Source organism: Nematostella vectensis, chromosome 12 (genome assembly GCF_932526225.1).
Source record: "Nematostella vectensis chromosome 12, jaNemVect1.1, whole genome shotgun sequence".
NCBI classification, from domain to species: domain Eukaryota; kingdom Metazoa; phylum Cnidaria; class Anthozoa; order Actiniaria; family Edwardsiidae; genus Nematostella; species Nematostella vectensis.
Window position 1 is genome coordinate 1,892,847 of NC_064045.1, and position 72,089 is coordinate 1,964,935.

General features: G+C 40.5%; 1 protein-coding gene and 4 long non-coding RNA genes across 6 annotated transcripts in view; 1 reads left to right on the forward strand and 4 right to left on the reverse strand.

Moving 5' to 3' along the window:
• The first annotated feature begins 1,945 nt into the window (after positions 1-1,945).
• On the forward strand, positions 1,946-10,880 carry LOC125557618. Its single transcript, XR_007305343.1, has 2 exons — positions 1,946-8,985; positions 9,181-10,880. It is a non-coding gene; the product is annotated as an uncharacterized LOC125557618 (long non-coding RNA).
• Positions 10,224-12,793, reverse strand: LOC125557617. Its single transcript, XR_007305342.1, has 2 exons — positions 12,360-12,793; positions 10,224-11,672 (listed from the first exon to the last, which is right to left on the reverse strand). It is a non-coding gene; the product is annotated as an uncharacterized LOC125557617 (long non-coding RNA).
• A 644-nt stretch (positions 12,794-13,437) lies between these two features.
• LOC125557473 lies at positions 13,438-42,663 on the reverse strand. Its single transcript, XM_048720117.1, has 8 exons — positions 42,493-42,663; positions 42,172-42,381; positions 41,772-41,835; positions 34,175-41,673; positions 32,055-34,094; positions 24,179-24,770; positions 18,156-24,099; positions 13,438-17,005 (listed from the first exon to the last, which is right to left on the reverse strand). Exons 1-4 carry the CDS (start codon positions 42,661-42,663, stop codon positions 40,706-40,708), a joined length of 1,413 nt encoding a protein of 470 aa, XP_048576074.1. The 3' UTR covers positions 13,438-17,005; positions 18,156-24,099; positions 24,179-24,770; positions 32,055-34,094; positions 34,175-40,705.
• A 13,520-nt stretch (positions 42,664-56,183) lies between these two features.
• On the reverse strand, positions 56,184-61,927 carry LOC125557583. 2 transcript variants are annotated; one of them, XR_007305327.1, is made up of 9 exons: positions 58,389-61,927; positions 58,269-58,314; positions 57,915-58,015; positions 57,767-57,833; positions 57,495-57,610; positions 57,222-57,300; positions 56,998-57,033; positions 56,837-56,881; positions 56,184-56,754 (listed from the first exon to the last, which is right to left on the reverse strand). It is a non-coding gene; the product is annotated as an uncharacterized LOC125557583 (long non-coding RNA). The 2 variants fall into 2 exon arrangements; XR_007305326.1 differs by having other exon boundaries at positions 57,915-58,314.
• Positions 61,928-70,756: 8,829 nt separating this feature from the next.
• LOC125557288 overlaps positions 70,757-72,089 on the reverse strand; it is a 4,831-nt gene continuing 3,498 nt past the window's right edge. The window contains exon 2 of the long non-coding RNA XR_007305207.1: positions 70,757-72,089. This exon is cut by the window's right edge and continues 1,858 nt beyond it. This is a non-coding gene — a long non-coding RNA (uncharacterized LOC125557288).

Genomic DNA, 72,089 nt, shown 5'->3' on the forward strand with positions numbered 1-72,089 from the left:
TGCAGTGAGATCTAAGATCGAGATCAACCTGTCCTTTCAGGGATGAGAACTTAATTTGCGGAGAATGGTTCTGACAGATACTTGAACGGAAAATAATAAATAGCATGAACAATTGAGCAAAGACACAGGGAGAGGACATTAAACTGTCCGGTATTTTCTCCTCAAGATTAATAAACAATTAGATTGTTATCATGTTTTGCAAGAAGTAAATAATTTCGGGGCGACACAGAATTGTCAGATACAGGGGTACTTATATTTGGTAGTAAGATTATATTTATTTTTTAGTTAGCTCTTTTAATACTTATGACAAGTTACTAGTCTAGAGTTGAGGTTTCTCACTATTCAAATCTCAGTTTTTTGTTTCGCTTCTGTCACTTCGTTGTCAAGAGAGTCGCTTCTCTTCGAAAGATTCGCGTCTTCTTTTGATCATTCAGACCAAGAAGGGACATTGCATTATAATAATAGCATATAATTGGCATCCCAGATTGTGCACTAATTTATTTGAGCAGTACGTACTTAGTATTGTCATATTCAATGCCTATTATAATCAAGGATAACCATGTCAATAGGGCTAAGCTATCTTAAGGACAATATCATTAACGTCTTGAAGGCTTCATAGTTCCGAAAGACCCACAACCAATTCTTCTGCTGTTATAGCCCCAGCAGCCCAAGTTTCGATTCTTTGTTCAATTCCTCCAGTTTGGAACCAGTGTCTCTATTGACCAGTTTCAGCTCTGAGTCATTGCCATGGAGGTTATCAAGCGGCTCTATCAGTGCATTCTCACCAGTTGTGTACTTTTCACGCAGACACTTGATCAGGTTTTCAATCACTAGGGGGAAATTACCAGAAAACAATATAAGTGTTTTGATACTTATCCGAAATTCCACCAAATTGGTCACACAGGAAGATCGCGGAGACACGCCAAATGTGCCGAGAAAATTTTCAAGGAATTAAAGACTCGCAAAAATAAAGACGAATAAGGTAGCCTTTCTGTTTATCGCATGTAGTACCAATTTAAGCGAGTTTAAAGATGTAGGAGTTTCAATGACATTTGGGAAGGCATGTTTGTTTTAAAGTTAAAAAGTTAAAGTTTGTTAAAAAGTTTTTTTAAAGATGCAAAAAAGCATCTTTTCGAGGTATTTTTTGTGGAAGTTTCCGCCAATAAAGCACTCAAAATCGCATTTTGAAGTGAGTCATTGGGTTACCTGTGGTGTCACGTGACAAGGCGCGCAGGGTATTATATTAGCATAAGTCTTTCATTACCATTACGCCCTGAGACGCCTGTAAAATATAGGCCCAACTCCAAAACGGTAGAAATGCAAACTAAACATCACCAGACCCGGATACTCATAGATTCCTCCAAGGCATAGACGACCTTCAAAAGCGCATCTAAGTAATGTAATAGAATTGACTCTTTTGTCAAAATTTCAACCTTGATTTCTGACCAATTCGTAAACAAATGTTTAAACTCAGAAACATTTCTTACCAAAAAAAGACACAAAATTCCGAACTACAAATAGAGACAAGCAAACACAGATCAAGTCACAAATAGATACCTTTATTGCGCTCCATCAGGTCCCATTTTAATCAATGCTAGAACCTCCATTCGAAGCGAGTCACCATGTTTAGCCTATTTTGCATGCCTGCACTCCATCATGGGAGTCTTGAAAACACCTTGACAGACAGGCGGGCAATCTCCTCCCCCAGAATCAGAACAGTTTCTTTGCCCCGAGGCCAAACAAAACATAAGGTTGGGTAGCAAAGATGGCCCACATTGGAAAGTATGAGGCCATTCACTAGAAAATTCCTTTCTCACTTGGTGAAGCCCATACAAGGAATTATCCCACTGAATCAACCTCAGCGTGCAAAAATCCATAAGCACAGCATTAATTATGCCCAAATAGACTTTATGATGTCCTTAGGCACTCTACATTGTTGGAAACTTCAAGCCTTGGGTCAACGGTAGCTTAGCTTAACTGGTAGTGTTGGACATGAAATAGGGGGGGAGGTTTCTGTTTTCAGTCTGTTTTTTTCTTACAATTTTGCTCAAAAGTACCCAGGAGTTAAAGGGATAAAGTGGCAGGCTTATTATTATCGTGAATTTTGGCGTCGGAAAAACTAGTTTCCTTTCAATATCTGACGATATGGCTGGGAAAGTGCTGAAGATGAGGATGTCTAGTGCATGTCTACCCAATTTGGTGGAATTCGGGAAAGTATCAAATTACATGTTGCTAGCACTTTGATGGAGCATGTGATTCCAGAGAAAAATACACACACTTCCCCACCCCAAAAGGACTTATTTGACCTTGAGTCAGAGCATGGCAAAATTCTGTAATGTAGCAATAAACATTTTTTCTTGTCAGCCATCTTGCATTTTATTGGTAGTTATAATCACTGCAATCATCTGCGGGTGCCAATGCAGCTACTGGTGCTAGAGTTGGGATCGGATGATCTATCGCAGCTGCACTATCAACACCAAAAGGGATTATTATTATAATTCTGCCATTGTTCAAAGGAATCCCTGAGAGAATAATGTCATGTAATGTCATGTCTTGTAAAAGTGATCACGATCTGTTGAGGAAATGCAGTAGTTTTTTTTTACGATTTTTTTTTCAGTTTTTGTGGTATTGTGCAAAATACTACTTGATTACGCATAAATGAAGAATTGGCCTTCATTTGTCTGTAATCAAGTTTGGCTTTTTAGTAAAATGAAATTAAAAAGGGTTATGTTGATCCTTTGTTATTTTGTTTTGCGTAGAGTGCACTTAATTGATGGTGTAACATTGTTTAAACTTACATCTCCCCAAAGAGCGGCATACTCTGGTGTCTCTCGCATCTCTTCTCACGCTTTGCACGCTTTTATTATAGGTGCTCTAGATTACACCCTCGTAGCCAAGCTTCTTGTACACTTATATTTTGGAAGAAAAACCTTATAACTGAGCTCTCTGACAATACAGGGTAGATATTAATTATTATTTACTGGCATCGCCCATCAACACCACCACATAGAACATGATTAAATCAACAATGTTTATACCCCTTATGTACAGGTACATAATATTATAAATGTTTGTGTCTGTCACATTTCCAAGAACAAAAAGCAAACTGTGAGTTAATATTTCGCGAGTAAACTTCACTTTAAAAAAATTGTGCAACCTATTGTACAATATGTCAGTGCGCAGCGCAGTGCCCAGTCAACCAAACAACGAAATCGTATGAGGCCCTTCAAAATAACTCGAAACTTACGTGGATCTGCAGCACCTGCCTATTTCCAAACTTTTCAACTACGCACTACGCACATGAGTTCGCTTGACTTCACAAGTTTTAACGAGTTCACCACCCTGGAATGTGCCACCGACGGGACCCCAGCTTTGAAACCGAAAAACCTGACGTTGTTGCCCTGCAGGAAACAAAGATTGACTCGCACATCCTAGACAGCGAACTCTTCCCCCCTGAACTGGGCTATTCTATATTTAGAAAAGACAGAGTACTCGGCGGCAGAGGAGTTCTCCTGGCCATAAAATCAACGCTTAGTCCTATTCGATGTGATGTTGATACCAAGAACGCCGAAGGAGTCTGGGCCAAAGTGCGCCTGCGTGGGCAACCGCACTACTAGTAAAGAAGCAAATTACAAGTTACTTCTTCAGACATTGGCTTTTAACTAGGAGAACAAGCAGCTGGGATTGTAGGGCTAGGGGCTCATGGTATTGCTTGAAGTAGAATGTGTTCTTTGCATTCATCCGATTGAGAAAACTGTGAATTCTTGGCTACCTTGACGGAGCTGTCGTTGTGTGTGGCTGCCACCTAATGGAGGAAATGGGTGGCAGGGATTAGTTTGCATTTGCTCCATCTATCAGCGAGCTGTTCAGACATCTTTCACAGGTTTCTCAGAGCAGAACAACACCCTCACCTTCTTGCACAGGTTTTGAGCAGCAAGGAAAAACTCTGAAGGTAAAGTTCCAACAACCTTTGACTGCAAAATTGCTCTCTAAACAGTCCTCTTTGAACAATCCTCTTTACTTTAGCTCCAACACCATCGCATGGCCCCTTGCCATGTGTAGTTCCCGGTAGCACTTCAGTCAAAGTCACCTTCATGGCAGATAACATTTGGCAGATTGAGCCTGTTCTTGAACTGAGATGAAGGGCCGTCAGTCCAATAGTGAACTTTTTTAACTTCTGTTATCTTTTTTTACTTATCTTTTCTTACAAAATAGCTGAGTTACATGAATATACAAGGGACTTGTCATGTGCATTTCATCACTGATCACAGCATATGATTGATGCTGGAGTGACCCATCTGCAGTAAACACAGTGACCATTTCATTGTGCCAGTGAGCTGACATAATCATGCTTGAGTTGAAAGTTCTGCAAAATCTTCATGTACAATTATTTCTCCTGGTGCCAAGGAATCTTTGAGATAGATTAGTTCATTGAACTGTCGCCTGGTGTTGTAGACATATCTGGCATAAATGGCTTTAGCTGAGAAATGAGGTCATCCTTCACCTCACCTATTGTTCAGTTGTTCCTTCACAACTTTACTTTCATCTGTGGTTTTCCATTGGTTATAAGAAATAGCTCAGTCATCATTAACTTCACCAAATACGTCTTCAATTGCGCTACATTTTCACTCGCTGTCGACACATTTCACATTGTTGGTAACACCCAGTAGATCCTCTGCTGTCTTGGGCAGGGTTCGTAGGATGGATTTAATGCTATCAATCATCTGTTCTATATTTTCACATGCAGACTTATTGACTCTGAGTGTAATAGGCATCACCTCTGAAACTTAGAAAAGCCAACTTCAATTTTTTATTCTGTCTTGAACATTTCATAGACTTTGGCCAGGTTATAAAGCAGCAGCTTCTTTTGTCTGACTTCTTTTCCTGTTGTGGTTTTGATGGAAATGCAGTCTTTTCTTCCTAGCCTGATATTTCTATGATAGAACTTCTGAATTTCATGTACACTCTCCTAGGATAAAGCATTCTTTCTTTCATCATTTTCTAATTTTCCCTCTTTTTACTGCACAAATTTCAAGCAATGACCTCCTTTTTCCCGGTGACATGCCTTCAACAACCTTAGCAATTACACATGAAGCTTTGGAAGGGATTTTTTTGGTAGCTGCTTTTTCACCTTTCTTACAGCTTTCCCCAAACTTTGGGGAGTCAAATTATTGCCAGTCTTGCTCCAAGGTCATTCACTTACACAGCTTTCTCTTCCTGCTTCTTTCTAGCTCTCCTCAGCCTTTGCATCTATGCTATTTTTTAGCTTATATACAGCTTTTTCCTTTGTTGCATTGCCTTTCTTTCTATGTCCTTTTTTTTACTGGCTTCAAGTTGTCCTTCATCTTTCCTTATCTTCTCTCTTAGTTTTCTCATTCGTTGGTAAGACAACCAAACTCGGTAGGTGTCATGTTGGTGTCAAGGGGGTGCTCCAATATGGTCACGTGATTGTGACGTAATCACAGCTCACAGCTGCAAATCACAGCTGCACGTTTATAAACAACCAATCCGTGACGGCAGACAGATTCGGAAATATTGACGAAAGGGCATTTCATATTGACCAGCTACACCTGAGTAGGCACAAAGAAGCTGGTAGCAAGCACTAAACGTATTGGCAGATTATTTACGACAGCATTGTCCAAGATAAGTGCTAATTTATAACACTTTAATTTCATATTTAAAGACCGAAAAATAGTTAAAATTGGCTGTTGGAACATGAACGGTTACAACAGCCAAACCCTTGGGAATAATCTCCACCATGTTGATTATCTAAGCACAATTAAAAAGCATGATATTCTTGGGATCGTTGAAACACACGCAGACGGGAATTCCAAATTAGAAGTTGAAGATTATAAATATAATTACACAATAAAAACTTTTATATAAACATGTAACCAAAAGGCAACAAAACTAAGAAAGAGCTATGGGAATTCTTTTGAAGAAAAAGATTACGAGAATAAGATGCCAAGGGTATACAATAACCTCGCTAATAGAGATATAAATGCTCATAGATATAATGCATATATATAATTGAGAAGAACATGTACACTGTAATAAATTCCAAACAGCAAATTCATGTACCTAAGAAAATTTAATAGTATTAATATATTTATAATACATATTTATCAAGATTTATATGAGAAAAATATAAAAATTAAACACGAGGTTCCACTAAGGTAACAAGGCAGTTGTGTTGAGAGATTGATAAATTAGTGATTTGCTTTCCACTCACGTTTTCAGTGCAAAATCTGCATAAATTATTATCGCGCTGTGACGAAAATGTTCGTACTTTAGAGCGCACACATTATTCTGCTATAAACAGAACAATTTTAGGTGGCAAAGTCTAGGAGTGACATTTAATAAGGTTTAGAATACAAAATTTGAATTGAGCGCTCAGGGAAATTGTCCTGACATATTGACTCATTGACGACTGATTGATAACTGATTGTTCTTGAGCCCGGTGGTAGGAGGAGCTCATTGATGCTTTCCTGGATTACACAGTTCTCGAAAAAAAAACATCAAACAATGCGTTTCAAGCATTTTGAGTAGAGCTCTGTTTTCCTGATAAGCAAAGGAAAGCAAATTTGCCTCATGGGAGATATTAACGTCGATATTTTAAAAAAGCGGGCGCTGTCACTATGCGCATGATTTTTTAACAACACTTTAAACTCATTCAAACTATTGACAGGCCAACACTCATCCATAAAAAATCAGCAACGCTTATTGACAACATCTTTGTTAGTAATCTAGAACAGGTGGCAGTTAACGTCAACATTCGTTCATTCATATCAGCGGGTGAGCACATAAAAGAAAAAAGATGTATTTATGTACAATAAAGTTGAAGTTGAAGTAAAAAAATGCAATAACATCTCTTACACTTGAGCTCATGTCCACTAAGCCGAGAATAAACAAGCCACATACAAATGCTGTAACTCTAAAACGAGTATCTGCTTCGTTTGGGTTTTCTTTGTTTCGTAAATTATTGTATTGTGATAGATAAGACAGCGCGCCAGTCGTCGACTTCCGGTGTATCATTTGCAAAACATAACTACATACTTCAGTAAATTTAACTCAACAAAAAATTAGGTAACTAAACAACTCACCTTCGCATTTAGCCTTCGAAGTCTCCTTGATTTTGGCTTTTTGCCGTCGTCCTCTCGATTTCGCTGTCAAGCTCACCAAGCCTCCGATTGTTGAGGAATAGCTGGTTTCTTTTTTCCTTTGCTTCCTTCATGTACTTCCCAACTTTAAATTGCATTTTGGTTGAATTTAGTGGGAATAGATAATAAGTTCGCGCGAAATCAAAGATCAAATCAAGAAAAAAAACATAGCAACGAAGATCGAAATACACTGAATCAAATCATGGTAATTTTAAAACGGCTAATTGATCCATGACAAAATTAAAACAAGGCTTAAAAGAGCTATCTCATGGTGAAACAACAAAATGGGTTTAAATATCTAGGTATACTCGAAATGGATCTAGTGAGTTATAACTTTAAGTAAAAGAGTACAGTACTTACATTCACGTAAAACTATACCTATAAGACTTAGCTCTAGTTTTCTTTGAGGGATTATGTGTCGGTCGCAGATCTCTTTTACTAGTCATAGGGGTGCCTATCGCTGGCGAAAAAACTTTGGGCCCTGTCACTGAACTCCAATTTGCGGGTATCACGCTTGACACGGTACGGATGAAAGCGCGTTTACCCCCAGATAAACTGGCGCGATGCATTGAAGGACTGACTAATTTCTTTAGTAGAAACCGCGTCACATTACAGGAGTTGCAATCGTTAATTGGTTTATTGAGTTTTTGCAATTGCGTGATTGTGCAAGCACGTAGTTTTCTAAGAAGGTTATACGATTTAACTATTGGAGTGCGTAAACCTTATCATCATATGTTTGACTAAAGGCTGCAAAGAGGATATGCTCGTTTGGTTAACCTTTTTGCGAGACTTTAACGTTCGCTCGTTCCTTGTGTTCTGAAGATGGCTTACGTCTCTTACTCTAAAATTACATACGGATGCTGCCGGGTTGTATGGCTATGCGGGGGTTTTTGGTGAAAACTGGTTCTTTGGCGAATGCCCTGTTAGCTGGAGAACTTTTAACATTACATTTAACCCTAGCAAGTTTTTATCATAATATCACATAAAAATTGGCTTCATGCGAACAACATCGAGTGCCGTGCTTGTGATGTAATTGACACATTGATATGGACTTTTCCGGCCACGTTTGAGTGACATTTTATTATTGAATAATTAAAAAATCGATCAAGGTAATTGTATTACACATTAATTCCGTCGCTTCGGCAAAAGTGGGGACGAGAAACCGCCACAGGACACATGGCAGAGGGGGCTCGCAAATGAAGTGCGACTGCCAAAGGGAAGTACAGCCCAAGTCTGAATATTTCTCCAGGCCGTCACTTTTCAATGACTTGTGGCTTAGTATGTGTCTTAGGCATGTTGCGGGCTACGTGTGTACCAAGTTTGGTTGGATTATCTCAAAATCTGTAGAAGTTATTTAAGGTTAACTTGAATTTTGGGAAGTTTGCAAAAAAAGTCTAAACTTCAATCTTCTTCCTGAATCTTTCATAGTTAGTGTCTACTAGCATAGTTGGACCTTCCCTGTGACTTTGGGCTTGAAGAGGGCCGAGGTGTGTGAGGACCATGCGTTTGTACGCAAGAGGGATGCAATAAGACATTTGTGCGTGATGCGGCCGTGGGGGAGGACTTGGAGAGGGCCGAGGTGGACCAGTAGTTCATCTTCAAGCGCAGTATCAAATGTATCTAAAAATGTCCTTATACCTTTTTTTTTCTTTTTGGTCAACTGTAGCAAAGTAGCAATGTAGCAAATGTATCAAATGTATCTAAAAATGTCCTTATACCTTTTTTTTCTTTTTTATTGTTATTATTCACAATCGCATCCCAAAAGTTCCAAAGTGCCGGATATGAAATATATCGAGCCAAATGCAAGTCTAGGTGCTATCTTCAGGTAAGAAAAGCTTTTTGCAAAAATCATTCGGGACAAAAGCCAACAAATGGCGCACAGTTGAAAACAAAACATTCCGATGGAGACAAAAGCGTTTTTAAACGCATTAGCTGGTCTTTTGGCTCCTATCATGGGCAAACACTACAGTAGTTGAGTAGTTGTCCGGACTGTCTTTTCTTTTTTGTATATTTATCAAAGCACTTCCAGACAAAACGACGCGAACTGGTGTACATACTGTTTTGTCGACCTCGCAAACAAGGAGGAGGACTTGGAGAGGGCCGAGGTGGACCAGTATTTCATCTTCAACTTGGAGAGGGCCGAGGTGTGTAAGGACCATGCGTTTGTACGCAAGAGGGATGCAATAAGACATTTCTTCGTGATGCGGCCGTGGAGGAGGACTTGGAGAGGGCAGAGGTGGACCAGTAGTTCATCTTCAAGCGCAGTATCAAATGTATCTAAAAATGCCCTTATACCTTTTTTTTCTTTTTGATCAACTGTAGCAAAGCAGCAAAGTAGCAATGTAGCAAATGTATCTAAAAATGTCCTTATACCTTTTTTTTTCTTTTTGATCAACTGTAGCAAAGCAGCAATGTAGCAAAGTAGCAATGTAGCAATTGTATCTAAAAATGTCCTTATACCCTTTTTTTCTTTTTTATTGTTATTATTCACAATCGCATCCCCATTATTCGCATCCCAAAAGTTTCAAAATGCCGGATATGAAATATATCGAGCCAAATGCAAGTCTAGGTGCTATCTTCAGGTAAAAAAATCTTTTTGCAAAAATCATTCGAGACGAAAGCCAAGAAATGGCGCACAGTTGAAAACAAGACATTCCGATGGAGACAAAAGCGTTTTTAAACGCATTAGCTGGTCTTTTGGCTCCTATCATGGGCAAACACTACAGTAGTTGAGTAGTTGTCCGACCTGTCTTTTCTTTTTTGTATATTTATCAAAGCACTTCCAGACAAAACGAGTCGAACTGGTGTACATACTGTTTTGTCGACCTCGCAAACAAGGAGGAGGACTTGGAGAGGACCGAGGTGGACCAGTAGTCCATCTTCAACTTGGAGAGGGCCGAGCTGTGTGAGGACCATGCGTTTGTACGCAAGAGGGATGCAATAAGACATTTGTGCGTGATGCGGCCGTGGAGGAGGACTTGGAGAGGGCCGAGGTGGACCAGTAGTTCATCTTAAAGCGCAGTATCAAATGTATCTAAAAATGTCCTTAAACCTTTTTTTTTCTTTTTGATCAACTGTAGCAAAGCAGCAATGTAGCAAAGTAGCAATGTATCAAATGTATCTAAAAATGTCCTTATACCCTTTTTTTCTTTTTTATTGTTATTATTCACAACCGCATCCCCATTATTCGCATCCCAAAAGTTCCAAAGTGCCGGATATGAAATATATCGAGCCAAATGCAAGTCTAGGTGCTATCTTCAGGTAAGAAAAGCTTTTTGCAAAAATCATTCGGGACGAAAGCCAAGAAATGGCGCACAGTTGAAAACAAAACATTCCGATGGAGACAAAAGCGTTTTTAAACGCATTAGCTGGTCTTTTGGCTCCTATCATGGGCAAACACTACAGTACTTGAGTAGTTGTCCGACCTGTCTTTTCTTTTTTGTATATTTATCAAAGCACTTCCAGACAAAACGAGTCGAACTGGTGTACATACTGTTTTGTCGACCTCGCAAACAAGGAGGAGGACTTGGAGAGGACCGAGGTGGACCAGTAGTCCATCTTCAACTTGGAGAGGGCCGAGGTGTGTGAGGACCATGCGTTTGTACGCAAGAGGGATGCAATAAGACATTTGTGCGTGATGCGGCCGTGGAGGAGGACTTGGAGAGGGCCGAGGTGGACCAGTAGTTCATCTTCAAGCGCAGTATCAAATGTATCTAAAAATGTCCTTATACCTTTTTTTTCTTTTTGATCAACTGTAGCAAAGCAGCAGTGTAGCAAAGTAGCAATGTAGCAAATGTATCAAATGTATCTAAAAATGTCCTTATACCTTTTTTTCTTTTTTATTGTTATTATTCCCAATCGCATCCCCATTATTCGCATCCCAAAAGTTTCAAAATGACGGATATGAAATGTATCGAGCCAAATGCAAGTCTAATTGCTATCTTCAGGTAAGAAAAGCTTTTTGCAAAAATCATTCGGGACGAAAGCCAACAAATGGCGCACAGTTGAAAACAAAACATTCCGATGGAGACAAAAGCGTTTTTCAACGCATTAGCTGGTCTTTTGGCTCCTATCATGGGCAAACACTACAGTAGTTGAGTAGTTGTCCGACCGGTCTTTTCTTTTTTGTATATTTATCAAAGCACTTCCAGACAAAACGAGTCGAACTGGTGTACATGCTGTTTTGTCGACCTCGCAAACAAGGAGGAGGACTTGGAGAGGACCGAGGTGGACCAGTAGTTCATCTTCAACTTGGAGAGGGCCGAGGTTTGTGAGGACCATGCGTTTCTACGCAAGAGGGATGCAATAAGACATTTGTGCGTGAGGCGGCCGTGGGGGAGGACTTGGAGAGGGCCGAGGTGGACCAGTAGTTCATCTTCAAGCGCAGTATCAAATGTATCTAAAAATGTCCTTATACCTTTTTTTTCTTTTTGATCAACGGTAGCAAAGCAGCAATGTAGCAAAGTAGCAATGTAGCAAATGTATCAAATGTATCTAAAAATGTCCTTATACCTTTTTCTTTTCTTTTTTATTGTTATTATTCACAATCGCATCCCCATTATTCGCATCCCAAAAGTTCCAAAGTGCCGGATATGAAATATATCGAGCCAAATGCAAGTCTAGGTGCTATCTTCAGGTAAGAAAAGCTTTTTGCAAAAATCATTCGGGACGAAAGCCAACAAATGACGCACAGTTGAAAACAAAGCATTCCGATGGAGACAAAAGCGTTTTTAAACGCATTAGCTGGTCTTTTGGCTCCTATCATGGGCAAACACTACAGTAGTTGAGTAGTTGTACGACCTGTCATTTCTTTTTTGTATATTTATCCAAGCACTTCCAGACAAAACGACACGAACTCGTGTACATACTGTTTTGTCGACCTCGCAAACAAGGAGGAGGACTTGGAGAGGGCCGAGTTGGACCAGTAGTTCATCTTCAACTTGGAGAGGGCCGAGGTGTGTGAGGACCATGCGTTTGTACGCAAGAGGGATGCAATAAGACATGTGTGCGTGATGCGGCCGTGGAGGAGGACTTGGAGAGGGCCGAGGTGGACCAGTAGTTCATCTTCAAGCGCAGTATCAAATGTATCTAAAAATGTCCTTATACCTTTTTTCTTTTTGATCAACTGTAGCAAAGCAGCAATGTAGCAAAGTAGCAATGTAGCAAATGTATCAAATGTATCTAAAAATGTCCTTATACCTTTTTTTTCTTTTTTATTGTTATTATTCACAATCGCATCTCCATTATTCGCATCCCAAAAGTTCCAAAGTGTACTACAGTAGTTGAGTAGTTGTCCGACCTGTCTTTTCTTTTTTGTATATTTATCAAAGCACTTCCAGACAAAACGAGTCGAACTGGTGTACATACTGTTTTGTCGACCTCGCAAACAAGGAGGAGGACTTGGAGAGGACCGAGGTGGACCAGTAGTCCATCTTCAACTTGGAGAGGGCCGAGCTGTGTGAGGACCATGCGTTTGTACGCAAGAGGGATGCAATAAGACATTTGTGCGTGATGCGGCCGTGGAGGAGGACTTGGAGAGGGCCGAGGTGGACCAGTAGTTCATCTTAAAGCGCAGTATCAAATGTATCTAAAAATGTCCTTAAACCTTTTTTTTTCTTTTTGATCAACTGTAGCAAAGCAAATGTATCAAATGTATCTAAAAGTGTCCTTATACCTTTTTTTTCTTTTTTATTGTTATTATTCACAATCGCATCCCCATTATTCGCATCCCAAAAGTTCCAAAGTGCCGGATATGAAATATATCGAGCCAAATGCAAGTCTAGGTGCTATCTTCAGGTAAGACAAGCTTTTTGCAAAAATCATTCGGGACGAAAGCCAACAAATGGCGCACAGTTGAAAACAAAACATTCCGATGGAGACAAAAGCGTTTTTAAACGCATTAGCTGGTCTTTTGGCTCCTATCATGGGCAAACACTACAGTACTTGAGTAGTTGTCCGACCTGTCTTTTCTTTTTTGTATATTTACCAAAGCACTTCTAGACAAAACGACGCGAACTGGTGTACATACTGTTTTGTCGACCTCGCAAACAAGGAGGAGGACTTGGGGAGGACCAAGATGGACAAGTAGTTCATCTTCAACTTGGAGAGGGCCGAGGTGTGTGAGGACCATGCGTTTGTACGCAAGAGGGATGCAATAAGACATTTGTGCGTGATGCGGCCGTGGAGGAGGACTTGGAGAGGGCCGAGGTGGACCAGTAGTTCATCTTCAAGGGCAGTATCAAATGTATCTAAAAATGTCCTTATACCTTTTTTTTTCTTTTTGATCAACTGTAGCAAAGCAGCAATGTAGCAAAGTAGCAATGTAGCAAATGTATCAAATGTATCTAAAAATGTCCTTATACCTTTTTTTCTTTTTTATTGTTATTATTCACAATCGCATCCCAAAAGTTCCAAAGTGCCGGATATGAAATATATCCCAAAAGTTTCAAAATGCCGGATATGAAATATATCGAGCCAAATGCAAGTCTAGGTGCTATCTTCAGGTAAGAAAAGCTTTTTGCAAAAATCATTCGGGACGAAAGCCAACAAATGGCGCACAGTTGAAAACAAAACATTCCGATGGAGACAAAAGCGTTTTTAAACGCATTAGCTGGTCTTTTGGCTCCTATCATGGGCAAACACTACAGTAGTTGAGTAGTTGTACGACCTGTCATTTCTTTTTTGTATATTTATCAAAGCACTTCCAGACAAAACGACGCGAACTGGTGTACATACTGTTTTGTCGACCTCGCAAACAAGGAGGAGGACTTGGAGAGGGCCGAGTTGGACCAGTAGTTCATCTTCAACTTGGAGAGGGCCGAGGTGTGCGAGGACCATGCGTTTGTACGCAAGAGGGATGCAATAAGACATGTGTGCGTGATGCGGCCGTGGAGGAGGACTTGGAGAGGGCCGAGGTGGACCAGTAGTTCATCTTCAAGCGCAGTATCAAATGTATCTAAAAATGTCCTTATACCTTTTTTCTTTTTGATCAACTGTAGCAAAGCAGCAATGTAGCAAAGTAGCAATGTAGCAAATGTATCAAATGTATCTAAAAATGTCCTTATACCTTTTTTTTCTTTTTTATTGTTATTATTCACAATCGCATCTCCATTATTCGCATCCCAAAAGTTCCAAAGTGTACTACAGTAGTTGAGTAGTTGTCCGACCTGTCTTTTCTTTTTTGTATATTTATCCAAGCACTTCCAGACAAAACGACACGAACTCGTGTACATACTGTTTTGTCGACCTCGCAAACAAGGAGGAGGACTTGGAGAGGGCCGAGTTGGACCAGTAGTTCATCTTCAACTTGGAGAGGGCCGAGGTGTGTGAGGACCATGCGTTTGTACGCAAGAGGGATGCAATAAGACATTTGTGCGTGATGCGGCCGTGGAGGAGGACTTGGAGAGGGCCGAGGTGGACCAGTAGTTCATCTTCAAGCGCAGTATCAAATGTATCTAAAAATGTCCTTATACCTTTTTTTTCTTTTTGATCAACTGTAGCAAAGCAGCAGTGTAGCAAAGTAGCAATGTAGCAAATGTATCAAATGTATCTAAAAATGTCCTTATACCTTTTTTTCTTTTTTATTGTTATTATTCCCAATCGCATCCCCATTATTCGCATCCCAAAAGTTTCAAAATGACGGATATGAAATGTATCGAGCCAAATGCAAGTCTAATTGCTATCTTCAGGTAAGAAAAGCTTTTTGCAAAAATCATTCGGGACGAAAGCCAACAAATGGCGCACAGTTGAAAACAAAACATTCCGATGGAGACAAAAGCGTTTTTCAACGCATTAGCTGGTCTTTTGGCTCCTATCATGGGCAAACACTACAGTAGTTGAGTAGTTGTCCGACCTGTCGTTTCTTTTTTGTATATTTATCAAAGCACTTCCAGACAAAACGAGTCGAACTGGTGTACATGCTGTTTTGTCGACCTCGCAAACAAGGAGGAGGACTTGGAGAGGACCGAGGTGGACCAGTAGTTCATCTTCAACTTGGAGAGGGCCGAGGTTTGTGAGGACCATGCGTTTCTACGCAAGAGGGATGCAATAAGACATTTGTGCGTGAGGCGGCCGTGGGGGAGGACTTGGAGAGGGCCGAGGTGGACCAGTAGTTCATCTTCAAGCGCAGTATCAAATGTATCTAAAAATGTCCTTATACCTTTTTTTTCTTTTTGATCAACGGTAGCAAAGCAGCAATGTAGCAAAGTAGCAATGTAGCAAATGTATCAAATGTATCTAAAAATGTCCTTATACCTTTTTCTTTTCTTTTTTATTGTTATTATTCACAATCGCATCCCCATTATTCGCATCCCAAAAGTTCCAAAGTGCCGGATATGAAATATATCGAGCCAAATGCAAGTCTAGGTGCTATCTTCAGGTAAGAAAAGCTTTTTGCAAAAATCATTCGGGACGAAAGCCAACAAATGACGCACAGTTGAAAACAAAGCATTCCGATGGAGACAAAAGCGTTTTTAAACGCATTAGCTGGTCTTTTGGCTCCTATCATGGGCAAACACTACAGTAGTTGAGTAGTTGTACGACCTGTCATTTCTTTTTTGTATATTTATCAAAGCACTTCCAGACAAAACGACGCGAACTGGTGTACATACTGTTTTGTCGACCTCGCAAACAAGGAGGAGGACTTGGAGAGGGCCGAGTTGGACCAGTAGTTCATCTTCAACTTGGAGAGGGCCGAGGTGTGTGAGGACCATGCGTTTGTACGCAAGAGGGATGCAATAAGACATGTGTGCGTGATGCGGCCGTGGAGGAGGACTTGGAGAGGGCCGAGGTGGACCAGTAGTTCATCTTCAAGCGCAGTATCAAATGTATCTAAAAATGTCCTTATACCTTTTTTCTTTTTGATCAACTGTAGCAAAGCAGCAATGTAGCAAAGTAGCAATGTAGCAAATGTATCAAATGTATCTAAAAATGTCCTTATACCTTTTTTTTCTTTTTTATTGTTATTATTCACAATCGCATCTCCATTATTCGCATCCCAAAAGTTCCAAAGTGTACTACAGTAGTTGAGTAGTTGTCCGACCTGTCTTTTCTTTTTTGTATATTTATCCAAGCACTTCCAGACAAAACGACACGAACTCGTGTACATACTGTTTTGTCGACCTCGCAAACAAGGAGGAGGACTTGGAGAGGGCCGAGTTGGACCAGTAGTTCATCTTCAACTTGGAGAGGGCCGAGGTGTGTGAGGACCATGCGTTTGTACGCAAGAGGGATGCAATAAGACATGTGTGCGTGATGCGGCCGTGGAGGAGGACTTGGAGAGGGCCGAGGTGGACCAGTAGTTCATCTTCAAGCGCAGTATCAAATGTATCTAAAAATGTCCTTATACCTTTTTTCTTTTTGATCAACTGTAGCAAAGCAGCAATGTAGCAAAGTAGCAATGTAGCAAATGTATCAAATGTATCTAAAAATGTCCTTATACCTTTTTTTTCTTTTTTATTGTTATTATTCACAATCGCATCTCCATTATTCGCATCCCAAAAGTTCCAAAGTGTACTACAGTAGTTGAGTAGTTGTCCGACCTGTCTTTTCTTTTTTGTATATTTATCCAAGCACTTCCAGACAAAACGACACGAACTCGTGTACATACTGTTTTGTCGACCTCGCAAACAAGGAGGAGGACTTGCAGAGGGCCGAGGTGGGCCAGTAGTTCATCTTCAACTTGGAGAGGGCCGAGGTGTGTGAGGACCATGCGTTTGTACGCAAGAGGGATGCAATAAGACATTTGTGCGTGATGCGGCCGTGGAGGAGGACTTGGAGAGGGCCGAGGTGGACCAGTAGTTCATCTTCAAGCGCAGTATCAAATGTATCTAAAAATGTCCTTATACCTTTTTTTTTTTATCAACTGTAGCAAAGCAGCAATGTATCAAATGTATCAAATGTATCTAAAAGTGTCCTTATACCTTTTTTTTCTTTTTTATTGTTATTATTCACAATCGCATCCCCATTATCCACATCCCATGCAAGTCTAGGTGCTATCTTCAGGTAAGACAAGCTTTTTGCAAAAATCATTCGGGACGAAAGCCAACAAATGGCGCACAGTTGAAAACAAAACATTCCGATGGAGACAAAAGCGTTTTTAAACGCATTAGCTGATCTTTTGGCTCCTATCATGGGCAAACACTACAGTAGTTGAGTAGTTGTCCGACCGGTCTTTTCTTTTTTGTATATTTATCAAAGCACTTCCAGACAAAACGAGTCGAACTGGTGTACATACTGTTTTGTCGAGCTCGCAAACAAGGAGGAGGACTTGGAGAGGACCGAGGTGGACCAGTAGTTCAACTTCAACTTGGAGAGGGCCGAGGTGTGTGAGGACCATGCGTTTGTACGCAAGAGGGATGCAATAAGACATTTGTGCGTGATGCGGCCGTGGAGGAGGACTTGGAGAGGGCCGAGGTGGACCAGTAGTTCATCTTCAAGCGCAGTATCAAATGTATCTAAAAATGTCCTTATACCTTTTTTTCTTTTTTATTGTTATTATTCACAATCGCATCCCAAAAGTTTCAAAATCCCGGATATGAAATATATCGAGCCAAATGCAAGTCTAGGTGCTATCTTCAGGTAAGAAAATCTTTTTGCAAAAATCATTCGGGACGAAAGCCAACAAATGGCGCACAGTTGAAAACAAAACATTCCGATGGAGACAAAAGCGTTTTTAAACGCATTAGCTGGTCTTTTGGCTCCTATCATGGGCAAACACTACACTAGTTGAGTAGTTGTACGACCTGTCTTTTCTTTTTTGTATATTTATCAAAGCACTTCCAGACAAAACGAGTCGAACTGGTGTACATACTGTTTTGTCGATCTCGCAAACAAGGAGTAGGACTTGGAGAGGACCGAGGTGGACCAGTAGTTCATCTTCAAGCGCAGTATCAAATGTATCTAAAAATGTCCTTATACCTTTTTTTTTTTTTGATCAACTGTAGCAAAGCAGCAATGTAGCAAATGTATCAAATGTATCTAAAAGTGTCCTTATACCTTTTTTTTCTTTTTTATTGTTATTATTCACAATCGCATCCCCATTATTCGCATCCCAAAAGTTCCAAAGTGGCGGATATGAAATATATCGAGCCAAATGCAAGTCTAGGTGCTATCTTCAGGTAAGACAAGCTTTTTGCAAAAATCATTCGGGACGAAAGCCAACAAATGGCGCACAGTTGAAAACAAAACATTCCGATGGAGACAAAAGCGTTTTTAAACGCATTAGCTGGTCTTTTGGCTCCTATCATGGGCAAACACTACAGTACTTGAGTAGTTGTCCGACCTGTCTTATCTTTTTTGTATATTTACCAAAGCACTTCTAGACAAAACGACGCGAACTGGTGTACATACTGTTTTGTCGACCTCGCAAACAAGGAGGAGGACTTGGGGAGGACCAAGATGGACAAGTAGTTCATCTTCAACTTGGAGAGGGCCGAGGTGTGTGAGGACCATGCGTTTGTACGCAAGAGGGATGCAATAAGACATTTGTGCGTGATGCGGCCGTGGAGGAGGACTTGGAGAGGGCCGAGGTGGACCAGTAGTTCATCTTAAAGCGCAGTATCAAATGTATCTAAAAATGTCCTTAAACCTTTTGTTTTCTTTTTGATCAACTGTAGCAAAGCAGCAATGTAGCAAAGTAGCAATGTATCAAATGTATCTAAAAATGTCCTTATACCCTTTTTTTCTTTTTTATTGTTATTATTCACAACCGCATCCCCATTATTCGCATCCCAAAAGTTCCAAAGTGCCGGATATGAAATATATCGAGCCAAATGCAAGTCTAGGTGCTATCTTCAGGTAAGAAAAGCTTTTTGCAAAAATCATTCGGGACGAAAGCCAACAAATGGCGCACAGTTGAAAACAAAACATTCCGATGGAGACAAAAGCGTTTTTCAACGCATTAGCTGGTCTTTTGGCTCCTATCATGGGCAAACACTACAGTAGTTGAGTAGTTGTCCGACCGGTCTTTTCTTTTTTGTATATTTATCAAAGCACTTCCAGACAAAACGAGTCGAACTGGTGTACATGCTGTTTTGTCGACCTCGCAAACAAGGAGGAGGACTTGGAGAGGACCGAGGTGGACCAGTAGTTCATCTTCAACTTGGAGAGGGCCGAGGTTTGTGAGGACCATGCGTTTCTACGCAAGAGGGATGCAATAAGACATTTGTGCGTGAGGCGGCCGTGGGGGAGGACTTGGAGAGGGCCGAGGTGGACCAGTAGTTCATCTTCAAGCGCAGTATCAAATGTATCTAAAAATGTCCTTATACCTTTTTTTTCTTTTTGATCAACGGTAGCAAAGCAGCAATGTAGCAAAGTAGCAATGTAGCAAATGTATCAAATGTATCTAAAAATGTCCTTATACCTTTTTCTTTTCTTTTTTATTGTTATTATTCACAATCGCATCCCCATTATTCGCATCCCAAAAGTTCCAAAGTGCCGGATATGAAATATATCGAGCCAAATGCAAGTCTAGGTGCTATCTTCAGGTAAGAAAAGCTTTTTGCAAAAATCATTCGGGACGAAAGCCAACAAATGACGCACAGTTGAAAACAAAGCATTCCGATGGAGACAAAAGCGTTTTTAAACGCATTAGCTGGTCTTTTGGCTCCTATCATGGGCAAACACTACAGTAGTTGAGTAGTTGTACGACCTGTCATTTCTTTTTTGTATATTTATCAAAGCACTTCCAGACAAAACGACGCGAACTGGTGTACATACTGTTTTGTCGACCTCGCAAACAAGGAGGAGGACTTGGAGAGGGCCGAGTTGGACCAGTAGTTCATCTTCAACTTGGAGAGGGCCGAGGTGTGCGAGGACCATGCGTTTGTACGCAAGAGGGATGCAATAAGACATGTGTGCGTGATGCGGCCGTGGAGGAGGACTTGGAGAGGGCCGAGGTGGACCAGTAGTTCATCTTCAAGCGCAGTATCAAATGTATCTAAAAATGTCCTTATACCTTTTTTCTTTTTGATCAACTGTAGCAAAGCAGCAATGTAGCAAAGTAGCAATGTAGCAAATGTATCAAATGTATCTAAAAATGTCCTTATACCTTTTTTTTCTTTTTTATTGTTATTATTCACAATCGCATCTCCATTATTCGCATCCCAAAAGTTCCAAAGTGTACTACAGTAGTTGAGTAGTTGTCCGACCTGTCTTTTCTTTTTTGTATATTTATCCAAGCACTTCCAGACAAAACGACACGAACTCGTGTACATACTGTTTTGTCGACCTCGCAAACAAGGAGGAGGACTTGGAGAGGGCCGAGTTGGACCAGTAGTTCATCTTCAACTTGGAGAGGGCCGAGGTGTGTGAGGACCATGCGTTTGTACGCAAGAGGGATGCAATAAGACATTTGTGCGTGATGCGGCCGTGGAGGAGGACTTGGAGAGGGCCGAGGTGGACCAGTAGTTCATCTTCAAGCGCAGTATCAAATGTATCTAAAAATGTCCTTATACCTTTTTTTTCTTTTTGATCAACTGTAGCAAAGCAGCAGTGTAGCAAAGTAGCAATGTAGCAAATGTATCAAATGTATCTAAAAATGTCCTTATACCTTTTTTTCTTTTTTATTGTTATTATTCCCAATCGCATCCCCATTATTCGCATCCCAAAAGTTTCAAAATGACGGATATGAAATGTATCGAGCCAAATGCAAGTCTAATTGCTATCTTCAGGTAAGAAAAGCTTTTTGCAAAAATCATTCGGGACGAAAGCCAACAAATGGCGCACAGTTGAAAACAAAACATTCCGATGGAGACAAAAGCGTTTTTCAACGCATTAGCTGGTCTTTTGGCTCCTATCATGGGCAAACACTACAGTAGTTGAGTAGTTGTCCGACCTGTCGTTTCTTTTTTGTATATTTATCAAAGCACTTCCAGACAAAACGAGTCGAACTGGTGTACATGCTGTTTTGTCGACCTCGCAAACAAGGAGGAGGACTTGGAGAGGACCGAGGTGGACCAGTAGTTCATCTTCAACTTGGAGAGGGCCGAGGTTTGTGAGGACCATGCGTTTCTACGCAAGAGGGATGCAATAAGACATTTGTGCGTGAGGCGGCCGTGGGGGAGGACTTGGAGAGGGCCGAGGTGGACCAGTAGTTCATCTTCAAGCGCAGTATCAAATGTATCTAAAAATGTCCTTATACCTTTTTTTTCTTTTTGATCAACGGTAGCAAAGCAGCAATGTAGCAAAGTAGCAATGTAGCAAATGTATCAAATGTATCTAAAAATGTCCTTATACCTTTTTCTTTTCTTTTTTATTGTTATTATTCACAATCGCATCCCCATTATTCGCATCCCAAAAGTTCCAAAGTGCCGGATATGAAATATATCGAGCCAAATGCAAGTCTAGGTGCTATCTTCAGGTAAGAAAAGCTTTTTGCAAAAATCATTCGGGACGAAAGCCAACAAATGACGCACAGTTGAAAACAAAGCATTCCGATGGAGACAAAAGCGTTTTTAAACGCATTAGCTGGTCTTTTGGCTCCTATCATGGGCAAACACTACAGTAGTTGAGTAGTTGTACGACCTGTCATTTCTTTTTTGTATATTTATCAAAGCACTTCCAGACAAAACGACGCGAACTGGTGTACATACTGTTTTGTCGACCTCGCAAACAAGGAGGAGGACTTGGAGAGGGCCGAGTTGGACCAGTAGTTCATCTTCAACTTGGAGAGGGCCGAGGTGTGTGAGGACCATGCGTTTGTACGCAAGAGGGATGCAATAAGACATGTGTGCGTGATGCGGCCGTGGAGGAGGACTTGGAGAGGGCCGAGGTGGACCAGTAGTTCATCTTCAAGCGCAGTATCAAATGTATCTAAAAATGTCCTTATACCTTTTTTCTTTTTGATCAACTGTAGCAAAGCAGCAATGTAGCAAAGTAGCAATGTAGCAAATGTATCAAATGTATCTAAAAATGTCCTTATACCTTTTTTTTCTTTTTTATTGTTATTATTCACAATCGCATCTCCATTATTCGCATCCCAAAAGTTCCAAAGTGTACTACAGTAGTTGAGTAGTTGTCCGACCTGTCTTTTCTTTTTTGTATATTTATCCAAGCACTTCCAGACAAAACGACACGAACTCGTGTACATACTGTTTTGTCGACCTCGCAAACAAGGAGGAGGACTTGCAGAGGGCCGAGTTGGACCAGTAGTTCATCTTCAACTTGGAGAGGGCCGAGGTGTGTGAGGACCATGCGTTTGTACGCAAGAGGGATGCAATAAGACATGTGTGCGTGATGCGGCCGTGGAGGAGGACTTGGAGAGGGCCGAGGTGGACCAGTAGTTCATCTTCAAGCGCAGTATCAAATGTATCTAAAAATGTCCTTATACCTTTTTTCTTTTTGATCAACTGTAGCAAAGCAGCAATGTAGCAAAGTAGCAATGTAGCAAATGTATCAAATGTATCTAAAAATGTCCTTATACCTTTTTTTTCTTTTTTATTGTTATTATTCACAATCGCATCTCCATTATTCGCATCCCAAAAGTTCCAAAGTGTACTACAGTAGTTGAGTAGTTGTCCGACCTGTCTTTTCTTTTTTGTATATTTATCCAAGCACTTCCAGACAAAACGACACGAACTCGTGTACATACTGTTTTGTCGACCTCGCAAACAAGGAGGAGGACTTGCAGAGGGCCGAGGTGGGCCAGTAGTTCATCTTCAACTTGGAGAGGGCCGAGGTGTGTGAGGACCATGCGTTTGTACGCAAGAGGGATGCAATAAGACATTTGTGCGTGATGCGGCCGTGGAGGAGGACTTGGAGAGGGCCGAGGTGGACCAGTAGTTCATCTTCAAGCGCAGTATCAAATGTATCTAAAAATGTCCTTATACCTTTTTTTTTTTATCAACTGTAGCAAAGCAGCAATGTATCAAATGTATCAAATGTATCTAAAAGTGTCCTTATACCTTTTTTTTCTTTTTTATTGTTATTATTCACAATCGCATCCCCATTATCCACATCCCAAAAGTTCCAAAGTGCCGGATATGAAATATATCGAGCCAAATGCAAGTCTAGGTGCTATCTTCAGGTAAGACAAGCTTTTTGCAAAAATCATTCGGGACGAAAGCCAACAAATGGCGCACAGTTGAAAACAAAACATTCCGATGGAGACAAAAGCGTTTTTAAACGCATTAGCTGATCTTTTGGCTCCTATCATGGGCAAACACTACAGTAGTTGAGTAGTTGTCCGACCGGTCTTTTCTTTTTTGTATATTTATCAAAGCACTTCCAGACAAAACGAGTCGAACTGGTGTACATACTGTTTTGTCGAGCTCGCAAACAAGGAGGAGGACTTGGAGAGGACCGAGGTGGACCAGTAGTTCAACTTCAACTTGGAGAGGGCCGAGGTGTGTGAGGACCATGCGTTTGTACGCAAGAGGGATGCAATAAGACATTTGTGCGTGATGCGGCCGTGGAGGAGGACTTGGAGAGGGCCGAGGTGGACCAGTAGTTCATCTTCAAGCGCAGTATCAAATGTATCTAAAAATGTCCTTATACCTTTTTTTCTTTTTTATTGTTATTATTCACAATCGCATCCCAAAAGTTTCAAAATCCCGGATATGAAATATATCGAGCCAAATGCAAGTCTAGGTGCTATCTTCAGGTAAGAAAATCTTTTTGCAAAAATCATTCGGGACGAAAGCCAACAAATGGCGCACAGTTGAAAACAAAACATTCCGATGGAGACAAAAGCGTTTTTAAACGCATTAGCTGGTCTTTTGGCTCCTATCATGGGCAAACACTACACTAGTTGAGTAGTTGTACGACCTGTCTTTTCTTTTTTGTATATTTATCAAAGCACTTCCAGACAAAACGAGTCGAACTGGTGTACATACTGTTTTGTCGATCTCGCAAACAAGGAGTAGGACTTGGAGAGGACCGAGGTGGACCAGTAGTTCATCTTCAAGCGCAGTATCAAATGTATCTAAAAATGTCCTTATACCTTTTTTTTTTTTTTGATCAACTGTAGCAAAGCAGCAATGTAGCAAATGTATCAAATGTATCTAAAAGTGTCCTTATACCTTTTTTTTCTTTTTTATTGTTATTATTCACAATCGCATCCCCATTATTCGCATCCCAAAAGTTCCAAAGTGGCGGATATGAAATATATCGAGCCAAATGCAAGTCTAGGTGCTATCTTCAGGTAAGACAAGCTTTTTGCAAAAATCATTCGGGACGAAAGCCAACAAATGGCGCACAGTTGAAAACAAAACATTCCGATGGAGACAAAAGCGTTTTTAAACGCATTAGCTGGTCTTTTGGCTCCTATCATGGGCAAACACTACAGTACTTGAGTAGTTGTCCGACCTGTCTTATCTTTTTTGTATATTTACCAAAGCACTTCTAGACAAAACGACGCGAACTGGTGTACATACTGTTTTGTCGACCTCGCAAACAAGGAGGAGGACTTGGGGAGGACCAAGATGGACAAGTAGTTCATCTTCAACTTGGAGAGGGCCGAGGTGTGTGAGGACCATGCGTTTGTACGCAAGAGGGATGCAATAAGACATTTGTGCGTGATGCGGCCGTGGAGGAGGACTTGGAGAGGGCCGAGGTGGACCAGTAGTTCATCTTCAAGCGCAGTATCAAATGTATCTAAAAATGTCCTTATACCTTTTTTTTTTCTTTTTGGTCAACTGTAGCAAAGTAGCAATGTAGCAAATGTATCAAATGTATCTAAAAATGTCCTTATACCTTTTTTTTCTTTTTTATTGTTATTATTCACAATCGCATCCCAAAAGTTTCAAAATGCCGGATATGAAATATATCGAGCCAAATGCAAGTCTAGGTGCTATCTTCAGGTAAGAAAATCTTTTTGCAAAAATCATTCGGGACGAAAGCCAACAAATGGCGCACAGTTGAAAACAAAACATTCCGATGGAGACAAAAGCGTTTTTAAACGCATTAGCTGGTCTTTTGGCTCCTATCATGGGCAAACACTACAGTAGTTGAGTAGTTGTCCGACCTGTCTTTTCTTTTTTGTATATTTATCAAAGCATTTCCAGACAAAACGAGTCGAACTGGTGTACATACTGTTTTGTCGATCTCGCAAACAAGGAGGAGGACTTGGAGAGGACCAAGATGGACAAGTAGTTCATCTTCAACTTGGAGAGGGCCGAGGTGTGTTAGGACCATGCGTTTGTACGCAAGAGGGATGCAATAAGACATTTGTGCGTGATGCGGCCGTGGAGGAGGACTTGGAGAGGGCCGAGGTGGACCAGTAGTTCATCTTCAAGCGCAGTATCAAATGTATCTAAAAATGTCCTTATACCTTTTTTTTTCTTTTTGATCAACTGTAGCAAAGCAGCAATGTAGCAAAGTAGCAGTGTAGCAAATGTATCAAATGTATCTAAAAATGTCCTTATACCTTTTTTTTTCTTTTTTATTGTTATTATTCCCAATCGCATCCCCATTATTCGCATCCCAAAAGTTTCAAAATGACGGATATGAAATGTATCGAGCCAAATGCAAGTCTAGGTGCTATCTTCAGGTAAGAAAATCTTTTTGCAAAAATCATTCGGGACGAAAGCCAACAAATGGCGCACAGTTGAAAACAAAACATTCCGATGGAGACAAAAGCGTTTTTAAACGCATTAGCTGGTCTTTTGGCTCCTATCATGGGCAAACACTACTGTAATTGAGTAGTTGTCCGACCTGTCTTTTCTTTTTTGTATATTTATCAAAGCACTTCCAGACAAAACGAGTCGAACTGGTGTACATACTGTTTTGTCGATCTCGCAAACAAGGAGGAGGACTTGGAGAGGACCGAGGTGGACCAGTAGTTCATCTTCAACTTGGAGAGGGCCGAGGTGTGTGAGGACCATGCGTTTGTACGCAAGAGGGATGCAATAAGACATTTGTGCGTGATGCGGCCGTGGAGGAGGACTTGGAGAGGGCCGAGGTGGACCAGTAGTTCATCTTCAAGCGCAGTATCAAATGTATCTAAAAATGTCCTTATACCTTTATTTTCTTTTTGATCAACTCTGGCAAAGCAGCAAAGTAGCAATGTAGCAAATGTATCAAATGTATCTAAAAATGTCCTTATACCTTTTTTCTTTTTAATTGTTATTATTCACAATCGTATTCCCATTATTCGCATCCCAAAAGTTCCAAAGTGCCGGATATGAAATATATCAAGCCAAATGCAAGTCTAGGTGCTATCTTCAGGTAAGAAAAGCTTTTTGCAAAAATCATTCGGGACGAAAGCCAACAAATGGCGCACAGTTGAAAACAAAACATTCCGATGGAGACAAAAGCGTTTTTAAACGCATTAGCTGGTCTTTTGGCTCCTATCATGGGCAAACACTACAGTACTTGAGTAGTTGTCCGACCTGTCTTTTCTTTTTTGTATATTTATCAAAGCACTTCCAGACAAAACGAGTCGAACTGGTGTACATACTGTTTTGTCGACCTCGCAAACAAGGAGGTGGACTTGGAGAGGACCGAGGTGGACCAGTAGTCCATCTTCAACTTGGAGAGGGCCGAGGTTTGTGAGGACCATGCGGTTGTACGCAAGAGGGATGCAATAAGACATTTGTGCGTGATGCGGCCTGTGGAGGAGGACTTGGAGAGGGCCGAGGTGGACCAGTAGTTCATCTTCAAGCGCAGTATCAAATGTATCTAAAAATGTCCTTATACCTTTTTGTTTCTTTTTTATCAACTTTAGCAAAGCAGCAATGTAGCAAAGTAGCAATGTAGCAAATGTATCAAATGTATCTAAAAATATCCTTATACCTTTTTTTTTCTTTTTTATTGTTATTATTTCCAATCGCATCCCCATTATTCGCATCCCAAAAGTTTCAAAATGCCTGATATGAAATGTATCGAGCCAAATGCAAGTCTAATTGCTATCTTCAGGTAAGAAAAGCTTTTTGCAAAAATCATTCAAGACGAAAGCCAACAAATGGCGCATTGTTGAAAACAAAACATTCCGATGGAGACAAAAGCGTTTTTCAACGCATTAGCTGGTCTTTTGGCTCCTATCATGGGCAAAAACTACAGCAGTTGAGTAGTTGTCCGACCTGTCGTTTCTTTTTTGTATATTTATCAAAGCACTTCCAGACAAAACAAGTCGAACTGGTGTACATGCTGTTTTGTCGACCTCGCAAATAAGGAGGAGGACTTGGAGAGGACCGAGGTGGACCAGTAGTTCATCTTCAACTTGGAGAGGGCCGAGGTTTGTGAGGACCATGCGTTTCTACGCAAGAGGGATGCAATAAGACATTTGTGCGTGAGGCAGCCGTAGGGTAGGACTTGGAGAGGGCCGAGGTGGACCAGTAGTTCATCTTCAAGCGCAGTATCAAATGTATCTAAAAATGTCCTTATACCTTTTTTTTCTTTTCGATCAACGGTAGCAAAGCAGCAATGTAGCAAAGTAGCAATGTAGCAAATGTATCAAATGTATCTAAAAATGTCCTTATACCTTTTTTTTCTTTTTTATTGTTATTATTCACAATCGCATCCCCATTATTCGCATCCCAAAAGTTTCAAAATGCCGGATATGAAATATATCGAGCCAAATGCAAGTCTAGGTGCTATCTTCAGGTAAGAAAATCTTTTTGCAAAAATCATTCGAGACGAAAGCCAAGAAGTGGCGCACAGTTGAAAACAAGACATTCCGATGGAGACAAAAGCGTTTTTAAACGCATTAGCTGGTCTTTTGGCTCCTATTATGGGCAAACACTACAGTAGTTGAGTAGTTGAGTAGTTGTCCGACCTGTCTTTTCTTTTTTGTATATTTATCAAAGCACTTCCAGACAAAACGAGTCGAACTGGTGCACATACTGTTTTGTCGATCTCACAAACAAGGAGGAGGACTTGGAGAGGACCGAGGTGGACCAGTAGTCCATCTTCAACTTGGAGAGGGCCGAGGTGTGTGAGGACCATGCGTTTGTACGCAAGAGGGATGCAATAAGACATTTGTGCGTGATGCGGCCGTGGAGGAGGACTTGGAGAGGGCCGAGGTGGACCAGTAGTTCATCTTCAAGCGCAGTATCAAATGTATCTAAAAATGTCCTTATACCTTTTTTTTTCTTTTTGATCAACTGTAGCAAAGCAGCAATGTAGCAAAGTAGCAGTGTAGCAAATGTATCAAATGTATCTAAAAATGTCCTTATACCTTTTTTTTTCTTTTTTATTGTTATTATTCACAATCGCATCCCAAAAGTTTCAAAATGCCGGATATGAAGTATATCGAGCCAAATGCAAGTCTAGGTGCTATCTTCAGGTAAGAAAATCTTTTTGCAAAAATCATTCGGGACGAAAGCCAACAAATGGCGCACAGTTGAAAACAAAACATTCCGATGGAGACAAAAGCGTTTTTAAACGCATTAGCTGGTCTTTTGGCTCCTATCATGGGCAAACACTACAGTAGTTGAGTAGTTGTCCGACCTGTCTTTTCTTTTTTGTATATTTATCAAAGCACTTCCAGACAAAACGAGTCGAACTGGTGCACATACTGTTTTGTCGATCTCACAAACAAGGAGGAGGACTTGGAGAGGACCGAGGTGGACCAGTAGTCCATCTTCAACTTGGAGAGGGCCGAGGTGTGTGAGGACCATGCGTTTGTACGCAAGAGGGATGCAATAAGACATTTGTGCGTGATGCGGCCGTGGAGGAGGACTTGGAGAGGGCCGAGGTGGACCAGTAGTTCATCTTCAAGCGCAGTATCAAATGTATCTAAAAATGTCCTTATACCTTTTTTTTTCTTTTTGATCAACTGTAGCAAAGCAGCAATGTAGCAAAGTAGCAATGTAGCAAATGTATCAAATGTATCTAAAAATGTCCTTATACCTTTTTTTTCTTTTTTATTGTTATTATTCACAATCGCATCCCAAAAGTTTCAAAATGCCGGATATGAAATATATCGAGCCAAATGCAAGTCTAGGTGCTATCTTCAGGTAAGAAAAGCTTTTTGCAAAAATCATTCGGGACGAAAGCCAACAAATGGCGCACAGTTGAAAACAAAACATTCCGATGGAGACAAAAGCGTTTTTAAACGCATTAGCTGGTCTTTTGGCTCCTATCATGGGCAAACACTACAGTAGTTGAGTAGTTGTCCGACCTGTCTTTTCTTTTTTGTATATTTATCAAAGCACTTCCAGACAAAACGAGTCGAACTGGTGTACATACTGTTTTGTCGACCTCGCAAACAAGGAGGAGGACTTGGAGAGGACCAAGATGGACAAGTAGTTCATCTTCAACTTGGAGAGGGCCGAGGTGTGTGAGGACCATGCGTTTGTACGCAAGAGGGATGCAATAAGACATTTGTGCGTGATGCGGCCGTGGAGGAGGACTTGGAGAGGGCCGAGGTGGACCAGTAGTTCATCTTCAAGCGCAGTATCAAATGTATCTAAAAATGTCCTTATACCTTTTTTTTTTTTTTGATCAACTGTAGCAAAGCAGCATTGTAGCAAATGTATCAAATGTATCTAAAAGTGTCCTTATACCTTTTTTTTTCTTTTTTATTGTTATTATTCACAATCGCATCCCCATTATTCGCATCCCAAAAGTTCCAAAGTGCCGGATATGAAATATATCGAGCCAAATGCAAGTCTAGGTGCTATCTTCAGGTAAGACAAGCTTTTTGCAAAAATCATTCGGGACGAAAGCCAACAAATGGCGCACAGTTGAAAACAAAACATTCCGATGGAGACAAAAGCGTTTTTAAACGCATTAGCTGGTCTTTTGGCTCCTATCATGGGCAAACACTACAGTACTTGAGTAGTTGTCCGACCTGTCTTTTCTTTTTTGTATATTTATCAAAGCACTTCCAGACAAAACGAGTCGAACTGGTGTACATACTGTTTTGTCGACCTCGCAAACAAGGAGGAGGACTTGGAGAGGACCGAGGTGGACCAGTAGTCCATCTTCAACTTGGAGAGGGCCGAGGTTTGTGAGGACCATGCGGTTGTACGCAAGAGGGATGCAATAAGACATTTGTGCGTGATGCGGCCTGTGGAGGAGGACTTGGAGAGGGCCGAGGTGGACCAGTAGTTCATCTTCAAGCGCAGTATCAAATGTATCTAAAAATGTCCTTATACCTTTTTTTTTCTTTTTTATCAACTTTAGCAAAGCAGCAATGTAGCAATGTAGCAAATGTATCAAATGTATCTAAAAATATCCTTATACCTTTTTTTTTCTTTTTTATTGTTATTATTCCCAATCGCATCCCCATTATTCGCATCCCAAAAGTTTCAAAATGCCTGATATGAAATGTATCGAGCCAAATGCAAGTCTAATTGCTATCTTCAGGTAAGAAAAGCTTTTTGCAAAAATCATTCAAGACGAAAGCCAACAAATGGCGCATTGTTGAAAACAAAACATTCCGATGGAGACAAAAGCGTTTTTCAACGCATTAGCTGGTCTTTTGGCTCCTATCATGGGCAAAAACTACAGCAGTTGAGTAGTTGTCCGACCTGTCGTTTCTTTTTTGTATATTTATCAAAGCACTCCCAGACAAAACAAGTCGAACTGGTGTACATGCTGTTTTGTCGACCTCGCAAACAAGGAGGAGGACTTGGAGAGGACCGAGGTGGACCAGTAGTTCATCTTCAACTTGGAGAGGGCCGAGGTTTGTGAGGACCATGCGTTTCTACGCAAGAGGGATGCAATAAGACATTTGTGCGTGAGGCGGCCGTAGGGTAGGACTTGGAGAGGGCCGAGGTGGACCAGTAGTTCATCTTCAAGCGCAGTATCAAATGTATCTAAAAATGTCCTTATACCTTTTTTTTTCTTTTTGATCAACGGTAGCAAAGCAGCAATGTAGCAAAGTAGCAATGTAGCAAATGTAGCAAATGTATCTAAAAATGTCCTTATACCTTTTTTTTCTTTTTTATTGTTATTATTCACAATCGCATCCCCATTATTCGCATCCCAAAAGTTCCAAAGTGTACTACAGTAGTTGAGTAGTTGTCCGACCTGTCTTTTCTTTTTTGTATATTTATCCAAGCACTTCCAGACAAAACGACACGAACTCGTGTACATACTGTTTTGTCGACCTCGCAAACAAGGAGGAGGACTTGCAGAGGGCCGAGGTGGGCCAGTAGTTCATCTTCAACTTGGAGAGGGCCGAGGTGTGTGAGGACCATGCGTTTGTACGCAAGAGGGATGCAATAAGACATTTGTGCGTGATGCGGCCGTGGAGGAGGACTTGGAGAGGGCCGAGGTGGACCAGTAGTTCATCTTCAAGCGCAGTATCAAATGTATCTAAAAATGTCCTTATACCTTTTTTTTTTTTTTTGATCAACTGTAGCAAAGCAGCATTGTAGCAAATGTATCAAATGTATCTAAAAGTGTCCTTATACCTTTTTTTTCTTTTTTATTGTTATTATTCACAATCGCATCCCCATTATTCGCATCCCAAAAGTTCCAAAGTGCCGGATATGAAATATATCGAGCCAAATGCAAGTCTAGGTGCTATCTTCAGGTAAGACAAGCTTTTTGCAAAAATCATTCGGGACGAAAGCCAACAAATGGCGCACAGTTGAAAACAAAACATTCCGATGGAGACAAAAGCGTTTTTAAACGCATTAGCTGGTCTTTTGGCTCCTATCATGGGCAAACACTACAGTACTTGAGTAGTTGTCCGACCTGTCTTTTCTTTTTTGTATATTTACCAAAGCACTTCTAGACAAAACGACGCGAACTGGTGTACATACTGTTTTGTCGACCTCGCAAACAAGGAGGAGGACTTGGGGAGGACCAAGATGGACAAGTAGTTCATCTTCAACTTGGAGAGGGCCGAGGTGTGTGAGGACCATGCGTTTGTACGCAAGAGGGATGCAATAAGACATTTGTGCGTGATGCGGCCGTGGAGGAGGACTTGGAGAGGGCCGAGGTGGACCAGTAGTTCATCTTCAAGGGCAGTATCAAATGTATCTAAAAATGTCCTTATACCTTTTTTTTTCTTTTTGATCAACTGTAGCAAAGCAGCAATGTAGCAAAGTAGCAATGTAGCAAATGTATCAAATGTATCTAAAAATGTCCTTATACCTTTTTTTCTTTTTTATTGTTATTATTCACAATCGCATCCCAAAAGTTCCAAAGTGCCGGATATGAAATATATCCCAAAAGTTTCAAAATGCCGGATATGAAATATATCGAGCCAAATGCAAGTCTAGGTGCTATCTTCAGGTAAGAAAAGCTTTTTGCAAAAATCATTCGGGACGAAAGCCAACAAATGGCGCACAGTTGAAAACAAAACATTCCGATGGAGACAAAAGCGTTTTTAAACGCATTAGCTGGTCTTTTGGCTCCTATCATGGGCAAACACTACAGTAGTTGAGTAGTTGTCCGACCTGTCTTTTCTTTTTTGTATATTTATCAAAGCATTTCCAGACAAAACGAGTCGAACTGGTGTACATACTGTTTTGTCGATCTCGCAAACAAGGAGGAGGACTTGGAGAGGACCAAGATGGACAAGTAGTTCATCTTCAACTTGGAGAGGGCCGAGGTGTGTTAGGACCATGCGTGTGTACGCAAGAGGGATGCAATAAGACATTTGTGCGTGATGCGGCCGTGGAGGAGGACTTGGAGAGGGCCGAGGTGGACCAGTACTTCATCTTCAAGCGCAGTATCAAATGTATCTAAAAATGTCCTTATACCTTATTTTTCTTTTTGATCAACTGTAGCAAAGCAGCAATGTAGCAATGTAGCAAATGTATCTAAAAATGTCCTTATACCTTTTTTCTTTTTTATTGTTATTATTCACAATCGCATCCCCATTATTCGCATCCCAAAAGTTTCAAAATGCCGGATATGAAATATATCGAGCCAAATGCAAGTCTAGGTGCTATCTTCAGGTAAGAAAATCTTTTTGCAAAAATCATTCGGGACGAAAGCCAAGAAATGGCGCACAGTTGAAAACAAAACATTCCGATGGAGACAAAAGCGTTTTTAAACGCATTAGCTGGTCTTTTGGCTCCTATCATGGGCAAACACTACAGTACTTGAGTAGTTGTCCGACCTGTCTTTTCTTTTTTGTATATTTATCAAAGCACTTCCAGACAAAACGAGTCGAACTGGTGTACATACTGTTTTGTCGATCTCACAAACAAGGAGGAGGACTTGGAGAGGACCGAGGTGGACCAGTAGTCCATCTTCAACTTGGAGAGGGCCGAGGTGTGTGAGGACCATGCGTTTGTACGCAAGAGGGATGCAATAAGACATTTGTGCGTGATGCGGCCGTGGAGGAGGACTTGGAGAGGGCCGAGGTGGACCAGTAGTTCATCTTCAAGCGCAGTATCAAATGTATCTAAAAATGTCCTTATACCTTTTTTTTTTCTTTTTGATCAACTGTAGCAAAGTAGCAATATAGCAAATGTATCAAATGTATCTAAAAATGTCCTTATACCTTTTTTTTCTTTTTTATTGTTATTATTCACAATCACATCGCAAAAGTTTCAAAATGCCGGATATGAAATATATCGAGCCAAATGCAAGTCTAGGTGCTATCTTCAGGTAAGAAAATCTTTTTGCAAAAATCATTCGGGACGAAAGCCAACAAATGGCGCACAGTTGAAAACAAAACATTCCGATGGAGACAAAAGCGTTTTTAAACGCATTAGCTGGTCTTTTGGCTCCTATCATGGGCAAACACTACAGTAGTTGAGTAGTTGAGTAGTTGTCCGACCTGTCTTTTCTTTTTTGTATATTTATCAAAGCACTTCCAGACAAAACGAGTCGAACTGGTGTACATACTGTTTTGTTGACCTCGCAACCAGGAGTAGGACTTGGAGAGGACCGAGATGGACCAGTAGTTCATCTTCAACTTGGAGAGGGCCGAGGTGTGTGAGGACCATGCGTTTGTACGCAAGAGGGATGCAATAAGACATTTGTGCGTGATGCGGCCGTGGAGGAGGACTTGGAGAGGGCCGAGGTGGACCAGTAGTTCATCTTCAAGCGCAGTATCAAATGTATCTAAAAATGTCCTTATACCTTTTTTTTTCTTTTTGATCAACTGTAGCAAAGCAGCAATGTAGCAAATGTATCAAATGTATCTAAAAATGTCCTTATACCTTTTTTTTCTTTTTTATTGTTATTATTCACAATCGCATCCCAAAAGTTTCAAAATGCCGGATATGAAATATATCGAGCCAAATGCAAGTCTAGGTGCTATCTTCAGGTAAGAAAAGCTTTGTGCAAAAATCATTCGGGACGAAAGCCAACAAATGGCGCAGAGTTGAAAACAAAACATTCCGATGGAGACAAAAGCGTTTTTAAACGCATTAGCTGGTCTTTTGGCTCCTATCATGGGCAAACACTACAGTAGTTGAGTAGTTGTCCGACCTGTCTTTTCTTTTTTGTATATTTATCAAAGCACTTCCAGACAAAACGAGTCGAACTGGTGTACATACTGTTTTGTCGATCTCGCAAACAAGGAGGAGGACTTGGAGAGGACCAAGATGGACAAGTAGTTCATCTTCAACTTGGAGAGGGCCGAGCTGTGTGAGGACCATGCGTTTGTACGCAAGAGGGATGCAATAAGACATTTCTGCGTGATGGGGCCGTGGAGGAGGACTTGGAGAGGGCCGAGGTGGACCAGTAGTTCATCTTCAAGCGCAGTATCAAATGTATCTAAAAATGTCCTTATACCTTTTTTTTCTTTTTGATCAACTGTAGCAAAGTAGCAATGTAGCAAAGTAGCAATGTATCAAATGTATCTAAAAATGTCCTTATACCCTTTTTTCTTTTTTATTGTTATTATTCACAATCGCATCCCCATTATTCGCATCCCAAAAGTTTCAAAATGCCGGATATGAAATATATCGAGCCAAATGCAAGTCTAGGTGCTATCTTCAGGTAAGAAAATCTTTTTGCAAAAATCATTCGGGACGAACGCCAAGAAATGGCGCACAGTTGAAAACAAAACATTCCGATGGAGACAAAATCGTTTTTAAACGCATTAGCTGGTCTTTTGGCTCCTATCATGGGCAAACACTACAGTAGTTGAGTAGTTGTCCGACCTGTCTTTTCTTTTTTGTATATTTATCAAAGCACTTCCAGACAAAACGAGTCGAACTGGTGTACATACTGTTTTGTCGATCTCGCAAACAAGGAGGAGGACTTGGAGAGGACCGAGGTGGACCAGTAGTTCATCTTCAACTTGGAGAGGGCCGAGGTGTGTGAGGACCATGCGTTTGTACGCAAGAGGGATGCAATAAGACATTTGTGCGTGATGCGGCCGTGGAGGAGGACTTGGAGAGGGCCGAGGTGGACCAGTAGTTCATCTTCAAGCGCAGTATCAAATGTATCTAAAAATGTCCTTATACCTTTATTTTCCTTTTGATCAACTGTAGCAAAGCAGCAAAGTAGCAATGTAGCAAATGTATCAAATGTATCTAAAAATGTCCTTATACCTTTTTTTCTTTTTAATTGTTATTATTCACAATCGCATCCCCATTATTCGCATCCCAAAAGTTCCAAAGTGCCGGATATGAAATATATCGAGCCAAATGCAAGTCTAGGTGCTATCTTCAGGTAAGAAAAGCTTTTTGCAAAAATCATTCGGGACGAAAGCCAACAAATGGCGCACAGTTGAAAACAAAACATTCCGATGGAGACAAAAGCGTTTTTAAACGCATTAGCTGGTCTTTTGGCTCCTATCATGGGCAAACACTACAGTACTTGAGTAGTTGTCCGACCTGTCTTTTCTTTTTTGTATATTTATCAAAGCACTTCCAGACAAAACGAGTCGAACTGGTGTACATACTGTTTTGTTGACCTCGCAAACAAGGAGTAGGACTTGGAGAGGACCGAGATGGACCAGTAGTTCATCTTCAACTTGGAGAGGGCCGAGGTGTGTGAGGACCATGCGTTTGTACGCAATAGGGATGCAATAAGACATTTGTGCGTGATGCGGCCGTGGAGGAGGACTTGGAGAGGGCCGAGGTGGACCAGTAGTTCATCTTCAAGCGCAGTATCAAATGTATCTAAAAATGTCCTTATACCTTTTTTTTTCTTTTTGATCAACTGTAGCAAAGCAGCAATGTAGCAAAGTAGCAATGTAGCAAATGTATCAAATGTATCTAAAAATGTCCTTATACCTTTTTTTCTTTTTTATTGTTATTATTCACAATCGCATCCCAAAAGTTCCAAAGTGCCGGATATGAAATATATCCCAAAAGTTTCAAAATGCCGGATATGAAATATATCGAGCCAAATGCAAGTCTAGGTGCTATCTTCAGGTAAGAAAAGCTTTTTGCAAAAATCATTCGGGATGAAAGCCAACAAATGGCGCACAGTTGAAAACAAAACATTCCGATTGAGACAAAAGCGTTTTTAAACGCATTAGCTGGTCTTTTGGCTCCTATCATGGGCAAACACTACAGTACTTGAGTAGTTGTCCGACCTGTCTTTTCTTTTTTGTATATTTATCAAAGCACTTCCAGACAAAACGAGTCGAACTGGTGTACATACTGTTTTGTCGACCTCGCAAACAAGGAGGAGGACTTGGAGAGGACCTAGGTGGACCAGTAGTCCATCTTCAACTTGGAGAGGGCCGAGGTTTGTGAGGACCATGCGTTTGTACGCAAGAGGGATGCAATAAGACATTTGTCCGTGATGCGGCCTGTGGAGGAGGACTTGGAGAGGGCCGAGGTGGACCAGTAGTTCATCTTCAAGCGCAGTATCAAATGTATCTAAAAATGTCCTTATACCTTTTTTTTTTCTTTTTGACCAACTGTAGCAAAGCAGCAATGTAGCAAAGTAGCAATGTAGCAAATGTATCTAAAAATGTCCTTATACCTTTTTTTCTTTTTTATTGTTATTATTCACAATCGCATCCCCATTATTCGCATCCCAAAAGTTCCAAAGTGCTGGATATGAAATATATCGAGCCAAATGCAAGTCTAGGTGCTATCTTCAGGTAAGAAAAGCTTTTTGCAAAAATCATTCGGGACGAAAGCCAACAAATGGCGCACAATTGAAAACAAAACATTCCGATGGAGACAAAAGCGTTTTTAAACGCATTAGCTGGTCTTTTGGCTCCTATCATGGGCAAACACTACAGTAGTTGAGTAGTTGTCCGACCTGTCTTTTCTTTTTTGTATATTTATCAAAGCACTTCCAGACAAAACGAGTCGAACTGGTGTACATACTGTTTTGTCGACCTCGCAAACAAGGAGGAGGACTTGGAGAGGACCAAGATGGACAAGTAGTTCATCTTCAACTTGGAGAGGGCCGAGGTGTGTGAGGACCATGCGTTTGTACGCACGAGGGATGCAATAAGACATTTGTGCGTGATGCGGCCGTGGAGGAGGACTTGGAGAGGGCCGAGGTGGACCAGTAGTTCATCTTCAAGCGCAGTATCAAATGTATCTAAAAATGTCCTTATACCTTTGCTACATTGCTGCTTTGCTACAGTTGATCAAAAACAAAAAAAAGTAGCAATGTAGCAAATGTATCAAATGTATCTAAAAATGTCCTTATACCTTTTTTTCTTTTTTATTGTTATTATTCACAATCGCACCCCCATTATTCGCATCCCAAAAGTTCCAAAGTGCCGGATATGAAATATATCGAGCCAAATGCAAGTCTAGGTGCTATCTTCAGGTAAGAAAAGCTTTTTGCAAAAATCATTCGGGACGAAAGCCAACAAATGGCGCACAGTTGAAAACAAAACATTCCGATGGAGACAAAAGCGTTTTTAAACGCATTAGCTGGTCTTTTGGCTCCTATCATGGGCAAACACTACAGTAGTTGATTAGTTGTCCGACCTGTCTTTTCTTTTTTGTATATTTATCAAAGCACTTCCAGACAAAACGAGTCGAACTGGTGTACATACTGTTTTGTCGATCTCTTAAACAAGGAGGAGGAATTGGAGAGGGCCGAGGTGGACCAGTAGTTCATCTTCAAGCGCAGTATCAAATGTATCTAAAAATGTCCTTATACCTTTTTTTTTCTTTTTTATCAACTTTAGCAAAGCAGCAATGTAGCAAAGTAGCAATGTAGCAAATGTATCAAATGTATCTAAAAATGTCCTTATACCTTTTTTTCTTTTTTATTGTTATTATTCCCAATCGCATCCCCATTATTCGCATCCCAAAAGTTTCAAAATGCCTGATATGAAATGTATCGAGCCAAATGCAAGTCTAATTGCTATCTTCAGGTAAGAAAAGCTTTTTGCAAAAATCATTCAAGACGAAAGCCAACAAATGGAGCATTGCTGAAAACAAAACATTCCGATGGAGACAAAAGCGTTTTTCAACGCATTAGCTGGTCTTTTGGCTCCTATCATGGGCAAAAACTACAGCAGTTGAGTAGTTGTCCGACCTGTCGTTTCTTTTTTGTATATTTATCAAAGCACTTCCAGACAAAACAAGTCGAACTGGTGTACATGCTGTTTTGTCGACCTCGCAAACAAGGAGGAGGACTTGGAGAGGACCGAGGTGGACCAGTAGTTCATCTTCAACTTGGAGAGGGCCGAGGTTTGTGAGGACCAAGCGTTTCTACGCAAGAGGGATGCAATAAGACATTTGTACGTGAGGCGGCCGTGGGGGAGGACTTGGAGAGGGCCGAGGTGGACCAGTAGTTCATCTTCAAGCGCAGTATCAAATGTATCTAAAAATGTCCTTATACCTTTTTTTTTCTTTTTGATCAACGGTAGCAAAGCAGCAATGTAGCAAAGTAGCAATGTAGCAAATGTATCAAATGTATCTAAAAATGTCCTTATACCTTTTTCTTTTCTTTTTTATTGTTATTATTCACAATCGCATCCCCATTATTCGCATCCCAAAAGTTCCAAAGTGCCGGATATGAAATATATCGAGCCAAATGCAAGTCTAGGTGCTATCTTCAGGTAAGAAAAGCTTTTTGCAAAAATCATTCGGGACGAAAGCCAACAAATGACGCACAGTTGAAAACAAAGCATTCCGATGGAGACAAAAGCGTTTTTAAACGCATTAGCTGGTCTTTTGGCTCCTATCATGGGCAAACACTACAGTAGTTGAGTAGTTGTACGACCTGTCATTTCTTTTTTGTATATTTATCAAAGCACTTCCAGACAAAACGACGCGAACTGGTGTACATACTGTTTTGTCGACCTCGCAAACAAGGAGGAGGACTTGGAGAGGGCCGAGTTGGACCAGTAGTTCATCTTCAACTTGGAGAGGGCCGAGGTGTGTGAGGACCATGCGTTTGTACGCAAGAGGGATGCAATAAGACATGTGTGCGTGATGCGGCCGTGGAGGAGGACTTGGAGAGGGCCGAGGTGGACCAGTAGTTCATCTTCAAGCGCAGTATCAAATGTATCTAAAAATGTCGTTATACCTTTTTTTTCTTTTTGATCAACTGTAGCAAAGCAGCAATGTAGCAAAGTAGCAATGTAGCAAATGTATCAAATGTATCTAAAAATGTCCTTATACCTTTTTTTTTCTTTTTTATTGTTATTATTCACAATCGCATCTCCATTATTTGCATCCCACAAGTTCCAAAGTGTACTACAGTAGTTGAGTAGTTGTCCGACCTTTCTTTTCTTTTTTGTATATTTATCCAAGCACTTCCAGACAAAACGACACGAACTCGTGTACATACTGTTTTGTCGACCTCGCAAACAAGGAGGAGGACTTGCAGAGGGCCGAGGTGGGCCAGTAGTTCATCTTCAACTTGGAGAGGGCCGAGGTGTGTGAGGACCATGCGTTTGTACGCAAGAGGGATGCAATAAGACATTTGTGCGTGATGCGGCCGTGGAGGAGGACTTGGGGAGGGCCGAGGTGGACCAGTAGTTCATCTTCAAGCGCAGTATCAAATGTATCTAAAAATGTCCTTATACCTTTTTTTTTTGATCAACTGTAGCAAAGCAGCAATGTAGCAAATGTATCAAATGTAACTAAAAGTGTCCTTATACCTTTTTTTTCTTTTTTATTGTTATTATTCACAATCGCATCCCCATTATTCGCATCCCAAAAGTTCCAAAGTGCCGGATATGAAATATATCGAGCCAAATGCAAGTCTAGGTGCTATCTTCAGGTAAGACAAGCTTTTTGCAAAAATCATTCGGGACGAAAGCCAACAAATGGCGCACAGTTGAAAACAAAACATTCCGATGGAGACAAAAGCGTTTTTAAACGCATTAGCTGGTCTTTTGGCTCCTATCATGGGCAAACACTACAGTACTTGAATAGTTGTCCGACCTGTCTTTTCTTTTTTGTATATTTACCAAAGCACTTCTAGACAAAACGACGCGAACTGGTGTACATACTGTTTTGTCGACCTCGCAAACAAGGAGGAGGACTTGGGGAGGGCCGAGGTGGGCCAGTAGTTCATCTTCAGCTTGGAGAGGGCCGAGGTGTGTGAGGACCATGCGTTTGTACGCAAGAGGGATGCAATAAGACATTTGTGCGTAATGCGGCCGTGGAGGAGGACTTGGAGAGGGCCGAGGTGGACCAGTAGTTCATCGCCTTCGCTAAAATATGACTACACTATAAATATTCCGCCACAACCCTGAAAGCAGCCCCAGATCTGAACTTAAAGGATCGTGGCGATATACGAAACTAGGTCGCCTTAAAGGTATCGGGCCTAATGTATATTTTAAACGCATCGGATTTCCATCAACCCATAGCCCTTATTTGGGAATCCGAATAGCCCTTTTCGTAGGTGTGACAAACCGCTCCGATCCGAAAGCTATGGCTCTTATAGCGAGAAGTGTCCAACTCACAAAAACTAAGGCACCGATTTAATTCTAATGAAAATTGGGACATAGATACGGGATTACCATGGGATAGAAAAAGAGGCCCTGGTTGGGATCCCCTCGCAGCGCAGTAATCCATAATAGCGCGCACTGGGCAGTAGTTGGCCGACGGCAAACGCGCAATTGTTATCTCGAACGGCCTATTACTCGTGGTATGCTGGAAATGCGAAGTCGTTATCACTAGTTTACTTATCTCTTTGCCGCTTTTATAGAGCGCTAAATCTCTGATTTGAACGACTTGATCGCCTAAGGCAGATATTTTTGGGATTAATTCACCTATGCGGAAAAACCCGTAGAAAGCCGCCATAAACATTGCTTTGAATAGCGTGCGTTGCGAGGCCGAAGAATTTGTGGAAACAAGGGCATCCACCAGCTGGTGTAACACTGTTTCTGTTATCGGCAATCGCACATCTGGTGATTTTTGTTTTTTGACAGCTGTCAAAAGTTTGTGAATTATAAACGCTTGCGTTGGGTCCGGCATGCCTTTTAGCTTATGTACGTAGCCTATCGAAGACATATATGACAGGATTGTCGAGGCGGCTAATTGCTTAGCTCTCAAGTAAGAAATAAAGAGTGCTAAAGTAGGGGTGCCTAATGGGAGGTTTAGCTGGTCTGTGCGATAGAACTGATGATAAAACTGTCGAAACGTGTTCCATGCTCTAGCGTAAGCTTGTTGCGACCCGGAAGAGAGGGCATTACCTAACAGCTCGTTTAAAATACGCACCAAGTCTCCGGTCGTAGGCTCAGGGGTACCGCGGTTGGCTGAGTGTCCGCTTCGGGAAATATTTCTCGAAACTGATCGACCTGGAACCGTGAAATCAAATCGGCCTTGGTGTTAGACTGAAAGTAGTAAAGCCTCCCCAGGTCTTTCATGCGAAATCTCTCCTGGAGAATCTGCTTCGTCTCTAACATAATGCCCATGTCACTTGCAGCAATAATAATGTCATCCACCCATATCAACATGTACACAACTTTGTCACCAATCTCTTTCTTGTATACACAATGATCAACTGAGTTCTAAACAAACTGGTTCTCTACTAAACAGTTATGCAAAACTGTGTTCCAATTTCTACCAGACTGCTTTAAGCCATAAAGTGACTTGTTTAACTTATACACTAGTCTTTCATTACCAGAAGAACTAGGAACTTCAAAACCTTCTGCTTGATCCATATAGATATCACAATCAATAGGGGCATTTAAATATGCTGTCTTCACATCCATTTGATGTAAGATCAGATTGTTTTGTGCCGCTAGCTGGCATAGCACTCACACAGATGTAAGGTTAGCAGTAGGGGCCAAGGTTTCTTGGAAATCAATTCCTCTCACCTGATTGTAGCCCTTTGCTACATATCTAGCTTTGAAGGTATCACCATCAGCACCCTCTTTGATGGTGTAAACCCAGCGACCCCCCACTGCCGTTCTACCTTCTGGCAGGTTAGTTAGGCTGAAAGTATCATTAAGAAGAGAATCCATTTCCTCTTTCATAGCTCCTCTCCAGTTCTCCGATTCTTGAGATTCCATAGCTTCTTGGTATGTCTGTGGAAAAGATGAGATTTTGTAACAATAGTCAACTGAGCTCATGACTTGATTGCTCTCAATCTCCCCTTCAGTAACATATTCCACAGGGTGTATAGGAGGTCTTCTTACCCTCCTAGGATACCTAGTCTCAGGTGGAGCCTGAGACTCACATGGCTCTCCCTCAGCCTCCCCTGTGGGCCCCTCTACTTCCTCGTCTGGGGCCTCTTGTGGGCCATCTACACATGGAATACTGGCATTAACTGGATCATGGTTACCAGTAGTGGGATGTTGGAACAACATGGCTTCCTCGTTGCCTGGCAACAAGCCATCTGTTTGTGTCTGTTGCTCAACGACACTCTTTGTGGGAAACTTCACCACCCTATACTTCCTGACTTTGTTGGCCTCTGGAATATATACAAGATAAGACAGGCTCCCCTTATCATATCCCAGGAATACTCCCTTAGTACATCTGTCATCAAGTTTCTTTTTCATCTGTTTGTACGCAAAACACTCAGACCCAAAAACTCTCATGTTAGATAGATTAGGCTTGCGCCCTGTCATGGCTTGGTACGGCGTTTGCTGTAGACGCTTATTAAAGCATCGATTGCGTATGTACGCAGCCGCACTTACTGCATAAGGCCAGAATTCTCTACTAACATTACTCTGAGTCAGTAGGCACCTTCCCATCTCAAAAAGAGTTCGCCAGTGGCGTTCAGCAGTGCCATTCTGGTGAGGGGAGTTTGGACACGATTTTCTATGGTTGATCCCATTTCTTAAAAGAAGAGACTCGAACTCATTTGGAATGAACTCACCACCTCCATCAGATCTTATGGTCTATCACTTTGGGTGATGACAACAACAAATGGCTTGAAACTCTCTGGCAAACCCTTGAGAAACATCGCAATCAGTAGGCTATCTGTCACTGTTTTTTTTTTCTTGAGAGCTGTGGCTGCTTTTTCAGCCCTTATTATATACTCTGTGACAGATTCGTCGGGCGATTTCACGGGCGACGTCAACTCGGTGTAAAGCGAAATTACACGTGGCTTCCCGGTTCCAGCGTAATGTTCTCGTAAAATCTTCAGCGCTTTTCTTCCATCATCAGTTGCATCTCTCATAACTAATGACAGGCTCTTGTCATCGAGGAATTGTATCAGCTCGGCAAATGCTTCTTCGTTCTTCGAGGCATCAACTACGCCCCCGGCAAGGATGATATCTTTCAATTTCTGAAGCTTCATGTATCCTAGAAACTTTATCTCCCATTGTTCGTATCTTCTTTCATCTCCATCGAACAGAAGGCGCCCGTACCTTCCAGTGGCATCTCGCCTAGGCCCATAACCTGTTGTATTAGTTGCAGCGCTCATGATGGAGGAAAACTATCGTGGATTACACAAAGACACATAAAGACACGCCATCTTGGTTAGCTCCCGAATCGCGAAGAACATCCGGGATCTTTTATTTGTATAATCATACACAGGGATCCCATCCCATGAGATCACACTCTAACACTATGGCCCCAGATATGGAGTGCCAGTACGATTGGGAAAAATTCCAAAAAGGTTATGTTAAAGTTTTGCCAGGCTTTTTTCAAAGCCACGTAAAACCAGTGCGTTCCTAAAATCGCGCCATAACCTTTTGACCCTGCTGTGTCTGTAAATAGCCCGAGCTTTGACGATAGTTGCCAACGCTTCTCGATAAAAAATGATCTGCCGTTATGATCATGTAAAAAAGATTGCCTTGAGATCGGACCTTGAGATCGGACTTAGCCTGGCGCGTTAACCTTATGCAATGCGCTGGGTGCTTAACGCCTCGAGTGAGATCGATAAGTCGACGTAGAAACGCGCGCCCCGGCAAAACGACTGAGCATGTGAAATTTATGAGGCCGATAAGCGATTGCAATTCCTTAAATGTGACTTTTTTGCGTTTAAGCAAAGGGGCTATCAAAGCCTTACACTTTGCGAGCTTATCGCCGGGTAGCCGTGCTTCTTGGTGCACTGAATCCAGAGTAATGCCCGCGAATTGCAAACACGTCTCTGTACCCATGGTTTTTTTCCTGTGCAATGGAAACCCCGAGGAAGTTACACATAGAATGAAAGTTATGTCTTCCCGGCATTTTTCCGCACTATTGGCGATAAAAAGGAAGTTTATCTAAAATATGCAGAACTCCGGATGCCCCATATCGCATGGGATGAGCTAAAAGCTTCGAAAATTGCACAAGATGAAGAACAACCCATAGGGAGACAGCGATCGTAATACAGGAACCCTGCAACGTTAGGCCTAATAGTGGATGATCAGACTGGTGTATAGGAATTATTCTTAAGGCAGATTTAATATCTTGGCCATGAGGGAGCCAGGGCCCATCCTCTGCAGGATAGAAATAACATCCGAAATTGTAGCGTAGTGCACTGAGGAATATTCCTCGGGTATGAAATCGTTGATGGAAATACCATGAGGGAAAGACAAATGTTGAATAAGGCGGTATTCCCCTGGTGTCTTTTTATAATAATAATGAGTTTAATTCAACCTTTCGCAGTATAGACTGGATTACAGTTGAGTCAGAGATACAAGTAAGCAATACAATAAACTACAATTAATCAAATGTAATTAGCATATTTAACAGTAACGAACTCGTTGAAACGACTCGTATTAGTAGGCCTCTGATAAGACTTAGATTTAGATCTGAGATTATAACCTGGATCATGCGTAATGCGACGCCCTTTAATGATAGGAAAAAGAGGATTCTCTGGTTTGATTCTGGAAACGAATCGCTGGCATGCGATATTTCTTCGCTCGTGCAACGTTGGAAGCTTTGCAAGCTTGAGTGAGCCCTCATAACTACTACCTGGGAAAGCGATCTTGAGCGCACGCCTCTAAACATTCTCTAGGGCGTCAGACAGATAATTTGGAAGGTTCGCAAAGGCTGCAGACGCATATTCAATTACCGATCTGATAAGTGACCGGTAGACTGTTATCAGCTCTATGGCATCCAGGCCGCATTTCTTAAGTACTCTTAGAGCATAAAGCCTTTTGTTAGCCTTCTTAATTATGAAGTCGCAGTGCGCAACCCATGTTAAGTCACACGATATGAGAACGCCAAGCAGCTTGAACGACTGCACCCGATCGATGGTATTGCCGCCTACGGCCATGGGCTGCCAACTGCAACTATCATAGTTTAAGAAGCTAACGGACATTTCTTTGCACTTTGATGGATTAAGGCGCATGTTATTCTTTAGGGCATATGCTTGAATGTCGTTAACAATGTGTCCTAGGAGGGATGGTGAGTTCCTAGGTACCACCTCAAGAACAGTCAAATCATCCACGAACTTAGCCCGCGGGGGCCACGTCCTGACCAAGTCATTGAACATTACACAGAAGAGAATGGGCCACTGGTACACTGGGGGATTCCCCTGTTAAGTAGTTGCGAGGAAGATGTTTTACCATCGAGGCAAACAGACTGCGAACGCCCTTGTAGAAAGGCTGCAACCCAGCGCAAAAGTGCCGTTTCAACATAAAGTGATCTTAACTTATCTAGTAAGATGTGATGGTCAATTAAATCGAATGCTTTTCTAAAATCCGCGAAAAAGAGTCTAATCGGGCAATTGCCTAGATCAAGGGCCTCAAGCATAAGGTGTAGAATATAGACAATAGCCTGTTTGGTAGAAATAGACGCAACTGCAAACTGCTTACTATCTATTTTATCTAAGACAGCGGGGAGCATTCTCGAAAGTGTTAGTCCTTCCATGATCTTGGCGACTTGTGACGTTAGGGAGATAAGTCTCACATCGTTTTCCACGGTCTTGGCATGCTTGGACTTAGGGAGAGGACGTGCGATAGCAGACTTAAGAAGAGATGGGAAGAAGCCATCAGTTAGCGAGCTGTTGTAAAGGTCGCATATGACCAAAGCAAGTTCGAAGGAGAAGGTCTTCAGGATGGTATTGGGAATTCCATCGGGACCTGGTGCTTTTTTTTTATCTTGGTGGCAGATAGGGCTCGCTCAACCTCCGGGATGGTGGCAAGTAACCTAGCAGGGACTTCATCGACTTGAAAGGATGCCACATCGCGAGTAGTTAGGGGGGGGGGGGGGGAGGTCATAGGTCAGCCCGACAAAGAAGGAATTCATCCTGTTACACAGAGACTCGAGAGGGTCGGAATCACTTGTGACAAGGAGCTGATCGTACCACTTTCCGTTACGACAGGAGCCACCAGATAAAGCTTTAACCTCCTTCCACCAACGACTGATGTTGGACTCTTTGAGGGCCTCGACCTTTCTCTCATAGAAGGTGCGCTTACAAGATTTAATTAGCCGCTGAACCTTATTACGCCACAAGTGGAAGGCTGGTGAGCCCTTGCCACCCCTGGAGAAGGCTCGTTGCCTTTTAGAAATAGCGAGGGATAACTCCTATCGGCGAGCAGTAGAGTGATTTAAGTGCGTGTCCGCGACAGGACCATGCAGTCGCGGACACGCCGATCTGGATGAAACTTGGCCAGTTTTTCAGAGGACCTCCACACCTCGAACGGTTTGAAGTTTGAAGAAATTAGGGGGGAGTTAGACCACCCCCTTTATTTTGGGCCTGAAATGACTTTGAAACTCCTTTTAAAATGGCTCCATTTCCCGCTTCTCTTAAGCAAATACGTTTTATTAAATATCAATGACACTTACTATGATTGTTTTCACATATCTATCGAGCTAGTATACGGAAGACCATTGCATTTAGTTAAATTTCAAGATGTCACGAGCTGTCAATCGAATCTCCAATTTCTCTGAGTTTTAAGAGCCTCTAAAATCATCAATATTTAGGCCCAAATATCCCCAACACGCGAAAACCACTAATACCAGATGAAAGAGGGGTTTTTCCGACTTTCAAAATCTGCAATGAAATTTCTGGGCATATCTATTGTCGCCCTGTGACGTCATCGTGAATATGACGTATTCGACTCAGGGATCCCGCGTCAAATGTTTGCTATAATGGGTCCTTAGGGTCGAAAAAAAAGAGTCACACTTCTCGTTATTCACCACATGGACTAAATAGATAAAGAATATGATTTTAATGATGATAAAAAGTAACAATGGGTACCTGTGTTGTCGCTTTTCGGATTCTGCGAGAATTTGTTGTAAAAGATTTGTCCGAAAATGGACTCCTTTCAACACCAAGACGACCATATAGATATTCAAACATGAAATAAACAATGTTTTAAGGTTGCACTGTTGCTATTTCTGTTGCTCTCCACCATTCTCTCAGCAATTCGTGTCAAACTAACAATATAAAATAACATTTCGAGCTGACAAAAGTGACATAAGGGCTACCTAGAAACAATTGTTGCATTGCTGTGTCGAAAATTAACATGTGAGAGAGTTTGATCTAGTTTGACTTTTAGATTGACCTCTGCACGGAGAGCTGACTCCGGACTGCTTGACGGATAACATGAATATCGATCTCACTGTTCTCTCCGCTTATGGCTCTGAGTTCTTCTAACCTAGGCTCCTCCGGAAGCACTTGCTGGCGTAACTCGCCGGAACGATTAAGGGCAGCCAGTCTGGAAAAGTAGCTTGTGATTTGTTGCGTTGTCAACCACTCCACTTGCGAACCTCTTTCTTCCGTCATCGCTTCTCAAACTTTTTAGTCTTGTCGCTACTTCACTTGGGTCTGCTTTCTTTCCTGTTTGCTCGCCCTCAAGAAAAACGCCGGTCAGGTAACGCTTCACTTTATTCAGTGAAGCGTACTGCTTTCTTGGACCTCTTTAAGGCACATCCTCTTTTTTCTGTTGGCTGGACGCTGGCTAGTTGCAGGTCGAATGATATTTCGTTGTTTAGCTCTCTAGCTGCTGATACCACATCTTGGCATGCCTTCGCCCACTTTCTCTTAATGTTGTCATACGATGAACTTAGCGGAACCCACGTCGTTCAGGTGAACACCATCTTAAGACAAAAAATTAACTTTCGTGTTCCAAAATCTGACCAGAATCTGGCAAATGGAAATGGGGCAATGGCCTGCTTTTAATAGCCAGTAAGTGCTCCGACCCCTTTGGTTATAAAGAGTATCTCTGGCCGAGCGTTTAAGAGTCTGGCAAACACAGACAAGGTCCACGTGGAATCGCTCCCCCAATAAACGAACGAGGGCCTCTATTTGAGGGCCAACTACGGCAGCACTTGCCGACACTAAATCGTTTGAACCGATTGGTAAGATAATAATGTCTGGGGCGAAATTCTCGACTACATCCAGATCGTAAAGCTGTAATTTATATGCTGTTCTACCCCCGACCCCATGGAATTTTACTCAAATATTCGAAACTGAAATTCCGAAATTCAATTTGCAATAGTTGTGTACCATGTGGTCGTGAAGGCGGCGAACAAATGAATCTCCTAATATTAGAACACGTGCATGTGCCATAGTGGTAAGTACTTGCCTTCACAAGGGTTCTTATAGTGGCCAAACCACCTGCATCATGTGAAAATGATATCCGGATATTCCCCGCTGTCCCCATCAACCTGTCAACCTTATGTAGTGAAACTATAATTAAACCTTACTCGAGATAAACTCCATTATCCCGCGGGACAATGTTTATTTTTTGGGAATTATTCCCTATTGTTCTTGCTGTCGAGATTTGGGGATCTGCGATGCGGAACCACTGCGTTGTTTTCTTTTCTGATAACCAGGCTGTAGTAGAAATCCTAAATAAGCAAACCTCCCGTGAGCCGAAGGTTATGGTATTGGTCCGTTACCTGGTCCTAACCTGCTTAAAGCACAATATTTTGTTTTGCTCAAAGCATATTGCTGGAATCCTTAACACAAAAGTGACCTATTATCGCGCTTACAGGTCGAGAGGTTCCGCGATTCACCCAAGTCGGACCTCCTAGCCACGGAAATCCCCCGTCAATTTCTGCCAGAGAGTTTGAGTCTGGTTTGAGCGCTTTGTTGACAGCCGCTTTGACAATTGCTTCTAGAAAAACCTATTAGCGGGCATGGCATAAATATTTGGACTTTTCACGCCTGTTTTGTAATACCTTCTTATCGCTACCGATCAGCGTGAGTAACATAGCACTTTTTGTGGCATATTTATCAGCGCAACAATTTGCTCCCTCTACTATCTCTACCTATATGTCGGGTTTTAAGTTACGTTCACAAACATTATTAGTCAATAAGATAGTTTCGGCCCATAGAAGGCTCTGCTATCGGCCTGATGTGCGTTTCCCAATTACGCGAGATGTGCTGCATCGTTTGGTCCAAGCGCTCGGCCATACCATTTCCTCATCTTATTGCCGGGTGATGTTTCAGGCAATGTTTTTGACCGCTTTTTATGGTTTCTTTCGCGTGGGTGAGCTATCGACCAAGGCCCCGAATCGGGAATCCGCTATACTACGTTACCAATTTCAACTGGTGTGATCTCTGAAAAAATTTATATACATTTATTAATTAATTGAATGATTAGAAATTAAAGCCACAATTATCCAAAACAATCACTTTATATTGTGTTTACACTGCTCGCACGCTACGCTTCCTTGTTTTAGATATTCATTATCATAGTTTGTTAATTAGTACTTTGATTCCCGGCATAAATTCCACATTATCGCAAAAAAAAGATAATGGGTTTTATGCCGGGACGCGAAGAATATCATAAGAGGTTAATCTGATGGCGGCCTTATGACAAGGGTGATTGATCCTGTGTTGATGGCCCCTGTCGTTGACAGGGTATGTAAACACTTCTCTGCACGCAAGCTGACCTCTTTGCTTGTTAAGCACAACCAGTGTGATTCTGGTTCCTTATTCGCAGTTCCTTATAGATAGATAGTTTATTTTCCATTTCATTTTCTAATTAATCAATACATTTTACATCATTAAATAAAATGAAATGAAGGGAAGGCTATGAAGCTCCTTGAAGCTTTTCTAGTAGCCTCCCTGGGTAAATATTAATAGAACTAATTTACAATCAGGTTGCAGGTAGCATCAAACTAGCTTTTTGTATTTTTGGTTTTACATTGAAGAGTATGTCTCTGTTAGAATAATACAATAAAATACTAAATTGGAATACTATTTTTGGAATACTACAATACAATACTAAATCACTTGTTTTGAGCATGAAGGTATTTTTTAAATTTAATTTTAAATATAAAATGGGAGCGGCCATCAGTTATATCTGATGGTAAAGAATTCCATATTTCAATGCATTTGTTTCTTATAGAATATTTTCCATAGTTTGTCTTATTGGATTTTTTATGTAATTTGGCTGCGTTTCTTGTTGTATGATTATGAATTTCGTTGTTTGTTTTGATGAATGTATCAAATTGGTGTGGCAGTCTGTTGTTGAAGATGTCATATGTGAATGAATGCAATGCAATGAATTTATTTGCTCAATGCTTAGAATCTTAAGTTCCCTTAGTATTGGCTTCGAGGGTGATGTGTAATGCGAAAATGTTATTATTCTAAGGATCTTTTTTTGTAAGACCGAAAGCCTTTTAAATCTAGTATTATAGTTATTTGCCCATATTATGTTTCCATAGTAGAGGTAGGGGTATACAATTGAATTATAGAGTGTTACCATGTGTTGTCTGTTTAGAAAATGACGTGCTTTACAGAGGACACCTGAGATGCATGATATCTTTTTAGCAACATAATCAATATTATTCCATGTTAGATGCTCATCGATTATTACACCTAAGAATTTAGTCTCTTTTACGTTTTGTATATGTTGGTTATTTATTAATAGACTAATATCCTTTCTCATTTTCTTTTTGCGTGTTTTGAATAATATATAGTGTGGCTTTTTAATATTCAAGGATAATTGGTTGTCATTGAGCCAGTTTTGAATTAGACAGAGCTCAGAGTTCATTATAGCCTCTAATCTTTTTATATCGTTGTCTGAGTAGAAAGCGTTTGTGTCATCTGCAAATAATATGAATGAAAGGTTTTTTGAACAGTTGTGGATATCGTTTATGTATAACAGAAATAAAAGGGGGCATAGGACAGTTCCTTTTGGGCACTCCCCATTTAATGATTTCCTCTGTTGAATTGACTTCATTATATTTAACAGTTTGCTTTCTGTTTGATAAATAATTATAGAACCAATCATAGCATTGGCTACGGGTTCCGTAGAATGATAATTTGGCAAGTAGTATTTTATGATTCACAGTATCAAATGCTTTTGATAAGTCTAAAAATATTTCTATAGTGTATTTTCCTTGTTCAATAGCTGTAGTAATTTTGTCAATTAGATCGGTAAGTGCAGGTGTTGTTGAATGGTTGTTTCGGAACCCATATTGCTTGTCATATAGTATGTTATTCTTATTGATGTAGGATATTAGTCTTTTGTACATTATTTTTTCAAGGATTTTTGCAAAGCTAGGGATTACTGATATCGATCTGTAATTTGTAAATTGATTTTCATCATCGGTCTTGCATATAGATGTTACTAGTGATGTTTTTAGGTCACAGGGAATAATTCCAGTGTTAAATGTAAGGTTGAAAATATGGCACAATGGTGAAGAAATGGAGTTTGAAATATTTTTTAATAGTTTCGGGCTAATTCCATCAATTCCAGAGCTTTGTTTTGGTTTCATGTTCTTGATAATGTTTATTATTTCGTTTTCGCAGGTGTCTTGTAAAATAATTGAGTGGGTATAGTCTCCTTTAAGATGTTTTTTGAAATTGTTTGTGTTCTTATTAGATTTCTTTGCTAGGTTAGGACCCACATTTACGAAAAATTTGTTGAATTTATTAGCTATTTCATCTTTATTGTTAACATCAATTCCATCTTGTATAAAGTTTGATGGTAGTTTCTTTTTTTTACTCTTTTTGTTTATGATTTCATTTATTATTTTCCATGTGTTTCTTAGGTTTCCTTTTGATTGTACTAACTGTTTTTGATAATATGTTTTTTAGCTATTCGTATAAGGCTGTTTAATTTATTTCTGCAATTCTTGTATTTTGTTATATTAGATACGGATGGCTTAATGAGGTATCTTTTATGTAGTTTCTCTTTTTTTCTTGTTGATTTAATTAAACCTTGCGTTATCCACGGATTGTTTTTCTTTTTAAATTCTCTGTATTTTATTACCTTTTCGGGGAAATGTTTATCATATATTGATTTGAATATCGTCATAAAGGATTTGTATGCATCTTCAGAGTCTTTAGTCGACTTGGTTGAGTTCCAGTCTTGTTTTTCAAGCTCCTTATTGAAGGGTGCTATTTTTTCATTTGACATATCTCTAGTTTTGTATGTGTTTTTCTTTTTTTCGAGGATTTGTGTTTTCGTCGTTAGTGCAAATATGGAATATTGGAAGGTGGTCTGATAAATCGTTAAATAATATACCGGCAATTTGGCTGTGATTTGGTCGATTGCAGAACATATTGTCAATTAGTGTTGCTGTGTGCGATGTCAGTCGTGTTGGCTTAGTTATAAGCGGAACAAAATCAGACGAAGATAATTGGTTAAAAAATCTAGTTGGGAATTCTGATTTTTCGTGTTTAAAAAGGTCTAAGTTGAAGTCACCCATTAAGTAACAGGGTTTCTTTTCTTTGTCTAATTGTTGGAGTATGTTATTAAGTGATTGTTCAAACTGGTTGTAATTGTTATCTGGTGGCCGATATATCACACCAACTATTATGTTTGTGCTATGTCGGCATGTAACTTCGATAAAAAGTATTTCAGACGTGTCTTGGTTAATATTAATTGCATTTAAATCTGTTCGTATTTTAAACATTATATGGTCTTTTATAAACAATGCGATACCGCCTCCGTCTTTTTCCCTTCTATTCTGACTCAAAGTTTTATAGCCTTGAAGTTCAGGGATTTTATCCTTATTGTCTTTTAGCCAAGTTTCTGTTAATGCGATTATTTAAAATTCGTGTGTGAGCATATTTAGATAGTTTTGGAAAGATTCCTTTTTATTGCGAAAGCTACGGATATTATGGTGAAAAGAAAAATAGGTTTTCGTGCTTTATGTTCGAGTTATGGGTTAGTTTGTTAAAGTCATTTGATGTGTAATAGTGATTAGTTACTGAAGAGTGGGGATCTAGGTGGTAATCTACTTCGTTGGTGTCATCATTGTCATTTAAGGTAGTAAAAGGGTTAAATATCATTTCTTCCAGCCTATTTAAGTCGCTCTCTGTAAAAGAATTTGGGTAATTGCTTCTGGTATTTTGTATTTCATGGTTAGAATACAAACGTCTAGATTTAACAAGGATTTAAGATTAACAAGGATATCATACTAAATTTCGAGGTCCCTTGTTGCTACTCGTAAATGATCATTGCGGGAAGTATCTTTGGCCGTTGATGTAGAGTTTCTCTAGAACCATATGGACTTTGTGTCCATCTTTTTTTGCTTTTTTCATAATAGGGTATAGGACTTTCCTTTCGTGGGCGATCTCCTTTGGGAATTGCTCTGCGATTCCTATGTTTGTTCCTTTCAGGGCATGTGCGTTCTTGCCCACCCTCTCTCTATCTTGGAAGCGCAAGAATTTCGCAACCAATGGCCTAGATGACGTTTTACTATTACCAATTCTATGAACTCTTTCGAGTTCGACGGCGTCAACATTTTGCAGCTTCATTTCGACCTTCATCGTGTTGACGAGGACTTCATGTGGGTTTTCACCATCTTTTTCAGGGATGTTGAATAACAAGAGGTTATTGCGCATGCTGCGCGTGCGGAGGTCAAGCAGCTCAGCGTGATCGCTTTTGCTTTTTGCCTCGAGCTCTTTCATCCTCTGTTCGAGGGCCATCATTTGACCACCTTGTTTCTTTATGTCTTGCTCCAGGTCTTTATGGTTTCGTGAGTAAATTCGTTTGATTTCTTTATTTCTGTCATTTCACTCTCCATGTGACTCATGCGCTGATCCATTGCCTCCAGCTTATCAAGCTTTTTATCCATTTTCTGGATGAGCTTGTAAACTGATTGGAGGTTAGTTTCATCACTCTCATCATCAACTCTGCTCATTTTAGGGGTTGGCTTCATTGGCGTGCTCGTAAGTGAATTATTAAGGCTTTTTGAAGCGCGTTTGTAGTTTGTTGCCATACCTGATACCTGTTATTATCCTTATTCGTCTGTTTCCTTATTCGCTCAGTTCCTTATTCAAATCCGGGGGGGTATTTACATGATACCTTTTAATTCGAGCTTTTTATCCATTTTCTGGATGAGCTTGTAAACTGATTGGAGGTTAGTTTCATCACTCTCATCATCAACTCTGCTCATTTTAGGGTTTGGCTTCATTGGCGTGCTCGTAAGTGAATTATTAAGGCTTTTTGAAGAGCGTTTGTAGTTTGCTGCCATACCTGATACCTGTTATTATCCTTATTCGTCTGTTTCCTTATTCGCTCAGTTCCTTATCCAAATCTGGGGGGGTATTTACATGATACCTTTTAATTCGAGTTGGAAAAGTATTTAGGCATTACAGTTTATTCAGACATCATTCCAACAGCATTTTCGTCGGGTAATTTTGGTTGCTTTAACGTGCTTTGCTGCTAAACGGAGCTGTGAACATGAGACTCTATCTGCTACAAAAGGTCAAATTACGCAATGCGTGCAATCGCTTTCACAAATGAATCTAGCAAAAGAGAGGAAATCTACCTCTCATCTAATAGATGTATTTGTATCTTGGGCTTTCTTTCCAAACGCATTAATATATTCAGAGGAGAAATATTCACGCTTTACTTGACTACGTACGCGTGTAGAAGGAATTTGACCTTGCTAACAAAACCACAATTTGACAGATAGTGCTTGTTGTCAATTAACACCTTGGCTACTAGATAAGGCTCTGACAAAACAAATAGATTAGTGCAGTGACACGAATAGGGAACTGTTCCTTATTCAAGTTAGTTTTGAGTTGCGAATAAGGAAATGGAATCTCCCAACTATGAAGAGGATTGTCAGTGTTTGCTCATCATTTCTCAATAAAGGAAATGAAATTTCATAACGCCCGATTTCGCTTTAACGACTCCTTTCGAAAGAGTTCTCGAAAAAGGAAATGGTATTTCATAACTCCTGATCTCGTTTTAACTACTTATCCGAATAAGTTATAGACTAAAAAGAGGGTCGTTTGTGTTTTCTAAACATTCCTCGAATAAGGAAATGGTATTTCATAACGCCTGATTTCATGTTAACTACTCATCCGAATAAGGAATAGACTAAAAAGAGGGTTCTTTAGTATTTTCTAAACATTTCTTTAATAAGGAAATGTATTTCATAACGCCTTATTTCGTTTTAACTACTTATCCGAATAAGGAATAGACTAAAAAGAGGGTCGTTTGTGTTTTTTAAACATTTCTCGAATAAGGAAATGGTATTTCATAACGGCTGATTTCGTTTTAACTACTTATCCGAATAAGGAATAGACTAAAAAGAGGGCCGTTAATGTTTTCTTAACATTTCTTGAGTAAGGAAATTTTATCTCATAATGCCCGATTTCTTTTTACCACTTATCCGAATAAGGATTAGACTATAAAGATGATTGTTAGTGTTTGCACACCGTTTTTTTTTTCGTAAAAGGAAATGTACATATCAAACATATTCCCCAAGGATAGTGTCATTCGTTTGCATTGCCTTATATGGTCATTGATGCCCATATTTAGAAGAGCTAAAGTTTTCCCGCTCCCTGATCTCCATAAAATATGGTGAAAAATGCTGATTCCTGTCAATTTGAGACTCGTGGCAAGAATTTGTCAAAAAAAAAAACCTGACAGCTCGGTCAAATTTTTATCTCACTAATCTTGAAAAGCCCTTAGACCCAGGCCTCCCAGAGATTGACCGACGGGTTTGAAGGTCACCCAAATATTGATATGATTTCGTTATTACGATAAAGATTTGCGATATTTTCGAATAAAAGAATATAACGTTTGTTAAATCCATGAATTTATTAAAATATACAAGTGACACCAGCCTCCATAACTATTCCGATCTCGTGTGTAATACATCAATTAGAATTGTCTATAAGGAGGTTGTACTTGCTCATTTCCTTATACCAAGGGTATTATGCAAATGGTTTGTGGTTGAAATTTGAAAATATTACATATTTGGTTGAAATATTACACAATGAATAAATTTATTTGAAATAATTTCATTTACATTTATAATTGACTCTACATAGGATTGTTTCGTTTGTGCGTAATACACTATGGAAAAGAAAAGCGGTATCACTTTGATCTTTGATTATGTTTGTCCCATTTATTGTTCTGAAAAGGATATTGGATTTCCTGAAGGACGATTTTGCACGATATGTTATGATATAAACATCTGCAGGAGTTGATTGATTGGAGTCGTAAAAAGTTTTCTTCCACAAGAGTAACAGACAGCCAAGAGTACAGGTTGCCTGTCTTGTCCTAGGACATGAAACAGTGGTCTCGGTCAAACAAACGCCCTGCCTCGATCTCCAAAACCATCCGTTACCTCAAGATAGGCACATCTCTCTGAAATAATATTTTTTTTTCATTTAGGCAAAACCCTATGTAAGTAAAAACAATTTGGACTCTACTATATACATTATATTACCTGCTCAAAATCGATGGCACTGTATAGCCCTAGACATCTAGCAATCTGGCAAAACATTAATTTATTATTCCGATGTGATGATCAGCAGCATAAAAATATTACAACATATAGAGACTAAATAATATCCCTTATATAGTAAACACCTTATAGTAAAAGCTTACTTGGCAAACAAAAACACCGCAGTCGTCCGGTATATTCTGTTGACATACAAGAACTGTCAGGAGCGTAACCCTGAGTTCTCAGTCATAAATATAATAAAAAAGGATAGTATTAGACGATCCCTAAAAGGGGCTGAGAGCGCATCTTGCCCTAGGTACGCGCCTGACTGACGTTATGCACTCTGTTACAAAAACAATAAACATCGGGAAAATGCTCTCTCCTATACCTTATTGGTTTTAAGTAGAGTCCACTCAGACATCACAAACGAAGATCCATTTATGACAGCGTCATAATAAATAAGTGCCCTGGATTAAAATGATGACAACAACGATCAGATTGCCCCGCTTGCAATTAGGATACTCGGTTGACCATCCGCCCCTATCAATCGGACCATACTGGCACACCTAGCGCTACTTGTGACCAAATAGTCCTCAAAATCAAGTCAATGATCTAAACTAAATACTTTTATATACACCAAAATAGGATCCTAGGGGTTTACCTCGTATTTGACAACGTAGTTTTATACTCTATGGCCTTGCATTATAGGACTGATGAGTCCTCCTCCCCAGATAGTGAGTCAAAATGACATATTGTCTTGCCTTGCATGTCGACAATCTAAACGATAAGCGACAAGTAATGGTTAGTGATATGTTCTTTAACTAAACATCAAATATGAAAACAAACTGTAGGATTAACTTATCAAAAACTGTAAGTTATTTGCTTGATCTGGTCGAAAGCTTTATGGCATACACACGCACACACAAACATTACCACAGGTGTCCAGTGCTTTCCTGTATTGACTGGTATCAGCAGGGTGTTTTACTCAAAGAACCTGTACCTACAAATTCATAACGGCGTTTTATATCATTACATCACATATAATGTAAAATCTTTTGATGAAAGTTTGCAGCAACATTACCTCTGGCAAAGTTTAGCCAGCATTGATAGGATCTGCCTGTCGTTTAGCGCCCTTATCTATTGATGCAGTGTGCAACCAACTGTCATGACACCTTTTCCTTCCTGTTATATAAAAACTGTGAGCAATACAAAAGACAAAGCAACATATTAAATGCGCTGGTGTTTTTTAATACAGAGTGGGTGGGTTCTGGTCATTTTCAAAACGTTTGGGAATCTCTGTTGTACTTATCAATATAGAAGGGTTTCCCCCTTCCCCTCCCTCCCCTAAAAAATCACGGCTAACGCGCCTGCTGTTAGAAACGATTGTGCGTTGTGGACGTATAATAGAAAACACCATGTTAGAAACGGATCAAACCTTTCTCGCAGCTGTCTCAACCATTTTCAGGTACACATCGATTGTCCTGTAGAAAGATGTCCATTGTTGGGTTTTGTAGATTATCATTTTCTTTTATCAACACTCAGTATTACTTCTTACCTTGTCATTGAGCCAATTGCTATCTAACAATGTCGAGATATCCCTAACTGTGCAGGGGACATCTTCGATAACCCCAATTATTCATGTGCTGAAATAATAATAATAATAATAATAATCGTTTATTCATACTTTTGTAGCATAAGCTAAATTACAGTATGTCGGCCGATGCACACTACACTTAACAATGTATAAATAAATACTGGCATAACTACTGGAAACGAATTGTGATAAAGTTATTATACCTTTCAGTTACACCAACTGATTTATCCAAACGGCTGCAACCCCCCCTTAGCGAATAACCATGGGCGACCTCAGTCCCAGATTGTATTATATATTTTATAGGCTCAGTGCATCTTGCTTTGGCCATGAATCGACGGCACAGTTCTGCTCTGCGGACTGTAAGTGAGTCCATTTTTGCTACTTTGAGCCCCGATTCATAGCTAAGGCAAGGGTAGATTATTCGAATAGCTTTTCGTTGTACTGTTTCGATAAGCTCTGCAAGGTACTCAGGAAGGGAGGCCCAGACAGGAGCAGCGTACTCAAGGACTGACCGAATTAACGAGCAATAGATAAGGACCATATCTGACTGCTGGACACCTGCCTTCCTGAGTACCCTGAGGGCATAGAGGCGCTTGCTAGCCTTCTTAACAATGTGGTCAACGTGAACATTCCATGACAGATCTGCTGATATGTGTACACCTAATAGCTTATAATATTCAACTTTCTCAACAACTGCGCTCCCTAGGATTAATCTTTGGGGGACAGAAGGTTGGTACTTTAAGAAATTGATCTGAAGCTCTTTGCATTTCTTGGGGTTCAGACGCATTCCCCTTGATGACGCATATTCGTTGATATCATTAACAATAGGAACAAAAGGAACTGGCTAGGAACAAAAGGAATTGTTCCACCTGGGAAAAACGAACATAATTTTTTTTCCCAGCACGAAATGTTTAGAAAACGCTAACGACCCTCTTTTTAGTCTATTCCTTATTCGGATAAGTAGTTAAAACGAGATCGGGAGTTATGAAATACCATTTACTTATTTGAAAAAATAATAATAATCTTTATTCTTACTAGAAAAAATCCATTTCTAGGAGCGCTCTATATTTCACACTACTTTACAAGTACAGAAATACAAAAACAGACAACCGGCAGTTACAACTTTAAGGCTCACTTGCTAAGGCTAGATTATATCTGAATGCAAGCCGATTAGCGAAGGCGTTGAGAAATCTATCAGTGTTAACACGGGGCTTGGTGAGCTTCTTATTACGAAGATTGTAGTTCGTTGATATAACAACAGGAGCAATATCCCTTAGAGGGTGGTTGCTGTTTCCTTTGATTTTGTTGAAGATCTTAGTGTCCGTTTTCTGAAGTAGATCCATGATATTGACTTTATAAGAGATATACCTCCTTTTTGTGCACCTATCTAAAAATCTCTGAATGGTGTTTAACTCTGAATGGCTAGCCGCATAAACTGCCATGCCATAGGTTAGTTTAGGTACAACAATACTCATAAAAAGGTGATCTACTTCTGTCCATTCCCTGGGCCATGTCTGCGTCCGTAGAGTCCGTGGAGTAAGAGCTTCCGCGTTTTCTTTCCACATCCAAAATGGGATGCCTTCCGGGTTAGAGGCTGTTTTCCTGCACGATGTTAGGGCTTTCCATGTTTGGACTTCCGTCAGTTGAGGAACATCACACTCATTGTCAATTGGTACAGGGGGAGGGGAGGCTTGCTATACTCCTTGTCCCAACACAGATCCTTGAAATACTTGTTCAGCTCTTGCGCTTGTACGCTTAACTGACATGGAGAGTGACTTTTCCGTTGACTAAGGCAGTCCACCCTTCTCCACCACTTGGCCAATCCGATTACTTCTCCAGCGCTGAGATTGCGTCTATATCCGGACACCAAACTACCAAATTTTGTTACTGATTTCTCGGACGCGCTCTGCCTTGCCTCAGCATTGTAACCGCCGCTTCTTCCGTAGAAGTACTTTGACCAAAGGTGTTAGCCAAGGTGGGTCGCGTGAAGACATTGTGATGGATTTCAAAGGGAGGCATTCATCCATTAACAGGTGTAGGGTCGACTGGAAGGTGTTAGCGATATCATCAATGCTGGAAAGCTCCCTGAGAGGGGACCAGTCAAAACAACAAGCCTTTTGTAAAGGGCGTCTTTGTATTGTTGCCGACAGTCCCTAAATGCCAGTTTGGTTCGAATGGGTTTTAACTTTTTCGCGGCCGGAACAATAAAACCCAAATGGTCAGTTTTAGTCTGTGCCGTGGTTGGGTAGCTCTTAGCGAATAAATGCGGAGCGTTGGTTAAACAATTGTCCAACTTAGAATCGCCTCCCGTTGGAAAGTCGACAAGTGGGATCAGACCCGTTTGTCGATTAACTTCGCTAAGGTCGAGTTTGTTTAATTCTCCTCCTAAGACAACGGTTCCCTCAGGTGTTGAGTCAAGGAAGCCATCGGACAGTTCCGCCAGAAACCCAATCAGATCTTTGTTGGGTTTAGGTGGATGGTACAGTCCGCAAACCAACATTTTGTGCTTTGATGGAAGATCGAGAGTCACACATAAACATTCATAGGCCTCCGATCTCTTTATCTCAATCACACTTATAGTGTCTCTGACATAAATTGCCACGCCGCCTTTAGATCTTAAATCCGCTCCCAGCCAACCTCTATCTCTTCTGTACACAGAATAGTTCGGTATTGATACAATAGCGTCCGGGATTTCGGTCTTGAGATGGGTTTCCAATATAACTCATACATCTATATCAGCAGCGTACAGGTCAGCCTCTAAAGCAACATGCGCCTTTACTCTTTTCTTGGTCTTCGTCAGAGAGCATATATTCAAGAATAGAAATTTTGGTACAGCAAAACTATTCGATCGAGTGTTGTTTACTTCACTATGCAAATTTCGGTTTTCGCTTGCAATGGTGCTTGAGTTGATACCAGGAATAGATTTACGACACTTTCTCCCAGAGCTCTTTCCCCTGTAGCGGTATATACAAAGCTGCTTGAGTTTGGTGAAGACGTTCGGGTCCCAGGGCGGTCGATTGGTGCGTAGCTCACAAAGTTGGGCGCTTGAGTACAGGATTACTTGAGTTTGAATTTGGCGGTTATGCAAATTAGTGTTGCTTGATGGTTCATAGCTCGATCTTTCATCCTCTTGCATATGCTCTCTCTCGGTAGTAAGCATTGGACCTGGATTGATAGCGACACCAAGAAAGATTGTGATATCGGTTGGAGGGTCATGACCAGGTATCGAGAGGGAATAAGACCCGTGCTTGGTAGACTTCTGTATTCCAATGCGTGATCGGCAAAAACCAAGTGAGGTCTTTAGTTGAAGCCGGTAGGGTTTCGGAACCAGTTGGAGCAGACAAATTGCACCACCAGCCTTAGTTGCAATCGTAGGAAAAACGAGAGACGACAAGAGTAGGTAAAACACGTAGATATACTAAAGAACCCTCTTTTTAGTCTATCCTTATTCGGATCAGTAGTAAAAACGAAATCAGGCGTTATGAAATACCATTTCCTTTTTGAAGAAATGTTTATAAAATGTAAAAGAACCCTCTTTTTAGTCTATTCCTCTTATTCCTGTTTAGAAAACACAAACGACCCTCTTATTATTCTATTCCTTATTCGGATAAGTAGTTAAAACGAGATCGTGAGTTATGAAATACCATTTCCTTTTTCGAGAACTCTTTCGAAAGGAGTCGTTAAAGCGAAATCGGGCGTTATGAAATTTCATTTCCTTTATTGAGAAATGATGAGCAAACACTGACAATCCTCTTCATAGTCTATTCCTTATTCGGATAAGTCGTAAAACGAAATCGAACGTTGGGAGATTCCATTTCCTTATTCGCGAAAACTAACTTGAATAAGGAACAGTTCCCTATTCGTGTCACTGCACTAATCTATTTGTTTTGTCAGAGCCTTATCTAGTAGCCAAGGTGTTAATTGACAACAAGCACTATCTGTCAAATTGTGGTTTTGTTAGCAAGGTCAAATTCACACGACATACGTACGTAGTCAAGTAAAGCGCGAATATACTCCTCTAAACAAATTGTGAGAAAATACTAACAATCCTCTTGAAAGTAGATTCCTTATTCGGATAAATATTTAAAACGAAATCAGGCGTTTTGAAATACCATTTCCTTATTCGAGTAATGTTTAGAAAATACTAAAGAACCCTCTTTTTAGTCTATTCCTTATTCGCGTAAGTAGTAAAACGAGATCGGGAGTAATGAAATACCGTTTCCTTTTTCGAGAACTCTTTCCAAAGGAGTCGTTAAAGCGAAATCGGGCGTTATGAAATTGCCTTTCGTTTATTGAGAAATGATGAGGAAACACTGACAATCCTCTTCATAGTCTATTCCTTATTCGGATAAGTCGTAAAACGAAATCGGACGTTGGGAGATTCCATTTCCTTATTCGCGAAAATTAACTTGAATAAGGAACAGTTCTCTATTCGTGTCTCTGCCCTAATCTATTTGTTTTGACAGAGCCTTATCTGGTAGCCAAGGTGTTAATTGACAACAAGCACTATCTGTCAAATTGTTGTTTTGTTTGCAAGGTCAAATTCCTTCTACAGGCGTACGTAGTCAAGTTAAGCGTGAATATTTCTCCTCTAAATTAAAATAACGCGTTTGGAAAGAAAGCCCAAGATACGAATACATTTATTAGATGAGAGGTAGATTTCCTCTCTTTTGCTAGATTCATTTGTGAAAGCGATTGCACGCATTGCGTAATTTGACCTTTTGTAGCATATAGAGTCTCATGTTCACAGCTCCGTTTAGCAGCAAAGCACGTGAAAGCAACCAGAATTACCCGACGAAAATGCTGTTGGGCTTGTTCTGAATAAACTGTAATGCCTAAATACTGTTTCAACTCGAATTAAAATGTATCATGTAAGTACCCCCCAATATTTGAATAAGGAACTGAGCGAATAAGGAAACAGACGAAAAAGGAACTGCGAATAAGGAACCAACTTCACGCTTAGCAAAAATATGCTGAAACGTCCCCCAGTGTCAGCGCACTTCAACGGTCACGATGACGATGGCGATGGTGATGGTGACCATGCAAACTCTGACATTCGGACCACAAATGCTGACATTCGGACATTTTTGTCTGACATTTGGACATCACTGCGGACATTTGGACATTGCTGCTGACATTTGGACACGAGCTGACATTTGGACTATGTATGCTTACAATCGGACATTTTCTATAGTTGCTTTCAATAAAAATAAAAACAATTACAATAACGAGAGGCTGTCACACGTTTCTGTACCTTCAAGTGCGCTATAAAGAACTAGCAAAAATATGCCGAAACGTCCCCCAGTGCCAGCGCATTTCAACGGTCACCGTATTTCGGACCTCACTATCAAGGCAATAAAAAAATTCTCCAAGTCCTAGGACCTCGCCAATGTTGAACGTGAATGGAAAAAAACAAATTACGAACTTTGACCCCTGATGGACTCAACCTTAAGAAAAGAACTCTACCATTATTAATAAAATCACGCCCGAAATTAAGACCAGCGGTCTGAGTTCGTCGAGATTTCTCGGAAAAATGAAGTTTGGGCGCCCTAGCTGAAAATTAAACTGGTAATAGGTATGGGTGACCTCAGTATCCTGTGAAAGTTTGAAGCAATTTGGATAAATATTTTTGGCGATAGAAGCCGAAAAGTAATTTTTCGTCTCCCTCACCCGGATTTGAGACAATTTCGCGGTTGTTAAAAAAAGGCTTAAAACCGGTTCGCAACGCGTTTTAAAACAACTGCAGCTTATATAAACCTGAAGAGTAGATAATAAGGAACTCCCAGGCTAAAAGAAAAGCTGTTTTGTCAGCACATTACTTTACGCGGTTTTATTTAATTTTATGTTGATGACTTTGAAAAGCCTTGAAATAATCGTGTAATATCGCCGATGAGATGTGGATTTGGCAAAAATGATTGCATTCATCTAAAAGAGCATCATTTCTGCTTTTGATATGTGAAATAAAATTTGGAGGCAAATAAAATCCGACTTTTTTACAAGCCGAAATATGACCCCCACAAATGTCGACATTCACTTGGCAATGCCTCGCTACCAAAAACTTATAAATAACAATAAAAACTACCAAAAAAAAAGACGCAATATAATTCTCAAAAATACTGGTATTTAATCAAATATTCTTGTCTCTCTGTTGTTTATATGCTTTTCAAGATTATAATTCCATAACATTTTAAAGTACAATCCGTATGCATGATAATTATTATCGGCACTAAAAACTTCCAGTTCTTTATTCTTCCGCTTCATGAGCATCTCCAAACTTTTTCCCACGAAAGTTATTCTAAAATCATCCTATATTTATTTCTATCCATCCCTCGTTCTATAAGCATTATATTGTTTTCTTTCGTTCCCTACTTTCGTGGACTAGAAACGCGTACTATCTTCTGCTGTCGTGTTGTTATGCAAATTCGAGGGGTTAATTTATTCAACAAGCGTTCATACAAAAAAAAAAACTAGAAAAAATAATAGTTGATGCTTTTCTACTATTGGTTTCAATATTACCAACCTCAGGTAAATTGAGGTTACTTTTCTGTTTTCATCTTTTCGCGCGTTAACTTAGGGCCTAATCGCACTAGGAGGACAAAGTTTGTCTGGCCTGGACAAACAGCCGTCCAAATTTTGTCCTGGCCAAACGATTGGCTTGTAAACCACTAAAAGCGTCAAGTAGATTATCGTTTTTCTCGTGCGAAAAAGCCGAGTAGCATTTTGAAAAAAGAATAATATTTGGAAAGCCTTCAATAGGGGGGGGGGGCGTTTATCCGGTGTATTATAGCCGCCATCTTAGATTTGAGCAAAAATGAAAAACGATGGGGAGTGGGGAGGGGCCCAGGAGGAGAGAGCCTTCTAGGCGCATCCTGACCAAGCGATTTCAATATTTCCGGGCTCGTTCAGTGACGGTGAATTCGTTGACAACAAGCTTGCTGTCGAGCGCAGGGCGAACGCCGCTGAACCAGAACCAGCAGTCAACAGCGAGGAAGAGCCTACCACAAAGTTATTCTGCGTGCTGTCCAGTGCGTGACAAGCTATACTCGCTTGGCTTGGTTAGACCTGCACACACTATACGGCAAATGCGAGTTTGCCAAAGAACGGGAATGCATGTCTGACCGGGCCAAGCTTGCCCCGGGGAGACTCTTTAGAAAAGTAGACGGGGGTGATCGTCACATCTTTTAGGGTATAAAATTTCTACCAACTGCCATCTCTTAGGGGGTGTTGAAGGATTTTTCAGATTATCTCTTAAAGTGTAAAATTCGACCAACTGCTATTCCTAACTAAGGGGGTGTTAAACGTTTTTTTTTTCGGTTCTGTTATCTCTTAGGGTATAAAATTCGACCAATTGCTATTCCTAAGGGGTTGTTAAACGTTTTTTTTTTTCGATTCCGCTATCCCTTAGGAATAAAAATTCCTTCGACCACACCCAATGTTCCATCTATTAGAGGTAAGAATTTCTGTTGACCACGCCTAAAGTGCCATCCCTTACGGGTTAAAATCAATTTTGCCGACGATCTACCCCGTCTGTTTTAATCAAAGTCCCCCCTCCCGGTAAGCTTGGCTACCACCAAAAAGTAGTCGGTAGGAGGAGGGGGGCGTACCATTAATTGGGAATGAAGTGATAGAATCAACAAGCTGCATCTCTATACAGGGGAACGCCGATTAAATCAGCGAGTTCCTATTACCGGGCCAAGTACAGGTGTATTTTTCCCGAAAATAACACAGGCAGTAGAGGCTGTGGAGGAGGCAGCCGCCTACTTCCGTACGAGAGCTGCCATCCTAGATGAATGCCAACTAAATCACCCGATAGAAGCGAACGGCATCGACTTGTGCCACTTGTACTCCTGGTCCAGGCTCACCTCTCTTTCAGTGACCACCCTTCCCACTATCTGCAAAGAGCTGGAGCTTCAAGTGCCCGGAGCAACCCGACGCAAAGCTTCTTTTGTAGCCACGCTCGTGGATGTTATTCAAAAATGTAGTTGCGCAAAATAAATCCACGATTTCTTGGGTCCAGATTATATTTTTTTCATCGTTACGTGAATTAGATTTCTGAGTCGGTAATCGTGTGTTCTAATGTGAAGACCAGAGTTTTACAAAAGTTTTACAAAAACTTCAATACTCTCTTTTACGAAAAAGGAGAACAGCTTACGGTGAGAAGCCTCAATATCGCAAATGTCTTCTATCAGAAAAGTCTTATTGCAGTTTTGGTAAAGTATTTTATGCTTGTCGCTTTGTTTGTCACGCTTTAATTACGCATGCATGGCAGCAAACAAAATAGTATCACGCGAGCCTAAAAGTCGCAATTTAATACTATAAATGCTATGAAACTATTACCATTAAATCCTAGTATTGCCGACAGTATATTCTTGATAGATAGATGCCTTTTTTTAATGAGGGATTCACTTAATATCACAATGATAATGTACGCATGGCCCTCAACAGAAACAAAATAAATAAAAGCTATTTACAAATCTGTTTACAGCAAAATCTTTGACGAAACTATTTACAATAACAATTCTTTGCTGACTTATAAACTTATTTACAGTGTTGTGATGTATTCTCTTAGTTTTGCGGAGAAGGCGGTGATTAACTTGACTTCTTTGATTTCTAGTGGCAATGCATTCCACCTTTTAGCTGCTACAAACTTAAAGCTGTTTTTTGCTAATGTAGTCCGAGCCTTTGGAAGTACTAAGTTATGGTTTGCTGCATTTTTAGTGTTCTTGTTATGTACATCATGTATATTATGTATATTCCTTTTGATTTGAGCGCTCTTTCTTGTTTTTCTGGAGATCTTAAATCCGAACACCGCATATTTAGTCAGAAGTTGTATCTTGGCATTTTCTAACTATTTCAAGAGAATGGGTATGGAGATCTTGCCTATGTACAGTACCGCTCACGAACATAGGGAAATTCGCGAACAGCGTTCGATTCGCGAACGACTTTCGCGAAATTCGCGAACATATAGACTGTTCGCGAACACGCTGTTCGCGAACAGATGCACATAAACGGTTTGACGAACGGTAACGTGTGATCCAGGGCTTAATAACAGCTGGAACAGCGAGAAGCCATTTATTTGACAAAGACTTGTATTAGACAGAGAATTAGTTTGGGGAATGAATGCCGATCGCTTGATATTCCTTGAAGATTTTCGAATGTGTGTTAACTGCTAGCGAATACTTTTAAACAGCGGGAAGCCATTTATTTGACAAAGCAAAGACTTGTACTAAACACGGGAGAATTACTTTGAGGAGGGAATGCCGATCGCTTGATATTCTTCGAAGATTGTTGAATGTGTGTTAACTGCTAGCGAATACTTTGAAAAGCGGGAAGCCATTTATTTGACAAAGCAAAGACTTGTACTAAACACGGGAGAATTAGTTTGAGGAGGGAATGCCGATCGCTTGATTTTCTCCGAAGATTTTCGAAATGTGTCAGAAAACTGCTAGCGTAGACTTAATAACAGCGGGAAGCCATTATTTGACAAAGACATGCAATAAACACAGGAGAATTAGTTTGAGGAAGGAACGCCGATCGATCGCTTGATATTATTCGAAGATTTTCGAAATGTGTGAAAACTGCTAGCGAAGACTTAATAACAGCGGGAAGCCATTTATTTGACAAAGACATGTAATAAACACATGAGAATTAGTTTGAGGAGGGAATGCCGATCTCTTGATATTCTTCGAAGATTGTCGAATGTGTGTTAACTGCTAGCGAATACTTTGAAAAGCGGGAAGCCATTTATTTGACAACGCAAAGACTTGTACTAAACACGGTAGAATTAGTTTGAGGAGGGAATGCCGATCGCTTGATTTTCTTCGAAGATTTTCGAAATGTGTGAAAACTGCTAGCGTAGACTTAATAACAGCGGGAAGCCATTATTTGACAAAGACATGCAATAAACACAGGAGAATTAGTTTGAGGAAGGAACGCCGATCGATCGCTTGATATTATTCGAAGATATTCGAAATGTGTGAAAACTGCTAGCGAAGACTTAATAACAGCGGGAAGCCATTTATTTGACAAAGACATGTAATAAACACATGAGAATTAGTTTGAGGAGGGAATGCCGATCTCTTGATATTCTTCGAAGATTGTCGAATGTGTGTTAACTGCTAGCGAAAACTTTGAAAAGCGGGAAGCCATTTATTTGACAAAGCAAAGACTTGTACTAAACACGGGAGAATTAGTTTGAGGAGGGAATGCCGATCGCTTGATTTTCTTCGAAGATTTTCGAAATGTGTGAAAACTGCTAGCGTAGACTTATTAACAGCGGGAAGCCATTATTTGACAAAGACATGCAATAAACACAGGAGAATTAGTTTGAGGAAGGAACGCCGATCGATCGCTTGATATTATTCGAAGATTTTCTAAATGTGTGAAAACTGCTAGCGAAGACTTAATAACAGCGGGAAGCCATTTATTTGACAAAGACATGTAATAAGCACGGTAGAATTAGTTTGAGGAAGGAACGCCGATCGATCGCTTGATATTATTCGAAGATTTTCTAAATGTGTGAAAACTGCTAGCGAAGACTTAATAACAGCGGGAAGCCATTTATTTGACAAAGACATGTAATAAGCACGGTAGAATTAGTTTGAGGAGGGAATGCCGATCGCTTGATATTATTCGAAGATTTTCGATTGTGTGAAAACTGGCTAGCCAATCCTTTTGAACACTGGGAAGCCATTTATTTGACAAAAACTTGTATTAGACACGGGAGAATTAGTTTGAGGAAGGAATGTCGATCGCTTGATATTCTTCGAAGATTTTCGAATGTGTGAAAACTGTTAGTAGTAGTCGTTTGTGTTCGAATACATGAGTCAGCGACAACATGCTCTACTATAAATGTCCTCTTTTCGGGTTTTGTAGAATATCAAGCGATCGGCATTCCCACCTCAAACTTATTCTCCCGTGTCTAATACAAGTCTTTGTTAAAGAGATGGCTTTCCGATGTTCAAAATTCTTCGCTAGCAGTTTTCACACATTCGAAAATCTTCGAAGGATATCAAGCGATCGGCATTCCTTCTCCCGTGTTTATTATAAGTATTTGTCAAATAGAATTTCAAAATTCTTCGCTAGCAGTTTTCACACATTCGAAAATCTTCGAAGGATATCAAGCGATCGGTATTCCTTCTCCCGTGTTTATTACAAGTATTTGTCAAATAGAATTTGTCGCCTGACCAAGTCCGTGATACGCCACGCTAGAAAGCATATAGTCAAACCATCCCGTACCTAGATTTGCATTTAGGGCGCAAATGCGAACACCGTGTTAAAAAAAGGCGAGTTTCTTCCGAAGGGAAGATTATGTGACCATCAATGGTTGGCCTCTTTGAGATATAATCCCACAGTATTAAAGTTAACTAGAGTCAAGTTTAGTAAATCAAGTTTGATAAATCCTATATCGCTGATATATCGGAAATGACCTCTTGTTATTGCTAAAAATATTTTGCGTGTGTAAAGCAAGCGCATTAGAAAATTGAACAAAAAAGGCTGAAAAATCGGTCAGAAATGAAGTTTATATAATTACACCGTTGCTAGGAAACATCACTTAGCAACTAACTATACAAATCTATCAATCACTATTTTCTCCTATTATCGCCAAAGAATTAGAGCGTTTTATTTAGGGGTTGATGTAGGGGTTATCGTCGCAGTTCTCGTAGGGCAGGTATTGACTAAAATCGCGACAAACACCCTATTGAGCTTGTAAGTGGTGGAGAATGCTAATTATATCCAGTCACCTCCATATATTATCTGTTACGCTAGTTGAATATCCTGCGTATGAATACCCTGCCTTTTATAGACTTAATGAGCAAACATAATCAAGGATTTGGTCTAATTTGAGCAACCGAATGTTGCTAGGGAACATCACCTAAAGAATTAAAGCATTTGGGGTTGATGTAGGGGGTATTGTCGCAGTTCTCGTAGGTGAGGTATTTGAAGAGTAAAATCGTGACAAATCCCCTTTTATGAGCTTCTAAGTTTTGGTTTGTAAGTTGAAAAACAAATATCCCCAACCCATCCAATTTTTTTGGAATGTTTTTTTTGGAATGACCACCGTCTATGAACAGATATCGAAACAATATAATATGATATTCGCAGCTTCTATTTTGGCACATTATACACCAAAAAATACATGGATCATCATTTTTTTTAATACCCCTAAGACCACAAATCTTGGTCAGAAGTTGTATCTTGGCATTTTGTAATTATTTCAGAAGACTGGGTATGGATATACTGATCAAAAACTCAGACTAGAAACTATAAACAACAAATAATTTTTTATTTTTCTGCTTTAGACCAAAGAGCTTTAATCTATTTTTTTACAGTTGTCTTCTGATCCTTACAAACGAATAAAGAATAATCAAATAATGATAAATATAACCCGCAACTTTTTGTAACAAAAAAGGCTACCACACCTAGCAATGAGCTGTTTGCATATTATAACGTTTTTTTTTTTTCGAGAACAATTCATAGCCGAGTAACAATCGAACACATTTCCTAAAATGTTGCGATAACCGTTCCAGTGATAAGTTAAAAATTAGGCTTTTATGAAGCTTTGAAACCATATAAACAAACAGGACAGGTTTTTCTGCTGTAGTATACCAAACGCTCGTGAAACATTTGCATGGGCAACGCATAGAAAAAAAAATATGAAAGCAAAGTAAACAACGTTTGTTAGAACATATCCCAGCTTCTTCTTTCAGTAGAGGAACAAAGTCGACTTAACTTTTTTTAATGTTTCAATTTGGTAAAAACTACGCTACTGGTCGGTTTTGTGCTTCGCAAGGGCTTTACACCAGGAAGACTGTACGTTTTGCAGAACGCGTAACTTCTCTTACTCTTCGTTGGTGAGTCTGACTCCATTCGTTGGAAAACAATCTATGTACAGTTCTAGTGTCAGGGAGTAACTCAATAGTGTTGATGCCGCAAGCCCCTCCACCCCTTCTCGGTTAACTGCGTTTAGCCACATTCTTCTCTTGGTAGTCATTGGTTCGAAAAAGCTGTCCCACAGATTGTCCGTGTCCCCCCACACGTTTAACATGGTTTTAGGACCCTCAGTTGCGATAGAACGAGACATATCAACAATCTGCTGCTTGCGGGCTTTGGCAACCGCTTCGTCTTTCCTACCCCCATCAGGCCGTTTGACATGGTCATAGAAACCTTCCACGCTTTCAGAAAGCACGTTGACATCCTCCTTTACTTTTTCTTTTTGGACTTCTTCTTCCTCAGTGGTATTTTCTCTAGCTGTAGTCGGATCCTCTTTTTTGTCTTTTTGGTCGTTTTCTTGACTTTATTCGTGCAATGACATCTGACACCTTTTCGGAAGACTTCAGGAGGCTTTTGTACTTTGTTGGGTCATCTTTGCGGCTGATTGCATGATCTTTTGATAGGTGACGCCCGGGAACGGCTCCCCACCATCGGCAACCTTTTATTGGACATCTTTTTGCTTTTTGCAACATTCACATCAATTGTATTCGTACGGTGGCCCATAGAGGACAGCACACAAAACAAAATCGCACCGCAAACAAACAAAAGTTTTGTTTCATTTGCGGTACGATTTTGTTTCATTTGCAGTGCGATTTTGTTTCATTTGCGGTACGATTTTGTTTCATTTGCAGTGCGATTTTGTTTCATTTGCGGTGCGATTTTGTTTGT

Excerpts from the sequence above, each read along its gene's own strand:
- LOC125557473 (XM_048720117.1), bottom strand. The coding sequence starts at position 42,663 with ATGTTGTTCCAACATCCCACTACTGGTAACCATGATCCAGTTAATGCC. Across the intron at positions 42,382-42,492 it reads AGACTAGGTATCCTAGGAGG|ACATACCAAGAAGCTATGGA; the intron begins GTAAGAAGACCT and ends TCTTTTCCACAG. Across the intron at positions 41,674-41,771 it reads TGACATTATTATTGCTGCAA|GCCGATTTGATTTCACGGTT; the intron begins GTGACATGGGCA and ends TCTAACACCAAG.